Source organism: Balaenoptera musculus, chromosome 4 (assembly GCF_009873245.2).
Source record: "Balaenoptera musculus isolate JJ_BM4_2016_0621 chromosome 4, mBalMus1.pri.v3, whole genome shotgun sequence".
Taxonomy (NCBI): Eukaryota; Metazoa; Chordata; class Mammalia; order Artiodactyla; family Balaenopteridae; genus Balaenoptera; species Balaenoptera musculus.
Window position 1 is genome coordinate 28,963,132 of NC_045788.1, and position 72,089 is coordinate 29,035,220.

Here is a 72,089-nt window from a genome sequence, read left to right on the forward strand (position 1 = left end):
TGAATGTTTCATTCAAATCTTATTTAAAATACCAACACTAAACTCTCTTGTACGTTGCAAATTCACTTAGAAGTAGGAAAGGAAGCAGAATACAATGGAAAGAGAATTGGAGGAAGAATTAGCATGTCTAGGTTCTAATCAGCCATCTGTTAGCTAGATGTCTCTGGATACATTTACCTCTTGATCCTTGGGTTCTTCATTTGTAAAATGTAGAATGTAACGCCAGACTTATATGTCAGACAGGATTATTTTAAGGATCAAATAGAATTCCTCTTAGCCTTCATAGAAACTGTTTTAAAAACACCATTCAGAACAGGGATCACAGAAATAGATATGACGGCTCAGTCCAACTTCAACCGAAGGTAATCTTCCACTTGTGCACAGAACCCTATGTCCTCCTGTCTTCCACAGGATGTTATTCTGCCAATGATCTCTTGTCTCCTAAACCAATAATCTCTCTTCTTTTTCACCTGGCTCCTTTACATTCAAAAAATGATCAAAGTGCCTAAATCCTAAAATAAGGAAACAAAACAAAAAAAACCTCTCTAGATATTGCCTTTCCCTTAAAAAATCACCTTAATTCTGTCTTTTCTTCCTTGCCAAATTTGTTTCTAAAAAGTCTCTATACTTACTCTATCAACCTCCTAATTATTCCCCAACCTATTACAATAGGGTTTTTGCCCCTCCACCCTACTAAAGCCATTTCTGCTGGGTCATTAACTACCCCCTCTTTGCAAGATTCAGTGATATTTTTAGGGCTCATATGTCTACATCTGACACTTAACACCCTCTTTTTCTTTAAACCAAGGGATGGCAAACCACAGCCCGCTCCTGTTTTTAATATAGCCCATGAGCTTAGATTAGTTTTCCAACTTTTAAATGGTTAAAAAAGTCAAAAAAGAATATTTTTGACACACAAAAATTATATGAAATTCAAATGTCAGTGTCCATAAATAAAGGTTTGTTAGAACATAGCCACACCTATTTGCTTGTCTATGGCTGCTTTTTGGCCTCAGAGGCAGAGCTGAGTAGTTACCACAGAGACAGTATAGCCCTAAAAGCCTAAAATATTTACTACCTGGCCCTTTACAGAAAAACTTCACACATACCTACTTAAACTCCCTCCAGCCAAGGTTTTAGGATGCCTTTCCTGGAAAAGCTCCTTCTTCTCCAATAAGGCCCCCCAAGAGTTGTTGTGAAGATCACACAAGACAACATACTCAGAATACCTAAGACAGCATCTCTCTCACAGTGTGTGTTCAAATCAGTGTGAACTGTCTTGTCTGCTGACTCCTTCCCCCTCTATCTATAACTTAGATGTGTGTTCCTCAAGATTCATCTTAATTTTTTGCCTCTCTTTTCTCTTCACACTCTTTCTCATAAACCACATTTCCTTCCATGGCCTCAGGCATCATCTCCATACTCATGACTCCCAAAACTACAAATCCCAGCCCAGCTCTTGCTTTACTTGGATGCCCTTCAAGAAAGCAAGCTGAGTACATCCAAAATTAAATTCATCCTTCCTCTGAAAATATGTTCCCTTTTTGTATTCCTGACCTCAGTTAACAGCACTGCCATCTACCCAGTCTCCCAATCCAGAAATCTCATCCTTTCCTTTCTATTTCTCTCTCAGCTTTCATTTCCAACTAGTCAATGAATCCTTTCCACTGCATTTCAGAAGCTTGTCCCACCATTCACAGATCCATCACTTTAGTTTAAGTCCTCTTTCTTCATTTCTTGCCTGGAACTTCTAACTCAAATCAGCTTGCAGTCTGGTCCCATTTGGATTTATCCTGTACATTTCCACCAGAATCACTTTTCATCTTCTTACATAACAAATGGGATCCCTGCTCAATGACGCCTGTAGCTCTTATTACTCACAGGATGAATCCAAACACTTGAACTTGGCTTTTCACAGTCTTGCCCTTACCTCCATTCATTCCTTCTACAAATATTCATTGAGCATATACTATGTCCCAAGTGTTATGCCAGACTATGGACACAGCAGTGAATAAGATCAGCATGGTCTCTGCTTGCTGGGGGATTCCAATCCAGCAAAAGAAATCAAAATTAAACAAAGTACCACTGCATGTCTCTTATAACAATATTGGAAAAGGCACACTGTCATAGTGTCGTGACCTCTGTTTAGAATACCCTAACTTTCAAGGCAAGGCTCAAATACCTTCTCTGAGATGGGAACTTTCGGCAACTTGTGGCTCTCAGAATTAATTCTGTCCTTCTTTTTATTATCTGAGCATATCTCTCTTATTTAAACACAATATTACACATCCTGCTACTCTTACCTCATTGGATTGTGGACATCTTACATTCAGGGGTTGTGTCTTATTGATGTCCCCATGCCTAATTCAGTAGTCATTATTGGTGATTTGATTAGTTAGTTGTCTCTCTTCTGTGACTCAAGGCCAAAAACTGGCTTATATCTACACTCTAATAATAAGCAATATTTGAAAAAATTAAATAGTAAAAAATATTTAAAGAGACAACATATGTTGCTCATGTATAAATAATATGAATAAAATAGTACTTTATTTGCATATTTGAGTTATAAATTTTAAAAATTTGACTTTTATGCTTTGTTCATTCAGGAAAAGCCAATTTGCCAACAAAGCCATACTTCGTTGTTAATGCTTATTTTATCCTCTAAATTGTTTCTTATTTTAGTGTGTTCGAAGTGTATTTTAGTGAAATATAAATCTCTTTGCTAAGAAATATTTGAGAATATTATCCTCACAATAAGATATTTGCTTTATATGAATAATATATCTACATCCTGTAAACCTTCAAGTCATAAACAATGCAGAAAATAGAAAATGATGGATGGGCTGCAAAAGATTCAAGAAAACAATTATAATAATAACTATTCTAATCTTTAAGATGTGCCAAAGGGGAGATCCAGGAAATTACCAAGCAGTTAACATCAATACTGAGAAAGAAAAGAACAAATAATAATAAAATTGATCAGGAAGTACTTAGGCAAGAACAATTTAATGAGCAACTGGCAGCATGAGTTCATGTAGAAAGATCGTGAAATACAAACCAAACAGAAAGTGTGACTACAAGCAGTCAGCCAAAGAAACCTGAATTTGTCTATTTAAAATTATACCAATAGCCATGTGAAAAACTGTTTTCAATTAAAATAACCCTATAAGGATTAGTATAAAATTAACTTTTGACTGATATATTAGAAAAGACAGCACTTAATTTAAAAAACTTGCTGTTCAGAAGATCGTTTCAACTCAACCACGCCTCCACCACTGAACTCCAAATGATGCATAGGATTACCAGTGGCATTACTTCAATATTCACACTTCATCTCCCAAAAAACAATTGATCAAACCTTGCTAATAAGTGGTTTTCAAGCCAGCCAAATATGGACTACTTCGTGAATGCCTCCAGCATGACAACTAGTGTAGATGAAATCCTGACAAGATGACAGCTGTTAGCAATCAAGGGGCTGCGTGTGAGCTTATCCAGTTTTACTTTTTTAAACATAATTTGCTTATGTGTAAGGAAGTATTTGGACTGCAGGGTCAACCTGAAGATTCTAAATGGACCAGGAGAAGCTTTATACATTAGCTGTCTCTAACCAAAGGAGCTCAGATCAGCTATAAACATCTCCCCTCTGTCAAAGACATGCCTTTCACTGATCAGGGAGGAGCCTTCCGCTTGGACCAGGAATCACGCAGCTCAATCAGCAGGGCAGGAGTCTGCGCTCAGCCAGCAGGGGTGTTCTCAAGGTGGCCGGGTGCCAGAGAAGCGTCAGCCAAAGTAGACAGCTTGTTATCATGACCTCTGTAGTGAGTAAAGGACTGCCAGCATGATTGTGTGAATGAACTATTTGACAGTAAAGAAGGGACCACTCACCAAAATTGAACCAAAATAAGAAATATGGTGGAAAATATTTGGATTGTATTCTGAAGACAATGGGAATTTAAATAAAACTGGGACACCTTCATCTCCTTATCTCTCCTCAGCCAGTTAAATTCAAACACGATTTTGCAAATGTCACTCATTTTTCTAGAATTTTTAATCTGAAAGTCCGCTGAGTTCTTTATGTGGGTCAAAATATACCCCCTTTGCCATCCTAAATACCTACCTTGTTCTTCCCAGATACTTTATTTCTCAGCACCTCCATTTTTTAGCATTTACCATATAAAACTTCCTTATCTTAAAGTTAAATGTTTATGAAATTGATCAACTCTTATTATATCAGTTCCTATATAGAGCATGATGTATTTATTCAATGTTTATTAACAATGATGTTCACAGGTTTGAAACACTCACATATTACAACTTTCCAGTTGGGAATTATATTTGTGTGGTAAATAAAATGTTTCATTCCTTCCTATTATCTATCAACGTTTTATTGGTGAATACAGTAACCTTGCTTTTTTTAGAAAGTGAAATTAATTCTATATGAAATTGATCCCTCTTCATTTACTACATCTGACTTCATTTCTATCGTTAACAATAGCTTTATTCCTACTAGTTTTCTCCTCTTTCCTCATAAGCATTGAAATAATTTTAAAATATATAACTCATAGTTAAAGCAAAATATAACTTGAATAAATATGTTTTATTCTTTTAGAGTCTTCCAAGCCTCTACAAATTTTATCACATTCACCAGCTTATTGGACAATATCTATTGAATAATATCCTTATGCTCTGGTGAGTTACAGAACCTTGCAAATATTCATTCTTCATCTTTATAAATGGGGTGATAAGAAATAGTAGAAATCCTGTCTGATTAATGATCTCTGAAGTTTAGAACTGTTTTTTTTAAATCAGTTAGGTTTGTAAAACAGAAAATAAGAGGGGTAAAGCAGCTGTTTATTCACTCTACATATTAGTTTCTGCAGTATACTATATGGACAACTGAAATAAATCACCTGAGATATAGACCCTCATTATAATACATGGCATTGTAAAACTCAGTTACACTTAATGAGGCGATGTACATGCCCCAGTCAAGAATGCTCAACAATTGTTGTTTGGTTGTCATATTCATCCCTTATATTCCTGTAAAACTATTTAAAGCAGGGATATCAATTTTGGTAAAGTATATTGAGTAAGATAAATCCCTGTCTTATTAAAAGCATTTCTTAGAATAGTGACTGTATTTGAATATTTGGACATCATACATATGTAGAATTATTAGGGTTAATTTTTTTTTTAAAAAGATAACATGTATTGAGTACTAACTACAGACCAAGCACTGTTCTATTTGCTTTACATTAATTAATTTGTTTAACCCTCATCTACACTGAATTAAGTGTTATTCATACCCACATTCTGCTGATAAGTAAGTTAAAAGATAGGAGATTAAATAAGTTGCCCAAGTTCACACAGCTAGTAAACAGGATATTGGAAAACCCTTATTTTAAGGAAAGATCTAGATGTCAGCTGTCTTGGCCAAGCTCCACTGATGTCTCTAGAGATAATGGAAAATGGGCTCCAGGTCTCTGAATTCCTAGTTAACATATCTTCCCATAAAATCATGCTACTTTATATATTCAAAAACAGTACAGGTATAGGTGCACTCACAGTGTTGAAGCCATGGGGACTTCAAGTTTAGTGTCAGCAAAAACTGTCCACAAAAGGTGACCCCTGATGTTCCTTGATCTCCAAACAGTTCCTGTGCTAAGTTCCCTGCCTTCTTGTTTATTCTGCTAACTTTTTAATGGTGATTTAATTGTTATGTAAAATTTGGATAATATAGACAAACATAAAAATAAAATATAATTTAAAAGTATCCATAATCACTACATTCTTCATTCAGAAAAAACCACTGTATACATTTTGGTGAATATACATCTAATTTTTTTCTACGCATATGCATGTGAATGTGTGTGTATACATGTGTGTGTATGTGTGTGTGTATGTTTTAGTTAATTTGGATAACAGTGTACATATTGTTCAATAAGCTGATTTTCACTAATTTACATATCATGAATATTTTCCATATCACTAAATATCCTTCTGCATTACTTTCAATGGCTAAGTTCTATTCTAGATGTGCCATAATTTATATAACTAACCCTTTATTTAGGGGACATTAAGATTTTTTCCAGTTATGTACTATCATGCTTAACAATGTAAATAACATCCTTGTACATAAAGCTTTGCATATATCCATGATTATTACTTAGAATAAATTCCTGGTTGATGAGGGTATGCAACAATCCTACAGTATCAAATATATTTTTTTTTCTGCTTCTGAGAGTACCAACTTACCTACCACCTTGCAAAAATTGAATTCCGGTGTTATCTTTTCTCTTTAATCTCTGGTGATTTTATAGGTGAAAAATTGCACCTTGTTGCTTTAAATTTCATTTTTACTACTTTGAAGACTAAACATTTGTTTCATATTTATTGGGCACTGCACTTCTTTTGCATGTCCTGTCGAATTTTTATTCCAGACTGATATTCAGAGTTGAGTCTTCCTTAGATGATCTAGAATCCAACATGAGCCAAGCCCTGGCCTCAGCAGCAGTGAGGCTCTGCATTCCGCCTTTGCTCACCTAGCGTTTCAACAGCCCACTGGCCTTTCCTTCTGTGTTCCCACTTCCAGCTTCACGGTGACGGCTCACCCTGATTCTGCCTCACATGACGCATACAGAGAGGAAAGAGAAAAAAAGCCTACACCTCGGTCCACTGTATCAGAAGACTTCATTTGTATCAAAATTTCAAATTTTAAATACCAGAGACAAATTTAATCCTTAGAAAGATATCAAGAAGTTTATCTCTTTTTTCAAAGCATCAAAAAGCCAATACATCCCTGACCATTATGGAAAACTGCCAGTTCCTCACTAAAAATGACTGCCAATTATTAAGGACTTTACTATGTACCAGGCACAGTACCTGAAGATTTTATATATATATATACTCTTTCCCTTAATCCTGACAAGAGTTTAGAGAACATTATTACCCTATGTATTAAAAAATCCATATCAGAGGGTAAATTTGTGTATGAGGCTAACAAGCAGCAAAGCTGGGTTCAGCTTAAGTGTTGGGCATTTAAACCATACTATTACTCAGCTGATTCAGCACAATAATAATGATGCCATTAATTTCTTGGAAACTTGTCCTTCTCATCTGATTGTGTCTGATGATGTAACGTCCCAGGGAGTGAACCCCACCCTTTTGAGAAATTTCACCCAAAACAGCTGACTTTGTAACAAACTTCCTGTCCTCAAAAATACTATCATTTCTAAAATCAAGGTGGAATTTAGTACAGATGTGACTATGCTTAATGATTTCTAGCACTAAATAGGTTTAAAAATATAAAACTCTCCTGATTCTTAAATAATAATCACAGGAGTATTTCCTAATATCACTCACAGACTCTGGAATTTGTCACCTACTTTTGGCTTTTCTACAGAAAGCCTTGCGATAATTGATTCCAAATATCTGTGATACTATGAGGCAAGTCCTCCAACTTTGTTCTTTTTCAAGATTGTTTTGGCTATTCTGGGTCCCTTGCACTTCCGCATGAATTTTAGGATCACCTTGTTAATTTCTTCAACAACAGCTTGTTGGGATTTTGATATGGATTGTGTTTGCTCTGTATATTACTTGGAGATTATTGCTATTTTAACAATACTAAATCTTCCAATCCATGAACATGGAATGTCATTCCGTTCGTTTAGGTCTTATTTAATTTCTTTCAACAATGTTTTCTGTTGTCAGAGTACAAGTTTTGCACCCTTTTGTTAAATTTATTCCCAAATATTTTAATATTTTTGATCTATGGTAAATGCAGTTTTTTCTTTATTTCATTTTTGGATTGCTCATTGCTGATGTATAGAAATACAACTGATTTTGTATACTGTTCTTGTATCATGAAGACTTTCTGAACTCATTTATTAGCGCTAATAGCTTTTTATTGATTTCTCAGGATTTTCTAAATACAAGATCATGTCATCTGCACATAAAAATAGTTTCACTTCCTTTCTAATCTGGATGCCTTTCATTTCTTTTTCTTGCCCAATTGCCCCAGCTAGAACCTCTAGTACAATGTTTGATAGATGTGTGGAAAGCAAATAACTTTGTCTTTTTCCTGATCTTAGATGCAAAAACGTTATCTTTCAACATTAAGTATGATGTTAGTGAGTTTTCATAGATAGACTTTACAGTTTGAAGAAGTTCCTTTCTATTACTAGTTTGCTGAATGATTTTATCATGAAAAAGTGTCCGATTTTGTCAAATCCTTTTCTGATTTATTAAGATGATCCTGTGGTTTCTGTCCTTTATGAATATGGTGTATTACATCAATTGATTTTTGGTAAACTAATCTTGCATTACTTGGATAAATCTCACTTGGTCATATTGTATTATCCTTTTAATATGTTACTGGATTTGACTTGTTAATATTTTGCTGAGGATTTTTATCTACACTCATATGGAAGATTTGTAGTTTTCTTTTCTCCTGACATCACATCTGGTTTTGGAATAAGGGTGATACTGGCTTCATAGTGTGAGTTGGAAAGTGATACTTCCTCCTTTGTTTTTTTGGAGGAATTTATAAAGAATTTATATTAATTCTTCCTTAAATATTTGGTCATACTTTGTTTTTTAACTTTTTCTATTTTTACATTAAAAAAAAAATGTAACTCCAATAGCATGTCCGATAGGAGGAAATGAATGTCCACCCATTCACTCTGTAACAACCCTGAGATTAATCTATGGATCTATGATCCACAATGGTATTGTCAAAGTTTGAGTTACTCCCAGGGAAGAGAAAGTCCCCTAATTTGTCCTTAGAAGTTTCCCAAGTTTAAAAAAAAAAAAAAAAGTAGAGGAATGATCTCGGTGTGAATAGCTGCTCCTGCAACCGCAGCTCTCTTCCATCTCTCCACTCCCTCCCCCGATGCCGGGTTCTGGGCCTGGTACTCTCAGATCTAATAAGTGACACTGGGGTGACTGTGGCATCATCCCGCTTCCGTCAGCATCTGGAGAGGAAAGGGGGTTGGGCCGAGAGGGTCTCCCGGGCGGGGCGGAGGAGGAGGGAATTCAAAACACAGCCTCGCCCCTGGAACCCTCGAAGCAGCAACGCCCCTCGCTATAAATTTGTAGCTGCCTTCGTAGAGAATGCTTCCAGCGCCTGTCAGCCAAGGGCGCCAGGCAGTGGGCGACTGAGCGCCTGGGCGGACGCAAGTCTAGCCGCTCTGCCGGCCCGAGGCGGCGATCCATGGGGAGGAACCCGAGCGGACCCCGGGAGTGAGGGCGCACCCCGCACCAGCGCCACCAGCTCGGCCGGACGTGGGCGCAGCGTCCCGAGTGGCGGTGAGTGGCGCGGACTGCCCCGCCAGGCTTGGGGGCTGGGGGCGAGGGTAGTCAGTTTCCTGCCAAGGTGTGAACTGCGGGTGCTGTGCCGGGAGGCTCCCGGGGACGAAGGCGAGAGCGAGCTTAGTTCCAACCGGCGCCCACCCCGAGCTGGAGGCCCTTCCCCAAATCAGAGGAGGGGCGTCTGAGTTGGGAAGAAACAATTTGAGCTTGTTTGCCGCACGCCCCAGAAATTTCATTCCGATTTGACACAACTCTATCGAGTACAAGCAAGGAATCTGCAGAAATGGGATGCAGCCAAGTAAACTTTCTTCCCGACGCTTTTAGCTAACTCCTGTCTTTTAAATGTGACCTGAGTGTATGACTCCGCGGGGCGTCCATTTAAAAGTTGTGCCACTTCTAAAAGTGAAGTTGAGTGTCCCCTGCCTTCCCGGGCCTCGCACCAACACGGCTCACCTCCCCCATACCCCTCTCTGCAAACCATATCGGTGGGTCCTTGGCACGGGATGCCGTGCATGCCCACATCGAATTAATTGGAGAGGGGAAAAACCGGGGCTTCTCCACACCCCAATCCCCACAGCCTTGGCCAGGGCACGTTTGTAACTGAGGGGGATTCTAGGAGAAGCTCTTCTGCTTCCAAGACTGAACAGAACCTCTTGCTGACCCCTTCCCTTCATCCACCCCTCTACCTAGCACCCCACTCTCCAATTCTCTTAAATATCCAGCCCAATCTCTCCAAAGTGCCAGATGCTTCGTCTCCAGAAGCATCTCCTTCCCTGACTTTGGGCCCCCATTAGAGACCTGGCTATTGAACCCATCTGGGGCCGCTTTACCTAATCTTTGTTTGCTGATGGCTTCATTAAGAATCAAACACCCACTAGTGGCCCTCTGGAGACCTCTCTTCTTTGTGAACGTTTGGGTGCCCACTTTCCCCTGGGGTCACATTTTCGACCTGCTACATTTACTTCTAGTGTCATTCCTGGAAGAGAAAGTAACAATGAGGCAGGGAGGAAATCTGGCACCCTGCTGCTCTGTTTTATAACTTTTTTGAGCAACTTATATCTCCTCTTAAAGGTGCCTCATCCCCAACATGATTCTCTTGGTAGTTACCACCCAAGGATCCTGGGTCTCCAAGGTTTATTCTCCTTAGCATAAGCAGTAACACCTTTATAAGTCTTCTCAAAACAGGAAACTGTCTGTTTCCCTTGTCCCCTGCAGTGTTTCCCTAGCTCTAAAGGCCCCACCACGTGGATAATCTTTCCTCAGGCTGTGGTGGAGTCCACCACCCTTTTGGAAGACAGTGCAGGAGCAGGGAAGCACAGAGAGCTGGGAATGGAGACTCCCACTTAACTGGCCATGTGCTGTTAGAGTTATTTCACAACTCTGAACCTCAAGGTCCCGCCTGTAAGTTTCCCTCCAGTGATAAAATTCCTTGATTCCTTTTGTTTCCTAGTTATTGCTTAAAAAAATAAAAGCCTAAAATAATTACCCGTTTAGCCCATGTCTGTGGTCCTCAAAACTTTCTAAATAGCTCTCCTGGTAAATTATCTGCTCTGGAAAATCATTAGGTCCAAGTGTCCATCCCCCAAATTCGAGTTGGCAGTTCCTACAACCTGGCTTAAGGCTCAGGGAGTGGCCCCAAGTTGCTAGATCTCAACATTTGTTAAAGTTTCATGATTGGTAGTGTCAAGTCTGTTATCTACTCTTTTTACCCCTTTTTTTCCCCTGACTTCATTGTTCTTTGTGCCCATCATGAGGCCTTGATTTCTAGCTCGGTTCTTCTTTGATCTTAAACTGAATCAACTGCTCCATCATCCAGCTCGGAAGAAAACTGGTTTTCTTCCACTGATGCCAAAGGAAGACTTGTCTTCCTTGAGTTTTATAAAGTGTCTTTCAGTCACTGTTGCTTTGGCAATGCTCTGCATCCCAAGAGCTCTGAGCTTCCATCTCTCCTATCACTCTCTTGCCCTGCTTCAGGGTTCAAATTGTGACTCTGTGAATTGTTCAGGTTTCTTACTTCTTCGTTTTTTCTTTTCCTACTTTGGGTAAGAATTGTGTGTGTATACCTGTATATAATTTGGGGTGATTTTGCTGTTGCTGCTGCTTATTACTGTTGTTGTTGTTACTATGACTAATTGCTTGCCCTATGCTAGAGGGAAAATAATGAAAGAAAATTTAATCTGCTCCTTACCCAAAGCCCAGGTAAAATACTTAGCTGAGAAGGAGTTTGAAACTCACAGTTAAAATGCATGATGCATGTCTCCCATAGTTTTATCTGTGCTGTCACACTGTCCTTTTTATGCAGCTGATAGTTGCTGTATTTTGCTCTCAAATTTGTTACAGGGACCAAGATCAAGTCCCATCACACTTAGATGTTTTGGCTGTCTGACACAGGCTCCTGGTCTTTAGCCCCAAGCTCGCTAGTTTACTTGGTCCTTTTCCTGCTCAGTCATGACTGAGCAATGCCAGAGATTCTCCCAAGTGAGCTAGCGAATTAAGAAATTTATTTAGAAGTTTGATGTAAATCCAAGTGTTGTGAAAATTAAAAAGCTGTCTTGAAGACAGACTGTGGCAATAAACAAATAAAGAGGCAGAGCAACAAAATATGACAAAGTATCCAAGGCTCGGTTAGGAACACTTTTCTCCCATGTTATCTAGCAAATTGGAAAAATCAGCTTTCCAACACATCACCACTGGAAAGTACTATTATTTTCTTTAAAATGCTTATAAGCTTTCTCTTTCAAAATTGCCTGAAGTCATTGGATTACATGTGTTTCTTTTCACATAAGTTTATTAAAACAGTATATTAAAGCTCCCATAAGCAAAAGTAAATTTTGTTCCATTTCCAGCCTTAATTTAGCTATCACTTTACATTTTTTATTCTTCATCATGATATGAATTTTAGCTACTAAAAATCAACTTTTCAGTGGCTTAATACACAAAGCCATCTTAAATCTAGGAGTATCTATAGGGATTTAAGGTACTATTCAAATGATTTGGCAAATGACTACCATTTTCCTATTAAAGCTCTAAAATACATCTAAAATAAGTCACAGCAAAAAAAAATACCTAAAGAGCTATAAATTTGCCAGATGTTTTGTTAATTGGTAGTTAATGACAAATTTGACAATTAGAAAATGAAATATATATCTATAACAATCATAAAAATGATAAGTGACTCTTAACTGTGGTTGTATTAACATTAAAAGTTTTTCTATCTGATTTTGATTCTTTCTCTTGATAGCAGATGATCACAGAGGGAAAGAAATTCCCTTGACTATGAAAACCAAAATTTCTTTCAAAATATTTTACTAACAAAGAATGCACTATATACTGTACATGCTGTACAACTGCTTTATACTATTGATACATTATTTTTATAGCTCAATTTAGAAGAGTTCATTTTTGTTTGTCTGGTTCCTAAATAGGTGCATCAGCTAAATGTCTTAAGTAGAAATAAGTGTCTAGAATCTGCCCGTTACAGTTTGATTTTTCTTCCCATACTCAAAAATATTTTAAATTGTGTTGCCAATCTCATATTTAATTACTTTTCTAACACAAGTTGGAAAAATTGGTAAGAAATAGATATGCTTCATTTTTCATAATCTCATTGTGCCTTCACATTCCAAGTCCCAATTCTAGATGTCCTTAAAACTTAAAATCATAGAATTAATAATCATTCAGTTTGGGTCAACTTTTATGGGATTTCTTGTTCATTTTATATACATATAAGCTGCTTTGTTCTTCAAATGATGTTAAAATCTCATTTAGATCAATGAATTAAAGTACTTTGACTAGTGAACTTCAGACTAAGAATACTAGAGAATACACATTTGGTTCTGCACTTTTTTTTTTTTTTTTTTTTGGTTCTGCACTTTTAAAGAGAGTTAATGATTGCTAATTTCCCCTCTAAGTTTTCTTTGGCTATTTCCCATTTTATATTAGTCAAAGCTCCTCTTATCTACCTTGGAAAATGAAGAATTATATCTATGAAATATATCAACAGTAGTAGAAGATAGAGGGAATACAATGGATCTGAGTGATATTAGGCCCTGAGGACACACCAAAGTATAAAAATGGTCTTTGCCCTAGAGAGATGTTGGTCAAGCTAAGTACATATTTAGATATGGGTCTCTCTAATCATCTCAATGCCACTGGGGGGGGGAAGCCATTTAAAAACAACCCTCCTCCCTCCTACCTTTCAGACTAGGGGGAATGTGTAATGTGGTTACATTGTTTGATTCTAGCCACTTCCATAATAACCACTACAACTTTCGTTTCCCCATGGGGTTATAACTCCTTTGATTGTATGCACCACACCCAACTGTATCCTCCTATTCTGTTACTAAATGCTCCACAAGTCACTTTCTTGCCTGTTTGTTTTTGGCTAAAGCTATGGAAAACATTAAATACATTTTCAGATCCCTATATTGTAGAAGAGAAATGTTAGAGAGAAACCACTTCCTATTACACACAATAAAATGACTTAAAATTGATGCTTTAGTCTAATTGAGGAACTAAGTATTAATACCATTTTTTTAGTCTAAAGCTGTAATGTCAAGGGCAAGGTAGAGAAAAGAGTAAGAAAAGGAGAAATGAAAAAGAATAAAAGGTTGAAATATCAAATCAGTGGTTCTTCAGGCTTTAGAGAGCAAGTAAGGCAAGCATATGACAATCACCTGGGGAGCATTTTAAATCTGTACATATTGTCTACGCTTCCCTTTTTCCTCCTTTCCCCATTTCTGCCTATTGAGAACCACCACATCTATTACAAATTAGAACCAATCTTCCATAATTACCTCAAGTGTCCAGGTCCAGAGACTAGCATCACGGGCATCACCTGGAAGCTTATTAGAAATGCAGACTTTCAGACCCCACCCAGACTCACTGAATTACAATCTGCATTTTAACAAGATCCTCACATGATTCAAATGCACATTAAAGCTAAAGAAGCACAAGTGGAGAGTACCTCTGGCTTGTTCAGAATGATTACCTAGAGGTTCTTTCCTTGGCTTTTTAATAAACTAACATTTTTAATAAAGCTAACATTTATTGAGCACATACAATGTGCCAAACAATATTCAGCCTTTAAATACTGTGTTTTATTTAATCCTCACAACATCCCTATATAATAGTCACTGCCTTACCCCCATCTTATAGATTGGGATACTGAGTAATAATGAGATAAGTAGCTTACCCAGATGTGGTAACTGGTAGTCAAGATTTAAATACAAATGTTGATTCCTGTGCTCTGAGCCGCCACCCACACTGTCTGCTCTACACTAGGCTGCCTGCTTTTGAAGGCCAATTAATTATTTGATAATTTATTTAAAGTTATAACTGGAAATCAAGTTCTGTTTCCCTCATAGAAAAAAACAAGATGTCCTCCATTTTGGTTAACATTTGCCTGTCATCTTACCTTTAACTGCAATAATGAAGAATTCTATAAATTCCTTCTTTAGTTCGGAAATAAATATGAAAACTATGACAGCCCATTATTTAAAACTTAAGGTCTGATATCTCTATTTTCCCATAACTTACCTGAAATTTACTTTTTTTTCTACTGTTTTGTGTTCTGATGAACTTTTTTTTTAAAAGTTCTTGAATTGAACAAGACATTTCCTACATATATAAACTGTTATCTTTCCAACTCAAATTATATATCACTCTTTCAGCTTTTAATATAAACACTTATTTACCTATAGGTATAGTTTACAAAACTTTAGTTGAATATAGTTACTCATCAGTCACTCTGCAAACAAGGGTGACTTATTTTAAGCCAGCGACTCCCCAAATGATTCAGTCTCTGAAAGATTTCTCCCAATGCGTATAGATTGAGAGCTGTCAGTTGGATCTGGTCAAATGTCTGTTGCTTTGACCAGGGCCTCATTGATGTTGGTCAAAAGATTGAGGTGAGTCTGGGCTCCTTGTGATCATGTTTGAGAGGAGAGGTGTGTCGACGGGACTGAGCAGCCATGATTTTCTCCGTGATAAAGGGACATCCTTAGGAGACAGAATTTCACCAGCTGCTTAGATCTAGAACTTTCTGCAGTGCTAACAGTACAGCGTCTACCTTGTAAGTTATGGCTGAGGGCGAAATCAACCCAGCGATGCCATAAAGCCAAGTAGCAAGGGAACTCGTGCCCAGGAGACATCCTGCATATTAGCAGGCAGAGTTTCTTAGTGCTAATAAATGATAAAGTACTAGTGATTCTCTCATGACCCTTTACAGTCCTGCTTGTCTCACTAACCCCAAATATCTGTGACTGTGGCTGAATTTAATCTGCACCAGGTTTTTTCCTATATAAATTGAAAAAACATCTCACAGCATTTCTTCTAGTAAACTTCATACGTTTACAATTTTATCACACACAATTTTCTTCACTTTTTGACCCAAACTCTTATTGTTATACAATTCAAATGCATCTTACATGCTTCTAAATTATGTGGGATGCCGCTAGAACAAGAATGTTCCATTAACCCAGCTTTAATAATCTAATTCTCTTTCCATTCAAATGATGTCACTTCACATAAAACACACTGTACCATGATGTCTTCCAGCACTTAACCTTCACACAGTTAATTACTGCCACTTTATCAGGAATGGAAAAGAATCTGATGTGATTCCTACGTAATGATTTCCTGAATGTGTCCTAGTGTTTGATCTACTGGGTTAACAGAATGGATTTTTGAGAGAAATACAAATCTACTCTTTTAAATTCCCATTACATTAAGCCACATGATGAAATATTATATAGTTATTATATATTTTTATATAAATATATTTTAAAACATTTAGTGACAAGGAAAGATAATCACAAGTAAATATAGCAACATATAAAACATAGATCGAGCGAGAGACTGTGTGTGTGTATGTGTTTGATAGATTCTTGTCAAGCTGCCATTAAGGTCTTACTTGGGTCACTGGTATTGTAATGAAAATAGTTTAGTTATATTAGCACTGATTTGTGAGTAAAATCACCGATATATTTTTTAAATGCCTGCATATTTGCGGAACAGATAAAAAACACTAGGAAAAATATACAACAAATCTTAAACGCTTTTGAGGATTATTAAGATCAAGGCTAAGATCAAAGGTGACTTTTTTCTTTCCCCCTTTTTTTTTTGCATGTGCTTTCAAAATTTCCTATAATGAACCTCTATTATACTTCATACTTTCTGTTTATCTTGGAATTTCTTTTCCTTTCCTTCCAACTCACTCTAGATTTCAGATCGTAGACGCTACTGTTAACCCTCTGGAGAATGATACTGGCAAGTCAGCCCTGTCTCTATTTTTTTTGTCCCTAAGGTACACTAGAGCCTTACAAGAATCCACAGATTTTACACCAGAGTGGTATTTTATAGGAAGAATCATCTAATGGGAAAATCTTTGCTATAACAACAAAACCACCAAAAAATTGGGATAAAAATAGATCCTTCTAATGCCAAAATTCTCCTATATCTCCTGTATCACAATGTGATAGTAAAGCTGGTGTACATTGTTGTTTAAAAAAAAAAAAAAGCAACCTCTACACAGTCTTCTTGAATAACTCTTTAACTTTAAAAAATTTCCTACTTAAAAAAATCCCCAAATCTATAATGAAAAATATTGATGAATTTGGCTACATTAAAAAAAAAATTGAAATGGTTGTATATTAAAAAGCACCATAAACAAAGTCAAAAGATAAACAGGAACTTGGGAAAGCTATTTGCCACACATTACATGTAAAATGCCAATTTTCAACATGAGCTCTTTAAAATGAGAAACAATGAACAACCCAATGGAAAAATGAGCAAAGGCCATGACTGGGCAAACTAGTAGAAAAATGACTACAAAAAATAAGAAAACAAAAAGAAGCTCAACCTCATTCATAACTAAAAAAATGCAAACCAAAACAAATATATACTTTTCACTTATCAGACAGAAAAAAATTTAAGATTTGATACAAGCCAGATTTTTGCTATCATAAATTCATGTAACCTTTATAGAGGACATTTTTTTTTTTTTAATTCACCTGACAATCTTTAGCTGTCTTAATATCTTTTTTTTTTTTTAAACATCTTTATTGAAGTATAATTGCCTTACAATGGTGTGTTAGCTTCTGCTTTATAACAAAGTGAATCAGTTATACATATACAATATGTTCCCATTTCTCTTCCCTCTTGCATCTCCCTCCCTCCCACCCTCCCCATCCCACCCCTCTAGGTGGTCACAAAGCACCGAGCTGATCTCCCTGTGCTATGCGGCTGCTTCCCACTAGTTATCTATTTTACATTTGGTAGTGTATATATGTCCATGACACTCTCTTACCCTGTCACATCTCACCCCACCCCCTCCCCATATCCTCAAGTCCATTCTCTAGTAGGTCTGTGTCTTTATTCCCGTCTTGCCACTAGGTTCTTCATGGCCTTTTTTTTTTTTTTTCCCTTACATTCCGTATATATGTGTTAGCATACTGTATTTGTTTTTCTCTTTCTGACTTACTTCACTCTGTATGACAGACTCTAACTCCATCCACCTCATTACAAATACCTCCATTTCATTTCTTTTTATGGCTGAGTAATATTCCATTGTATATATGTGCCACATCTTCTTTATCCATTCATCTGTCGATGGACATTTAGGTTGCTTCCATGTCCTGGCTATTGTAAATAGAGCTGCAATGAACATTTTGGTACATGACTCTTTTTGACCTATGGTTTTCTCAGGGTATATGCCCAGTAGTGGGATTGCTGGGTCATATGGTAGTTCTATTTGTAGTTTTTTAAGGAACCTCCATACTGTTCTCCATAGTGGCTGTATCAATTTACATTCCCACCAACAGTGCAAGAGTGTTCCCTTTCCTCCACATCCTCTCCAGCATTTATTGTTTCTAGATTTTTTGATGATGGCCATTCTGACCAGTGTGAGATGATATCTCAATGTAGTTTTGATTTGCATTTCTCTAATGATTAATGATGTTGAGCATTCTTTCATGTGTCTGTAGGCCATCTGTATATCTTCTTTGGAGAAATGTCTATTTAGGTCTTCTGCCCACTTTTGGATTGGGTTGTTCGTTTTTTTGTTATTGAGCTGCATGAGCTGCTTGTAAATCTTGGAGATTAATCCTTTGTCAGTTGCTTCATTTGCAAATATTTTCTCCCATTCTGATGGTTGTCTTTTGGTCTTGTTTATGGTTTCCTTTGCTGTGCAAAAGCTTTTAAGTTTCATTAGGTCCCATTTGTTTATTTGTGTTCTTATTTCCATTTCTCTGGGAGCTGGGTCAAAAAGAATCTTGCTGTGATGTATGTCATAGAGTGTTCTGCCTATGTTTTCCTCTAAGAGTTGGATAGTGTCTGGCCTTACACTTAGGTCTTTAATCCATTTGGAGTTTATTTTTGTGCATGGTGTCAGGGAGTGTTCTAATTTCATACTTTTACATGTACCTGTCCAATTTTCCCAGCACCACTTACTGAAGAGGCTGTCTTTTCTCCACTGTATATGCTTGCCTCCTTTATCAAAGATAAGGTGACCATATGTGTGTGGGTTTATCTCTGGGCTTTCTATCCTGTTCCATTGATCTATATTTCTGTTTTTGTGCCAGTACCAAACTGTCTTGATTACTGAAGCTTTGTAATATAGTCTGAAGTCAGGGAGCCTGATTCCCCCAGCTCCATTTTTTGTTCTCAAGATTGCTTTGGCTATTCGGGGTCTTTTGTGTTTCCATACAAATTGTGAAATTTTTTGTTCTAGTTCTGTGAAAAATGCCAGTGGTAGTTTGATAGGGATTGCATTGAATCTGTAGATTGCTTTGGGTAGTAGAGTCATTTTCACAATGTTGATTCTTCCAATCCAGGAACATGGTATATCTCTCCATCTATTTGTATCATCTTTAATTTCTTTCATCAGTGTCTTATAATTTTCTGCATACAGGTCTTTTGTCTCCTTAGGTAGGTTTATTCCTAGATATTTTAGTCTTTTTGTTGCAATGGTAAACGGGAGCGTTTTCTTAATTTCACTTTCAGATTTTTCATCATTAGTGTATAGAAATGCAAGAGATTTCTGTGCATTAATTTTGTATCCTGCTACTTTACCAAATTCATTGATTAGCTCTAGGAGTTTTCTGGTAGCATCTTTAGGATTCTCTATGTATAGTATCATGTCATCTGCAAATAGTGACAGCTTTACTTCTTCTTTTCCGATTTGGATTCCTTTTATTTCTTTGTCTTCTCTGATTGCTGTGGCTAACAATTCCAAAACTATGTTGAATAATAGTGGTGAGAGTGGGCAACCTTGTCTTGTTCCTGATCTTAGTGGAAATGGTTTCAGTTTTTCACCATTGAGGACAATGTTGGCTGTGGGTTTGTCATATATGGCCTTTATTATGTTGAGGAAAGTTCCCTCTATGCCTACTTTCTGCAGGGCTTTTATCATAAATGGGTGTTGAATTTTGTCGAAAGCTTTCTCTGCATCTATTGAGATGATCATATGGTTTTTCTCCTTCAATTTGTTAATATGGTGTATCACATTGATTGATTTGCGTATATTGAAGAATCCTTGCATTCCTGGGATAAACCCCACTTGATCATGGTGTATGATCCTTTTAATGTGCTGTTGGATTCTGTTTGCTAGTATTTTGTTGAGGATTTTTGCATCTATGTTCATCAGTGATATTGGCCTGTAGTTTTCTTTCTTTGTGACATCTTTGTCTGGTTTTGGTATCAGGGTGATGGTGGCCTCGTAGAATGAGTTTGGGAGTGTTCCTCCCTCTGCAATATTTTGGAAGAGTTTGAGAAGGATAGGTGTTAGCTCTTCTCTAAATGTTTGATAGAATTCACCTGTGAAGCCATCTGGTCCTGGGCTTTTGTTTGTTGGAAGGTTTTTAATCACAGTTTCAATTTCAGTGCTTGTGATTGGTCTGTTCATATTTTCTATTTCTTCCTGGTTCAGTCTCGGCAGTTTGTGCATTTCTAAGAATCTGTCCATTTCTTCCAGGTTGTCCATTTTATTGGCCTATAGTTGCTTGTAGTAATCTCTCATGATCTTTTGTATTTCTGCAGTGTCAGTGGTTACTTCTCCTTTTTCATTTCTAATTCTATTGATCTGAGTCTTCTCCCTTTTTCTCTTGATGAGTCTGGCTAATGGTTTATCAATTTTGTTTATCTTCTCAAAGAACCAGCTTTTAGTTTCATTGATTTTTGCTATTGTTTCCTTCATTTCTTTTTCATTTATTTCTGACCTGATCTTTATGATTTCTTTCCTTCTGCTGGCTTTGGGGTTTTTTTGTTCTTCTTTCTCTAATTGCTTTAGGTGCAAGGTTAGGTTGTTTATTCGAGATGTTTCCTGTTTCTTGAGGTAGGCTTGTATTGCTATAAACTTCCCTCTTAGCACTGCTTTTGCTGCGTCCCATAGGTTTTGGGTTGTCGTATCTCCATTGTCATTTGTTTCTAGGTATTTTTTGATTTCCCCTTTGATTTCTTCAGTGATCACTTCGTTATTAAGTAGTGTATTGTGTAGCCTCCATGTGTTTGTATTTTTTACAGATCTTTTCCTGTAATTGATATCTAGTCTCATAGCGTTGTGGTCGGAAAAGATACTTGATACGATTTCAATTTTCTTAAATTTACCAAGGCTTGATTTGTGACCCAAGATATGATCTATCCTGGAGAATGTTCCATGAGCACTTGAGAAAAATGTGTATTCTGTTGTTTTTGGGTGGAATGTCCTATAAATATCAATTAAGTCCATCTTGTTTAATGTATCATTCAAAGCTTGTGTTTCCTTATTTATTTTCATTTTGGATGATCTGTCCATTGGTGAAAGTGGGGTGTTAAAGTCCCCTACTATGATTGTGTTGCTGTCGATTTCCCCTTTTATGGCTGTTAGTATTTGCCTTATGTATTGAGGTGCTCCTGTGTTGGGTGCATAAATATTTACAATTGTTATACCTTCCTCTTGGATCAATCCCGTGACCATTATATAGTGTCCTTCTTTGTCTCTTGTAATAGTCTTTATTTTAAAGTCTATTTTGTCTGATACGAGAATTGCTACTCCAGCTTTCTTTTGATTTCCATTTGCATGGAATATCTTTTTCCATCGCCTCACTTTCAGTCTGTATGTGTCTCTAGGTCTGAAGTGGGTCTCTTGTAGACAGCATATATATGGGTCTTGTTTTTGTATCCATTCAGCCAGTCTGTGTCTTTTGGTGGGAGCATTTAATCCATTTACATTCAAGGTAATTATCGATATGTATGTTCCTATTCCCATTTTCTTAAATGTTTTGGGTTTGTTATTGTAGGTGTTTTCCTTCTCTTGTGTTTCTTGCCTAGAGAAGTTCCTTTAGCATTTGTTGTAAAGCTGGTTTGGTGGTGCTGTACTCTCTCAGCTTTTGCTTGTCTGTAAAGGTTTTAATTTCTCCATCGAATCTGAATGAGATCCTTGCTGGGTAGAGTAATCTTGGTTGTAGGCTTTTCTCCTTCATCACTTTAAGTATATCCTGCCACTCCCTTCTGGCTTGCAGAGTTTCTGCTGAAAGATCAGATGTTAACCTTATGGGGATTCCCTTGTGGGTTATTTGTTTTTTTTCCCTTGCTGCCTTTAATATGTTTTCCTTATATTTAATTTTTGACAGTTTGATTAGTATGTGTCTTGGCGTGTTTCTCCTTGGGTTTATCCTGTATGGGACTCTCTGTGCTTCCAGGACTTGATTAACTATTTCCTTTCCCATATTAGGGAAGTTTTCAACTATAATCTCTTCAAATATTTTCTCAGTCCCTTTCTTTTTCTCTTCTTCTTCTGGGACCCCTATAATTCGAATGTTGGTGCGTTTAATGTTGTCCCAGAGGTCTCTGAGACTGTCCTCAGTTCTTTTCATTCTTTTTTCTTTATCCTGCTCTGTAGTAGTTATTTCCACCATTTTATCTTCCAGGTCACTTATCCTTTCTTCTGCCTCAGTTATTCTGCTATTGATCCCATCTAGAGTATTTTTAATTTCATTTATTGTGTTTTTCATCATTGCTTGGTTCCTCTTTAGTTCTTCTACGTCCTTGTTAAATGTTTCTTGCATTTTGTCTATTCTATTTCCAAGATTTTGGATCATCCTTACTATCATTATTCTGAATTCTTTTTCAGGTAGACTACCTATTTCCTCTTCATTTGTTAAGTCTGGTGTATTTTGACCCTGCTCCTTCATCTGCTGTGTGTTTTTCTGTCGTCTCATTTTGCTTATCTTACTGTGTTTGGGGTCTCCTTTTCACAGGCTGCAGGTTTGTAGTTCGCATTGTTTTTGGTATCTGTCCCCAGTGGCTAAGGTTGGTTCAGTGGGTTGTGTAGGCTTCCTGGTGGAGGGAACTAGTGCCTGAGCTCTGGTGGATGAGGCTGGATCTTGTCTTTCTGGTGGGCACGTCCACGTCTGGTGGTGTATTTTGGGGTGTCTGTGGTCTTATTATGATTTTAGGCAGCCTCTCTGCTAATGGATGGGGCTGTGTTCCTGTCTTGCTAGTTGTTTGGCATAGGGTGTCCAGCACTGTAGCTTGCTGGTCGTTGAGTGAAGCTGGGTCTTGATGTTGAGATGGAGATCTCTGAGAGATTTTTGCCGTTTGGTATTACGTGGAGCTGGGAGGTCTCTTGTGGACCAGTGTCCTGAAGTTGGCTCTCCCACCTCAGAGGCACGGCCCTGATGCCTGGCTGGAGCACCAAGAGCCTTTCGTCCACACGGCTCAGAGTAAAAGGGAGAAAAAATAGAAAGAAAGAAAGAAAGAGGCTATAATATAGTGAAGTAAAATAAAGCTATTGTAAAGCAAAGCTATACAGACAAAATCTCACCCAGAAGCATATACATATACACTCACAAAAAAAAGGAAAAGGGGAAAAATTAATATATCCTGCTCCCAAAGTCCACCTCCTGAATTTGGGATGATTCGTTGTGTATTCAGGTATTCAACAGATGCAGGCACATCAAGTTGTTTGTGGAGTTTTAATCCGCTGCTTCTGAGGCTGCTGGGAGAGATTTCCCCTTCTCTTCCCTGTTCGCACAGCTCCTGGGGTTCAGCTTTGGATTTGGACCCGCCTCTGCGTGTAGGTCGCCTGAGGGCGTCTATTCCCCGCCCAGACAGGACGGGGTTAAAGGAGCAGCTGCTTCGGGGGCTCTGGCTCACCTAGGCCGCGGGGAGGGAGGGGTGCAGGGGAGGTGGGGCGAGCCTGCGGCGTCAGAGGCCGGCGTGACGTCGCAGCAGCCTGAGGTGCGCCGTGTGTTCTCCCGGGGAACTTGTCCCCGGATCACGGGACCCTGGCAGTGGCGGGCTGCACAGGCTACCGGGAGGGGAGGTGTGGAGAGTGACCTGTGCTCGCACACAGGCTTTTTGGAGGCGGCAGCAGCAGCCCCAGCGTCTCACGCCCGTCTCTGGGGTCCGCGCTGATCGCTGCGGCTCGCGCCCTTCTCTGGAGTTCGTTTAGGCAGCGCTCTGAATCCCCTCTCCTTGCGCACAGCGAAACAAAGAGGCAAGAAAAAGTCTCTTGCCTCTTCGGCAGCTGCAGACCTTTTCCCGGTCTCCCTCCCGGCCAGCTGTGGTGCGCTAACCCCTTCAGGCTGTGTTCACGCCGCCAACCCCAGTCCTCTCCCTGCGATCCGACTGAAGCCGAGCCTCAGCTCCCAGCCCCGCCTGCCCCGGCTGGTGAGCAGACAAGCCTCTCGGGCTGGTGAGCGCTGCTCGGTGCCGAGCCTCTGTGCGGGAGTCTCTCCGTTTTTTCCTCTGCGCCCCTGTTGCTATGGAGTCTGCGCTGATAGCCGCGGCTCGCGCCCTTCTCTGGAGTTCGTTTAGGCGGCGCTCTGAATCCCCTCTCCTCGCGCACCAGGAAACAAAGAGGGAAGAAAAAGTCTCTTGCCTCTTCGGCAGCTGCAGACTTTTCCCCGGACTCCCTCCCGGCTAGCCGTGGTGCGCTAACCCCTTCAGGCTGTGTTCACGCCGCCAACCCCAGTCCTCTCCCTGCGATCCGACCGAAGCCCGAGCCTCAGCTCCCAGCCCCCGCCCGCCCCGGCGGGTGAGCAGACAAGCCTCTCGGGCTGGTGAGTGCTGGTCGGCACCGCTCCTCCGTGCGGGAACCTCTCCGCTTTGCCCTCCGCACCCCTGTGGCTGCGCTCTCCTCCGTGGCTCCGAAGCTTCCCCCCTCTGCCACCCGCAGTCTCTGCCTGCGAAGGGGCTTCCTAGTCTATAGAGGACATTTTATAAGTACCTTTCAAAAACTTAAAGTGTATAAACAATTTGTGTCAACAATTATATTTGGAACTTATTCTACCTATATAATCATATAAGTACAAAAATGCAAATGTATAAATATGATCATTGGGCTTTTTTTTAAGCATCCAAAAATGGAAATTGGCAAAAAAAAAAAAAAAAAAAAAAAAAACAACAACCTTACAGCCCATAATAGGGGCTGGTTAAATAAATTATCATATTTCAGTGCAATGAATGGAATACTATATAGCTATTAAAATGAATGAGTTAGATTTATGTATACTGATGTAGAAAGTTCTGCTAGCATATTATTAAGTTTAAAAAAAAAGAAAGCAAGGCACAGAACATATAATGTATAAAATGAAAAAACATGGATATACACATTTATATGCATGTATATACATTTTTTAAAGTCCTAGAAGGGTACACAAGAAACTATTAGTAGTAAGTATCTCTGGGAAGTGGATCTGGAGAGACAGAGTTAAGAGACGTGTACTTTTGTTTTATATGTTTCTGTAAGTTGACACTTATATCACATGTATCTATTACTTCAATGAAAGATTAAAACTGAAAACATCTTTTTAAAAGATTCTTTTTCAAAATTATGGTACAATAACACTTGTATAAGCTCTAGAATCATATCAAAGCTTAACTGTAAATTCCCAAGTAAAAATCTAATCTATTAGGATATTTCTTATATTTAGTAGTTATGTCTACACAAATGCCTTAGAAGATGGCACTGTTTTTGACCCAGAAACATTCTTTTTCTCCTTCTCTAGTGTTCATGTACAAGGGCATGAGGGAAGGTGTTGACTATAAGGAGGAACAGGACCAGGTCCTGTGACAGACAGCCACTCAGTAGAGCCCAAGTCTATATAAGGAAGAATATGTTCTTGATATCAACCAGATGACTTCATTACCTTTAAAAACTTTCTTAAGATGTAGTGTTAATGCTTATTTTATAAATTAGAAAATTAAAATCTGACCATATTCAGTGAATCACATTAATCTTTTTTTTCTTTCCAGATTTGATACATGATAAATTGGTCTAAAATGGCTGAGGTTATATCTGAATAAGTCACTGAAGCCACCCCAGAAGGTCTGCATCCAGGTAAATGTCTTACACCTATAACGTTGTATCTGTCAGTAGTTTTCTCTAACGTGTCAACAGTGAAGGTAGCACAAAAAGCCACATATGCCATTGTCAGGTGACAGAAACAGAGGAAGCAGAAAAGAATGAAGTTCCAGTCTTACCCCATCCCTTCCAATATACAGCTTAAAAACATATATATTAATATGATTTTCAATATAAACAGTGTCAGAATTACCAAGATATTCATGTATTGATGATAAACCATGTGAGAGATTTGCAAACCCTTGGCGAGGATCTCCTCATGGTCATAGGCGACTGCTCTGAGCATTGCGTTCCATGCTACCTAGGGCTTTAGCAGGGCCAGGAGGGAAATGACTGTGCTGTCTCATCAGCCACCAAAAGGGGAATTGGGGCTCTGTGATGCCCCAGCACTCACTTCTAGAGGCGGGCATATGTCTAAACACCATAAACCTTGAAACTACCTGCTCACCTTCAGAAAACCCGAATGTCTCAGAGTCTCATTCTTACAAAAGTCTCTCTTACTCCAATAAGATATAGGAAAAGGGGCTCTGAAATTGGATATGGAGGTACCCTTTAATTCCCATGCAGTTTAACCCCCTGGTAGATGTGAGTCCTGTGGAGTCACACGGCGGGGCATTACTCTCAGAACCTCAGAGGGCAGCTAGAGACTGCTCTGTTGGTCCAACTCCTATCACATAGGCCTGTATGATATTTTTCGTAAAAAGACTCCTGGATTTACCCGGCTAGCAGGATTTTTTTCTTCTGACATAAACTCAGCTCAAAAAACAAGCCCTCAGCTTCCCAACTTAACAGGGGAGACACTCCCTAGTTCCTCTAAGGAGAATGAAAAGAGTAGCTTGTCCCCTTCTGAATATGTTGTGATTGCACTTTATCAAAGTAGAAGGTAGATAAGATAGGTGGTGGGTTACATATGTTAGAGGCGACTAGTCTTTTTGATTGACAAGTAGGAAACACTTGCTGGAAGGCACTCCACAGTGGTGTTAGGCAACTATTTAGGACCGCTTTAATCTTGGAGACAAAAATAGTAACATTCTACAGAGTTCTGCCACTGGAAATCTGTAGGGGTTTTTTTGTGAGGTGTAGTTAAACCTAGGAAGCTGAGCTGTGTATGTTTCCAGCAAAAATCCAGCTCTGGAAAACGTACATTAAAATCTATTAAATTAGGCTTCCCTGGTGGCGCAGTGGTTGAGAATCCGCCTGCCAATACAGGGGAAACGGGTTTGAGCCCTGGTCTGGGAAGATCCCACATGCCGCAGAGCAACTGGGCCCGTGAGCCACAACTACTGAGCCTGCGCGTCTGGAGCCTGTGCTCCGCAACAAGAGAGGCCGCGACAGTGAGAGGCCCGCGCACCGCGATGAAGAGTGGCCCCCGCTTGCCACAACTAGAGAAAGCCCTCGCACAGAAACGAAGACCCAACACAGCTAAAAATAAATAAATTAATTTAAAAAAAATCTATTAAATCAGTTAGGAAGACACCAAGACTGGAAGCTTCCTTTTGCATCCTAAGAGTACTGAACAGAAGGAGCTCTTTGTCTGTAATACCCCGTCAGCCTTAGAGCAGAAGAATTGGGACAGTAATACAGGGGGTTCCTACTGGAAATGATTCTTAGACCATCCTCTCTTCTCCTGTATTTTGGAAGCCCCTCGGTTTCTGATTAACATTCCCATATTTGTAGCAAAATTTTCCAAATAACTGTGACATTTTGCTTACAAATAAGAAAACGCTGAACAAAAACATTGTGTAAAATTTTAAACTTTTTCAAACCTTTAAGGTTTAAATGAATGAGCAAAACATACTTAATTCTAAGAAGTTTTTTTTTGTTAAAGAACTAATGCCATACCAATTCTGCCACTAACTAGCAACTTTGCCTTTGGTTTCCTGTGAAAGAATCTTCAAGGCCCCATCCCAATCCATGGTCACTATACTGAAATACAAAAAGTGTTTTCTAAGGGCCTTCTGAACTTTGTATTGTCACTTTAAAGCTTTCACCAACTTACAACTACAGAACTTTGATCTCTTATTGATTTAAACCAGTAATGTGTAAACAGCATTTCAGAGCTTGTTTTATTGAACCAAAAATATTTAGGTTGAAATCTACTTATGAAAAATGGGAAAACCTGGTTCGGACATAGAATAAAGAACATGTTCAGTGGCTTAAAATCTTTGGTAACCATTTGCCCCATGTGGCTATTTAAATTAATTATAACAAATGAAATTAAAAACCGAGTTCTTCAGTTGTACTAGCCACATTTCAAGTTCTCAATAGACACATGTAGTTAGTGGCTACTGTATTGAATAGCAAAGATATAGAACATTTCTATCACTGTGGAAAGTTCTATTAGACAATACTATCATAAACAAATTATTAATAATGCAGTGGACTTCCACTGCTACTTGGCAAGAAAGTTTTGTGCTCTTTTATACTTATTTGGAAATTTTTAAATATTTTTTAAATTCCAGTTTTCTCAGTTGTAGGTTATCTGGTGTATAGTTAGTTCTCACAAGCCCCTTTTTCTTTTTCCTATTTGCCTGTTAAAATATGTGGAATTAAATGTTTTACTTAAATATTTATTTAAATATTTTATGTACTCTTCTAAAGTTAGAGGTTTTCGTTTCCTTAAAAATTGTGAAAAGTGGTATACACAATTATGTTGAGCTAATACATGGCTGTTGGCTTTTTTACCTGAATCATTGACATCTCCAAGTAAGAAAAACTAGAAAAGATGTAGGATCATTTTTAAGGCCAATATTTTTTCTTTATTGTTGATATTCTGTAAGATTTTATTTTTCCTACAATGATAGATGTGTCTCAATTATACTGACTTAACTAAAGTTGATTTATGTTTTTTAAGCAATTGGAAAGCCAAGCAAAATAACTATTAGATCATTTACTTCTTTTTCTCTTTTTTTATGGAAATGTGTAATATTTTGATTTCAAAATTGTATGTATCACAGATAACAATATTTTGTTTATCATTTTAAATAATATAATCACCCCCTTTTACAGTGTATTCTTAAACTTCTTAGTCACGATTTTTCCACTAATACAATCCTGTTATTTAACATCAGTCTCAATTACTTTCCAGTCACTTATACCTAGTAGCTCAATTAAATTTGGTTCCTGGACTAATGGTTGTACGTTACACAAGGCAAGAAATTAAAAACAAACTTATCTTTGAGTTATTGAAGTATCAAGGATTTGAAATAGCTATATAACTAGCTGAGAAAAAGGCATATAAATATCCAGCCAATATTCCCTTTACAGATTTAATAGTATCATTTTTCAGTGAAAGCATAAATAATAGAAGTTTAGACCCAGTTTGAACTGTTAAATATGAATCCGAGTCTTACCAATGAAAAAAAGGCAAAGTAAAGGTTAGCCACTTGTGGAGCTTTTTTTTTTTTTTTTCCAATAAACCAAAAAATAGCTTTCTTTATAGAATAACAGGTTTACTCCAAATAACCTACTATTCACACAGTTTATCTACAGTAACATTGTTCCTAGGTTTAAATAATATAGCTAGATATGCTCAACATACAACTATGTAGGAGATTCTAATTTAAATTGGATTACTATTAATACTTTTAACAATTAAAAGAGCTCAGAGAATTAGCCTCTAAATTTAGAGGTTCTGTTTTGCTGGCAGGAAGAACTTTTCACTAGTACCAAAAGTGCTGTCATCCTCTCCCTTCAACTAGCTAGTCATTCCTTTTAAGACTCTTGAGATGATTTGGATGTACAGGAGTCATTTTTTTTTAATTCCAGGAAGATCTAAGATATCTCAGAAATGGAATAGTACAGTGCAGACCTGGCAGAAGGTAACCAGTTATCTGGAACTAGGTCTTTGGCATCTTTCCAGATTTGGAACAAAATACTGGACTCTCCCTGGGCATCCCTGAGACAGCAGGAGCAATGTCATACCGCAAGTCCAAAATCCAATCAGGAGCAGCCTTCCTTCTCCTCTTATCCAGGCGAAGCCAAAATACTTCTGCACACAGCATGGGCCACCATAAAAAGCAAACAAAGCCACTGTAGATAAAATCAGGCAGTGGGTAAGGCTGTCTTTTGACCTAGAGTCTGAACCTTGGCTCCTCAGCGATGCTCCAGGCCAAAGAGCAAGAACAAGACGGGCATTTTGCTGCCTCTTGGTCCCTCCAGTGCGGTCAGTGTACACAGCAGGAGGATAAAACAACTCAGTATCTTCCTTAACAACGCAAAGAAGGAAATCCAACCTGCTTTGGCAGCGTGAAAGCAATGCGAATTTGAGTCATTGATGACGATAGCTTCTTATGTGATATAGAAGTTTATTCTGTAACACGAATGGCCCAGCCATATTTTATTCAACTCTAAACCATTAATGAACACTCATCTTCATTTTACATAGAACATATTTATCTATACACAACTGAACAAATAGGGAATGTTGGAAATGGCCCTGTGAGAAGTATTGGCCCACAGTGCATCTGCTTGGTTTGGGGCAACTGAAGTAGTTAGTACAGGCTCCCTCTGGATTTCTGCTAGAATTTTGATTTAATTAGATCGATGAATTAGACACATAGCATCTGAATTAAAGAGTGAGAAATACAATATGAACCAATTAAGTGAAGGAAAAATTTACTATGAATAAAATAATAAATGTCAATAAATTTAAAAATTGACTTTAGTTTCCTTTATATGACAAATGTAACAGACCTAATTTGACATCTTAAAATGAAGAGATCTATTTGTAATCTATTTTGTGATTTTTATCTTCTTAGGAGTATGTTTTGATATCTTTAACCTTCATATTTAATTTTTTTTTCTTTTATCAGTTTCTATGGTGTAAACATCCATCAATCCATATTGGTTGACATATATATATATATATATATATATATATACATATATATATACATATATATATACATATATATGTATATATATACACATATATATATATATATATATATATATATGTATATATATATATCTCAAGAGAAAGTAATGCTGCAATCCTTCTCGGCAATTTATTCTGACAATTAAGAACCCTTAAGCTAAATAGAATAATTCATTTCACAGGAAACTCTTATTCAATATGTATAATTAGTTTTAGTTAACTTTATTAATGAAATATTGCAAATCAATTAGGTTTGCAATAATCAGATCCTGAGGACCCAAGAGGGGCCATTTCCCTCACAAGAGGGGAAGGTGATATACAATTTAGTTGGGAAGCAAATGTAATTAGATTTGATCAGTTGAGTATTCCTGTCCTGATGTGGAATTAGGCACATACCCAAGCCTGAGTTTATAGTTGGAAAGAGGTAGAAAAAACAGCATGACTTAGAAAAATGTCTTCATGGACTTATTGACCACAAACTAACAGCCAAAGTGGGCCTTTGAAACCACAGGTAGACAGGTTTTCTTCCAACAGGGCTATGTTTACATTTGTTTTTCAAATCTGAATGCCTTTAAGTAGAAGAGTACATGAACTCAACTATTTGTCACTCCTTAATGGCGCTTCATGCATTTATCTAACTGCCTAAATCCTGATGGCATTTCAGTTTGCAACTATTGTAACCTAGAAGTTTATTATTGAACAGGTGTGGGGTAACCCTAAAGTTTCTTTCTTCTGACTCTAAAATAAGAATATCAAAGAAATGTCATGACAGTAAAAAAGTCTTCTGAATGAAAATTATATTAAACACAAGGTATTCCTATTTAGGGCTGCAGTTTGCAACAGATTCTGCTGTTATTCACTCAATAAGTATTTTTATTGGACACCTACATGCCAGTCACTATTTTCAGCATTAAGGACAAAGTGTGAGCAAAGCAGACAAAAATCCCTACCCGCATAGAACTTACATTCTAGTGCATGTAGACAGAAAAACAAGTAAAGTATATATGTTGGATGGCATGAATAATGGAAATAGAATGTGGAAGCAGTGAGGGAGAAGGGTGCAGTTTTTAAGGGGAGTTTAGAGAAAGCCTGCTTAGTAAGAAGGAAGGAACTATGTGGACATCTGGAGAAAGACGACTGTATGGAGAGAGCAGAGCAAATGCAAAGGCCCTGAGGCAGCACTATACTGGCATATTCGAGGCACAGCAAATAGGCCAGTATCCAAAAAGCCAGTATTGAAGGGTATAAACTGACAGGTAGACTAGAGACATATTTAGAATGGATGCTACAAGAGGGGAACAAATGAAATTTTTAAACTGAAATGGTTTAAAGATTGAAAATGCTTTGAAATATAGTGAAATATTTTCACACAAGAGATTTTAAAAAGAAGTCAGGTCCATGATTCAATCCCCAGTGACTGGTTCAGTAGCCATCATAGTCAGGGGCTACGTCTAGAACTCTAATCACTAAAAACCTGCATTTGATGTCAGTTCCTCCTGGACAACCAAATGACTTGTTTGGCACCTTTGGTATACCCCAAAAACATTTTGCCTATCACTGACCTGTAATCCCATGTCTCTGGGCCTGAAAATAAAACTCCCTGTAACAGAGTCCGTGGTACACGACATTGCCATTAGATTATTTTTAGTGAAAGCTTTGCCTCCTGACACACATACACTGATGAACTTAATAATTCCTGGGGCTACCACTGAATGCAAAATGACTTCATATACTGGTTATTCCATTTAAATTATTTTATCTTCAAGTCCAACAAAAAGAAAATTCTAAATAAAAAGATACATTTGGGATTGTATATGTGGCATCCACCCACATATAACTGAAATAAAATTATTTAATGGAAAATTTCAAATTCAGCCACCTCTAAATATGTAAGATAGTCTGAATGAGAAGGAACAATTCTGACTTTGTATTATTTTTTAGTGGTAGTGTTTTCTCATAATCCCATGCCTTTTTCCTGTCCTGCTATTCTTCAAGGTTTCCTAATGAGAATTAGAGAACAGGCATATTTAACAATCTGTATTTGCAGGTTGTAAACAAGAAAATGAAGACTAATAGTTTCTCTCCTGCTAATTTGATTTTCTACAGCTCCTCTCCTACCAGCTTAGGCAAAGGACTTAGTTACTATTTCCAGCAGATGGGGCCAAGGAAAAGACAATCATCTGTGATGTCATGCTTCCCCCAAATAGGCCAGCTGCCTTTCAGGCCTCGGTTAGAGACTTCCCCAAAGTAAGAAATGAGAAGTGATCATGAACCGAATGAGGAAAAAATGCAATTTCCTTTATTCTAGAAAAACAGTACTCAGTGGCTGGTTCACAATGCTACAGTAAAACATTTTCATACATTTCTCCTGCACATGTGGAGAGTTATAAGGTATGCACTTAGAAGTAGAAATGCTGATTTGATTTCCAAAGTGGTGGTGATAGAAGGAGGCTTCTGGAAACGGGGTTGTGCTGAGTTGACAGAAAGATAAAGGATTCAGTCCTTAACTGGTAATATGTGACTGGCTCTCTAAGCTGAAATATAACCCAAAAAGAACTTCTTCTGGTACAATTCCAGGTCCCAGGGCTAGTTAATGGTACAAATAGTTATTTATATACAACTATACAGGAACGTATTTCCCAGGACCCCTCTTATCATTGACATCTCATGAAATCAGCCCTGCAAAAGAACTAACATTCTGAGAACATACAACACATAACTTTAAATGAGGAAATTTCCTTTTCTCATGCAAAAGCATGAAAGTTGGTTTGAATTGACATGGACTTCTGTAAAGGCGAGGGCCTGTGATTTCAGGAAGCATGTATCTCTTTTGAACTCTAGTGTGTCCTTGGAAATTGCTGCATAAAGGCCAAACTGCCAAAGTCTAGTCCTTCTCCTCTGAGTAAAATCTTTTAGTTGTAGGTCAGTAGCTGGTCTTTGTTCTCCTCAGTGCCTGTTGCAAAACACCGCAATTTTCATTCTAAACCCCAACAGTATTAAGAAGACAAGTTGAGTTAAAATAATGCCTGTAATTTAACAAGTATTCTGTCCCTAATAAAAAGCTAGTTAGTCACAGCTTCCTTCAAATCCCTCTCCCCCAGATTTTTCTCCTGAAAGGAGATACTAGACAGCATTTTAGGGAAAACAAACTTTTGTCAATTGCTAAGGATAAGGTAATAAATAAAAGGGTTAAAAATAGATGTCAATCGCTAAGGATAAGGTAATAAAAGGGTTGAAAATAGATGTCAATCGCTAAGGATAAGGTAATAAAAGGGTTGAAAATAGCATTTTAAGCATCATGTTTTTTCTTTAAATTCCCTGAGGTTGAACAGATTCTTAACTTCATTTTTTTAACTGCCCTGAAAATAGTTTGTCTCTAGTTGACTCTTGTTCAGGGCAATGTTATATCTTCTTAATCTAGTAGAGTCACAAATTTAAGTCATCATCCTGAGCAAGTAATTGAAATGGTACAATCTTCTCACTCAAAAAATATAAAAAATAAAAAATAAAAAATCCAGGAATGAATCATCCTTAAAACTCTCCCAACTTGCAGTCTAGTTTCATGGGTGAAAACTTTGGGAGACCAGTTTGGGAAGCAACCAGAGCCTGGTAGTTTCAGACACTTGATCTTATCACCTTCTCACAACAACACTTAAAAGTAACTAGGATTAAAAAAATAAACTTGTTATTTAATATGGTAATAAAGTGTTTTTATGTGGAAAAATAAATAAATTAAATTAAATAAAGTATACCTCAGTAAACCTGAAAACAAAAAAGTAACTAGGATTATTGCCATTGTATTATATTGCTATTTTTTTAAATGCAGACACAAAGAGAATGTAATAGTTAACATCTATTAATTGGACACTTAGTTGGGTCAGGCACTGGGTTAGTGACTTTATCTCCATTTTCTTACTTAATTCACAAAAACAAAACAAAACAAAACTACAAGCTAGGTTTTCTTATTGGCTTAATTTTTTCACAGACAGTGAGTCTAAGGGGCCCATCTTGCTAACCAATACCAGGACAAGAACTGGAATTTTGGGCTGACTCCAAAGCCCTCGTTCTCATTTCTCTCCCAGATGTAACCCATCAAATTCTTCAAAGCCTGAGATCTTCCTTTTTTTCGATTAACTGCTACACTAGCAGCACTTTTTTTACGTATATCTATACAGGCGAACACTGTGCTAATATTTAATTATAGGTTTATACTGATGTTGGATGCAAGTATAAGCTAGCATCATTTTGAATAATAGTAGAAGAGTCAGGAGCTCTGAAAGTAATGTTCAGGATTGGGTAAAGCAGATATTTTTGTCACATTTCAGTGAGAAAATTAATTCATATGCCACCAGCCATTTGCAGAAATGCAACAGGAAATGAAAAACTTAACTACTTTAAATAATGTGGTCTGTAATACAAATTATTGCACTGTGAATTAGTTTCCTTCTGCTGTAGAACTGATCATTTGGATTATATAGACAAGCGGTGCAAGACATTACTAAAATTATCCTTGAATCCTAGCTTTGAGATCTATATAAAACACTAGGCAGTTTGCCTGAGAATACATAGAAAACACTTTTTTAAAGGATTGGGATGGGTTAATTTTCCCTTCTGTAAAATATTAGCCTTTGAAATGAACTCAGCTGATCTGCTAAATAACATTTGCAAATTGTTGTGTTTTAATAAAGTGACAGACTGAGAGAGAAGCCACACTAGACCTGCTTATGATTCTGGAGGTGTTACAGAGCAGGAACATTATGCAATAAATGCCTTTTAAAAGAAGGGAGCCACTTAGCTTTACACCTTGCCTGGCAACAAATGTAGCCACTTACTCCAAACTCGGGGGTAATTAGCATCTATGAAAATCCAGCATCTAAATCCCAAACCCCTGGTGCAATACATACTCAGTAAATTACAGTCTTTTACCTCTAGTATTTTCAACAATTCCATTTAAGTATGTGAATATATGAGTGTGTGGTGTTTTAGGAGGCCTGCTCTATAATGCTATGGAAAGATTTCATCACTATTAATCAGGTGTGCAGTAAATGGGACACCTCATTTTTTCGATTTCTGGAAGGCTCAGAGCCTTTGCTGCTGCTGGCAGAAGGCAAACCCAAATGCGCTATGCTAGTGAAAAATCCCCGGCAAACATGGAACCCAGTGAAAATCTGGGAGACACAACTTGCCGTCGCTACCACTGGCAATCATCACCACTATTACAGCTTTAATCAGGCAAGCCCAGGCTCATGCATTTGTTTATAAAGTTGCAGCAAAGCCTTATAAATTAAGCCTGAAAGAACATTAAGTTTTAGTCTAATCTTGGATCAACAAGAAATTCTTATTTAAAAACCTTCATAAAAGTAGTCAAATTGGTGTTTTAAGAACTAAACAGAATTACATTGCTTTAACTTTTCTTTTGTTGCAATAGGAAAATAAATGCTTTAAAAATTAAAGTTAAAACACAGAGATCTTAAAATATGTTGGGGGAAAAACTATTTTACAGAAAATAAATTTGTCCCCTGGATTTGTAACTGGCTGTTGATTTCCGTGTTTCTGAGTGTGAAGGTGTACTGTCTCCTAGACAGAGCAGGGAAGACTTGGTACCCTTCTGAATGAAAGGGTTCCTATTAGCTTTTCTCCTTCATTTCCTAAAGTGTTGTGATTTTTATTCCCTGGTGTTATGTTTTTAAAAGATTTTAAATCTTAAAACATAGAAATAGGTGTTGAAATTGAGAGCTGAAAGTCTCAACCAGTTGGGTATGATTTTTTAAAATAGGTAATACAGACCTCTAGTGGCTGAACAGTTTGAAAGCCTCTGCAAGAAGAGGAAATTGTGCATCAGGTGCTTGCATTTTAAAGAGGAAAAACTGTTGCTAGTTACAATTACAATGCAAAATTCACATAGTTCATACAAATCAAAAAAAGGTAATACTGTGCAGCAAGGGAAGATGGAGCACTTCCCATCCTTTTAGGTGCTCTCAATTCTCCCAAAACAAGCAAGGACCCCGCCCATCAAAATCCCAGCAAGAAGTCTGGATCTGTATTGGTTTTCCTCTGAAAGATTAATGTCCAATTCACTTGTTATGAATGGAGCTGGCAGATATTTGCGTTATGTAAGAATAGATTTTATTTTCCTTGGCACACAGTTTTGCCTCAATGAGACTCTTCTTCCTCTAAACTCCAAGGGCTCCGCGTGAAAATGCAAGAGCCTCTCACACAGCCACTGCTTGCCTGTCCTCTCCCAGGTTCTCTCCATGGGGACAGCCACACTCCACTGGACTGGGGCTCAGTGACTGGGGTGGTTCTCCATCTCTATGAGGGGCAAACTATTGGATCCATGCACAAGCTTCAGTGATTATTAAATGTCTCTCTAGACCAGCGCTTCTCAAACATGAATAGATACACAAACCACCTGGAGAATCTTGTTGACATTCAGATTCTGACTCAGTAGGTGTGGAATGGGGCCTGAGATTGCTTTACTAGAAAGCTCCCAGGTGATGCTAATGCTGGCATCCAGGACCACAGCCGGGAGCGGTGAGGAGACGCTGTAACATATCTAATTTTTTATTACACTTTGTGTTTCACTCATTTCTTCATCTTTCTCTTCTTTTTTACTTCAATGGCATCTCAAAATTTAATTTTTGACTTTATATAACTTTTAAAGTTCTCTTTCACTTGACTATGTACAAAAATCTCTGGGAACCTGTTATTCAAGTATTGTAAAGTTGATCTTACATTTTAAGAATGGATTCAGTGTCATCTGTTTAGTTTGGTGAGCTCATGGTGGTTGTGAGCACCTCTCTAGCACTTGAAGTAATTAGGCATTTGTAACCACAATTAAATACCTGATTAGCCATACTGGGAGAGTGGGTGAGATCAGGTTCTGTGCGTGCTGAAAAACTACTAAGGGCCCAAGGTAATATCCACATCGTAAAATCAGGCAGAATAAAAAGCACAAGCTGAAACCCTTAAGAGTCAACAGATCAGAGTAAAATATGGGAAAAACATTTCTCAGACAAAATCCATCATCTAAATAAGTTCCTATCATGGCATGTTATCAAGCTTAATTTTGAAATCCATAATTTTAGAACTTATGTCATGGGCTAGTCTTGAAAAGCCTCTTGCAAACTTTTAACATCCAGTTTCAAATCAAAAATAGTATATTAACAGGCTGTAGCATGGAGGGAGTACATAAATTATCATCATTGCCCTGCATGAACAGTAATTCACAGATTTGGCTCAGACACGACTTAGATGAAATAATTAACTATGTATAGTACTTAACAGTATAAAAGTAATTAATCTAGCTGCCTCATACTGGTTTGGCCTAAATAAACATGTAATAAAAAAAAGCCATACGATTTTATTATTTTTTCACTCACGTTACTACTTTAGTAAGTTGGAATTTTAATATGGCAGAAGAAAGATATCTTTCCCATAAAAAAATAACACTTTCTTTTCAAATGTTAAAGTACAACTATAATCTGAATGAGTTCTGTTTATAATTGTGCACAGATGTTCTCAATTAATAGTATTATGCATTCTGCTTCACAGGAATTTGGTGAACATGATTATTTTAAATTATGGTGTAAATAAGAAAAAAATCGATTTTTTTAACCACAAGTCACATAGACCCTGTTGAGGTACTACAGTTGTGTGGCAGTGTATCTTTGGCAAAATGTTTCAGATAAACTTGTTTTTTGCCCCATGGGTTCTGAGAGGAGACAAGTGGCCTTTGGCTTATAGGCCCTTCATCAGCAGGTCCACAAGGTAAAGGGCAGGGTCATTAGTTGGTATGTGGGCAAAAAAACAAGGCAAGTATCCCTGTTTGGGCAAGAGAAAAGAGCTCGGGTGATTTCTGTGAGGGAGAAAGAGGTGCACCCCATGCAGCTCTTTTTTTAAAGTCCACTCTCAACGTATGGCTGGTCCTTTGCCTAATCTTTTTTTTTTTTTTATTTAATATTTATCTATTTATTTGGCTGCTCTGGATCTTAGTTGCAGCACATGGGATCTTCATTGTGGCACATGGGATCTTTAGTTACCGCATGTGAACTCTTAGCTGCAGCATGTGGGATCTAGTTCCCTGACCAGGGATAGAGCCCAGGTCCCCTGCATTGGGAGTGCAGAGTCTTAGCCACTGGACCACCAAGAAAGTCCCTCCTTTGCCTAATCTTATAGACTATAACATGTTCTATATGACTCCATTGCCTAATCATTATATTATTATCCCTATTTCATAAATAGACAAAGAAGAGGAGGAAGCTAAGTAATGCTTCCAAAATTAAATAGCACACAAGATGTAGATCAAACTCAAACCCAGAGACTTCTACTTCCAGCCAAGATGGAGTGAGAGAGATTTACTGTCTTACCAAAAACAACTACTAAAATATTATATATATATATGAATATATACATAATATATATATGAATATATATGAATATATATATATATATATATATGAAACAATGATCTTCAAGACAGTGGACACCAGGCAGCAAAGGACAGTAGTCTCTGAGGGATAGGAGACAAATGAATTGAGCCCCAGATCACTGCCTGGAGAAAGTTCCAAGCCATGGCTCAGAAAGGATAATCCAGAAGGAGCTCCCAGGTCTCCCTGAGCTGAGGAGATGGAGCTGGGGGTCCAGAGAGGCAAGGAGCTAGAGTTCACAGAGCAGAGTACCAGACACTAGAGAGCTTAACAAAGAAAGAGCATGGAAATCTGAAAGGTGCCCCCTGTGTTTCAGTGCATGTGAGTGAGTAATCACCCAAAAGGATTAGAGGGCACACTCCGCAGAGATCATCCAGAGCCAGAAAACAGTTGTTGTTCCCACGAGCCAGAGGGGTAAAACTCATAATTCACGGAACATCAGGTAGCATATTCAGAAGGGTTTTGCCTCAAGAATAGGAAAAAATTAGACTAAATGCTTCTCTGGTCCCACCTAACAAAGCTTAAAAGCCAGATCTGAAGGAATCAAACTGTTTGCAAGTAATTTAACTGCTTCCCAGAACAAAGCTGGAGAATTTATATAGGAATACAAAAACATCCAGTATCCAACAAGGTAAAGTTCACAGTGTTTAGCCTCCATTCAAAAATTACCAGGCATGCAAAGAAGCAGGAAAATAAAATCCATAAAAAGAAAAAAAATCAATTAATAGAAACAGACCTAGTAACGACAGAGATGATAGAATTCGTTTACAAGGCCATTAGATGACTATAACTGTATTCCATATGTTCAAGAAGCTAGCGGAAAGTCTGAACATATTGAAGAGACATGGACACTATTCAGAAGTCTGAAATAGAATTTCTGGAGCTGAAAACTCAAAGCAAGACTTCAGACACTATGACCATGTTCCTTCCACTGCCCCCACCATAGTCTTCCCTGGATCATGAGTTTGATCCCAGTGGCCTCATGCTTACTACTTGCTTAGTACTGAAATTCCCAGATGAATACTTCCTTTTAAGAGGGGTTTAGCATCTGAAGACAACAGACTTCCTGAAGGGCTCCACATGCGCCCTTTCCCATCCCACTTTGACTCCCCCGCCCCCGAGGCCCTCCTCTGGCTCGTGGGGCAGATGGCACCACTGTCCGTGGGCTGACACTCCACTCTGGCATATGGACTCCTCAGTAGAGTAGCTGCCAGCAGTCCTCAACGTGGCACCTTCTGAATTATAAGAAAGTTTACATTATCAGACCGCCATGTTCCATCTCGATTTTCCATCTCACTTGAAAACTCTACAGTTTGAAACGGCATGAAATTTGTTCTCTTCACTCAAAGTACAATTCAAATGGAAGTTAGTATTGATACTTTTGAAGCTCCCCACCCTTCCCATCCAAGGCACTATGTATAAAATCACGAACTGTGTTCTTCCAGCCAATGAAGCAATTAACCAAAATGTACATGTTGTTCTTTTACAAGATTCAAAATATGCTCATGAGAATTAAACTATTTTTCCAACCAAGCTAAAAAAAAATCAATTTACTTGTCTAGGAAGTTTTATTAGGGCTAGAATTCCAAGAAATGGATACGCCAGCCAAATATTACTGTTCATCAGAAATGCTCCATATTCATCCAGTATTAATCCTGTGTAATTCCCTCAGTCAATGTATCCACTTAACAGCAGATATATTCTATGTATTTTGTGTGTGTGTGTGTGTTCCTAAACCTGCAGTGAATGAATTTAGAAAAAAAGTATCAAAAACACAAACGTAGCCTTGCAACACAAATGTGTGGATAATTTCATGCTTGGAACATCACAGTTCAGTTTAGAAACACTTTACTTGACAGTGAAGTTTTCAAGAGTAAGTATTTTTCAGCACTTACTGAAAATATTTTAAAATCTCACCTCATCACCAGTTATATAACCAGGGCCATGCGGTCATTGTGGCTCTATGAAATGGCATCAGGCCCTTTCACTACTGATCATCTTTTGGGCACTGGATGATACTTTTTGAATAAATGTTAAAATAATGTGCAAGAACCAAATATCACAGATTGTGTGCTGTATTCACCCACATGGAGACATCACTTTAGTGAAATGCAACAACAGCTCTAGAAAACATAACAGTATCTTTACCAAAATATAAAAAGGAAAAAGGAAAGATAAGTTGCTGGCAAGATCAAAGAAGCAGGGAGGTGCAGTCCTGGCTGCCATTCTGAGACAGTTCTCAGACTCTGCACCAGGCTAGTCTCATGAGAGCAGGGGTGGGTAATACCTCATCCCATCACATCTCTTTGTTTTCCCACTACCTGCTACTCCTTGGTCATGGATTATTGTTGAATGTGGAAATGGAATGGGGGATGTCTAACAACAACACACTTCAAGTATTTAGTGTATTATATAAAAACACTGGAATGGGGGTCTGCAGCATCTTGCTGGGGCTTGAAGTCTGTTTTCTTAATTGTAAAATTAGGTGGTTGGCCTGGATCCTGAGTTGTAAATTGGCAGCCCTTGGACCAAATTCGATCTGCAAAAGAATTCTGTTTACTTCCACGCAGTGTTGCTTTTTTTTCATTTGCTTTAGTTGAAAACATTTCAAAATAGGATATTCCACGTAAAATTTGAAATTTCCAGCTTATCTTAAAAAATCGGCCTGTATCTTCCCCTGGTCACCACTGGCACAATTGAGAATCCCCATCCCCACCTCCTCTGAGAAAGGGGAAGTGTCCACCACCATTCCCGCTTCACCCATCTCTATTACTCCCAGCCCCTATAAGTATTTAAATATGTGAACCCTGAAGCATGTAATTTCTAGGGCCCATTCCAGCAGTAAAATGTTATGAATCTCTGACTCAAGTTGCCTCAATAAAAGCAAAAGACTGTAGAGAATAATATTTCAACTGCATTCTAGGCTAAAATAGACTTTGCTTGGGTAGCCTGACAACCAAGACCCCATTTAGAATATCGTAATTGTGTATGTTTACAGGGACAAAGGGCATACATATAGTTTGTAGGTCACCCACCCCACCCGGCGGGTATGGAATTTGATTGTATCGCGAATGTGCCCTTCCTACAGTCTCGTTGTGGCTTCTTATTTGTCTTTGGATGTAGAATATCTTTTTTGGTAGGTTCCAGTCTTTTTTGTCAATGGTTGTTCAGCAGTTTGTTGTGATCTTGGTGTTTTCGTGAGAAGAGGTGGGCTCAAGTCCTTCCTCTCCACCATCTTGTCTCCGCCTCCCCTGGTGTCTCTAAGGGCGTACATATATATTCCTGTATTTCTCTCAAGAAGAAAAGCAATAAATATGACCCCTAAATTTCCTTCTATAGCAGAAATTTCTGTGACTTCCTGATCTACACTGAGATAAAGCTACACTCCTAACCTAAATCGAAAGTCCATAGTTACAGAATGACTTTTTCTGTAAAGAGAACATCTTAATTTGTTGGTGTAACATGAACCATGTTATTTCTCTAGAGAATGGCTTTTAAGCGGATCATTGGCATGCATATTACAATGCCTACTGAAACAGACTGATTCCTAAACATATTTTCTCTGGATTAGAACCTCTTCATATCCAAAATTATTAGCATATTATGTTATTCTCACAAAGTTCTAATGAACTTCACAAATCTGCCTGCTCTATTCTGAGTACAAAAATATTTAGCCTAATTTGTTTTTCCACTATTTTATATAGTAATAAAGTAATATCAAAAATGTTACCAGAAATAATACAGTTTTATAATTATTAGAAAGTGAATCTCATGAAGTCATATTAAAAAACAACAATTACCACATGTTAAGTCAGATAATTCAAGGAAGAGACTTATATGAATACTAGGGGGGCTGTTGGCAAAGATATTTTTTTTCTCTGAATCCTACGCTTTGAAGGAAATTTTTGCCATTTAATTAGTTTAGGTATGCTTCATCAACCAAAGGTCTATAGTATGGTATTTTTCCCCCTCCAGCTTAAAGTACTCTTAAAATCATCTGCACTTTAGGTGTTCATACTTTCACTTCTTTTAAAAATGGATCCTTCCTGGATCCTTTACATTGCTTTATGGGATTAACAACAAATTGTATCACCATACTGTATTGTATTGACAGAGCTCTAACATCATTCCAATCTGTTTCTTGGCCATGTGTAATAATGTGACAACTTATACATATATATAAATTTATGGGGTAATTCACTTAGTATTTGGTGGGGACATATGAATATATATTGAAAATATATAAAATGATAGTAAAAATAGATAATATTTATTTAGTGTTTAATACATGGCAATCTTTTTTCCCCCATGTTGTATTTAACCCTCATGTTAACAGCAAGTTTTTATCCTGTTTTAAAAGATAAGGACACTAAGGCTCAATGAGGATAAGTAAATTAGCCAGTTACAAGATTAGTCAGAGGTCGAGCCAGGATCTTACCTTTGTGACCGCAAAGCTTACGGTTTGTTTCCCATGATGCCTGCCAGCCACCAGACTCTGCTAACGTTAATTAAATGAATGTTCCCTTTTAAAATTCTAAGTACTGAATATATACCTCTTGATAAATACATTAGCTTTCCACTTCAGCTATATATTAAACTTGTTTTTATGGTATATAGTCTGTTCACACTGAATGAGTATAATAAATTATCTTTTGAGGAAATTATTTTAAACATAGAATCTTACAACATGCTTACAAGGGCGAGGTAGAGGCTTTAGCATCTCGTTCCTGTTGGTCAGAGCAAGGTCCAATGAAGGTTTAATGATTTGCCTAAGGTCTCAATTTCTAGAATGGCAAAGAAAAAGCCGCCAAGTCCTCCACTCCCCAGTTCCAGACTACTGTTTGTTCTCAGTCTTTTTTTTCCCTCTGTTAAACCCTGCAATCAACTGATTTCTACTCTTCAACTTCTTAAATTATGTTGCTTTTTTACTCACCACTATTGGTTTTATATATTAAGATTCAGCATCAGCATTTACCATATCTTTTACTTCCTAATTCTGAGTGTTTCCATCTGATTGCTTATTTTTGAACCTTATGGGCTTTTTCTTTATTTCAGTTTTATCCCAATTATCCAGGAAAGGCTGCCTGAGTCTTTTGAAAGCTCTGATGTTCTCAATGAAAAGACCTTCTGAATGACCTTGTTTGTCTCCCATGGAGTTGCATATCACAACTTCAAATGCCCCACTAAAATGTTACCCATTTGGCATCAGTATACAGAAAAGGCTGTATCTGTGATAAGAAGTACAGCGGTGTTTTCCTAGTGAGAGAATAGAGTTCTCAATGGGGAAAAGGGGAAGTATAATTTCCTCAGATTTAGCTGGTATTTCAAACACAATGGTGCTTTTCTTCTAGAACTAGTCAGTAAGAAATGTGTAGGGAAAATACCACAGGAACCAATAAACAATTAAAATTTTGGTCATAGCACTCTATGAATATTGGTCCTTTAGAAACCCTTTTTTTTTTTTTTCCAGAAATGTTGTTCGGCTACAAAAACAACTACTCATTGCCCTTATGGATCAGTAAAGCAGCTGGGCAGAGGAGACAAGTAACAGAGACTCAAACTAAGTAACTGAAACTCTTTGGTTGACAAACTTGGAGAGATTATCAAACATTAAACTAGGTATGTTTATCCCTCTCTTACTTTTCTCTACTTGGTTTAGTTCTCATTAGAGCCTTGATGACAGGCTACATTCAATGTGTTGATCCACAGAGAAAAAAAGCATAATGTGAATGCAAAGATGAACTTACATTCAAATATTGTACAGTCAGTTCAGACATTAATGACTCAGATTGACACAGCAGTTGCCTATGGCAGTGATGCCACCAGAGGGCAGGGTTTGACTTCCGGACCTGGTGGCTGCCTTCCTCCAGAGGCAACCCTGGAGTTACTACTACAAGAGCCATCAGATCCTTAGAAGCCCTTATAATGAGTCTAAGCTCAAATTCTCTCTTCCATTGTTCTTGTACAGAATCCTAGAATTCTGGAAAATACTTAGAGAGGATAATTTCTAGAATGATCTGACAAAACAGATATTTAGTCAACTCACAATTTTAGAGCCCCTACTAAGTATTCAGCATGACCTTGAACATTTAAAGGCTACCTGACAGAATTTTATCTTTTGAGGGATCTATAGTTTCCCTGGGAAGATATGAATATAATACCACCAATAAAACAGAGTGTATAGTTAACTTATTCCACAAAAGATAAGAACTACAGGTTATCAAGAATTGAAAGGGGAAAAATCAAAGTCCAGACCAGAAAGATTTCTCAACAACAGTACCACTGACATCTTAGACTAGATAATTCTTTGCTGCAGGGGTCTATCCTGTGCCTTGTAAGACGATTAGCAGTATCTTCGGTCTCTACCCACTAGATGCTAGTAAAACCCCCTCCTCCCTTTCCCCCTGTTATAGGAACCAAAAATGTCTCCAGACATTGCAAAATGTCCCTGAAGGGCAAAATTACCCAATTGAGAAGCGCTTAACCAGAGTATAAAGAGATGACCTTACCAAAAAAAAAGAACTGAACCTTGAAACTTTAGAATGTCAGAAATGTAAGGACCTGCTCTCTAAGCCTCAGTTTCCTCATCTGAAGAGTGGGAATAATGGTGCCTTCCCTCATAGGTCTTGTATTAGTTTGCTAGGACTGCCATAACAAAATAACAATAGAAATTTATTTTCTCACAGTTCTGGAGGCTAGAAGTTCAAGATCAAGTTGCCAGCAGGGTTGGTTTCTGGTGAGACCTTTCTTTTTCACTCGAAGACAGCCACCTTCTCACTGTCTTCACATGGTTCTTCCTCTGTGCAAGCACATTCCTGGTGTGTCTTCCCCTAATAAGGCCACCAATCATACTGGATTAGGGCCCCAACCCTGTGACCTCATTTAACCTTTATTACCTCTTTAAAGGCCCTATCTCCAAATATAGTCACATTGAGGATTTAGGCTTCAATGTATGAATTTGGGGTTGGGGGGGGACACAATTCAGTTCATAACAGGGCTCTTACAGAGATGAAAGCAATTAGCACAATACTTGGCATATAGTAAGCATTCAATTAATCACAAATGTTCCTATTGTTAATATTAAGCCACTATTATTATAAGTCCTCCATGTGAATCAGATACCAGCTGAAGCACAGAAGAGTATAAAACAATAAGTTTATTTGAACACTTGTGTGTCACTTTGTGCTGAAGTTATGCAGCTAAAAAGTTTAAATTGACATTTTCCCCATTGACGTAGCTAATTATTTCAAAGATGTTCTGGCTTCCTTTATGTGAAGGTCAAAGGGCAGTAGATCCTGCATCCCCAGCACCTGATGAGTAGTAAATGACCCAGAAATAAGCTTTTAAGTGCTTTGGGGAATTTCTTTGTGTAAAGAAATTCTGTGTAAATATTTCTTGAGAGTGAGGGTGATTAAGTTCACCCTCTTAATTTGATTTATAAGTTTCACCTATCTCACAGGAGATAAGAACAAAAATAAACTAGGGAGGAAAAGAAATAAACAGTTTTGAACAGTCGTGGTCTTTAGTTGGAACCAAAAAACTGTGGAGATTTTGAAATTGCAAAGGAACATGGGCCTTCCTCTGCCAAAAAACTTGTTTATAAAAACTAGAGAGTGTTAGATATTTCTACCACACTGGCTTATCATTTGAAATTTCTGCTGGCTCAAGTGAAAGCGTGCTGTCCGATATCCTACTGTGGGATTTCCTCCTTAACCACAGTTGCTTTCTGATCAGAGGCTTGTGACTTTGAGGACCAGAACACAGTCGGCTTAGCCAGCCAGAAGAACAAGAGGAGAGGTTTCATATCTCATGAAAAAAAGGAAGCACTAACGGGGGAAAAATGGAGTCAACGTTGACAGTTGCTGAGTTGAACAGTTTTATTGTTGGCAATAAAAGCAGAAATTGCTTGTTGAAAGTGAAGGTGAGAAAAGACAGAAATTGCTATGGCAAAGTTAAAAACAACAGGAGATGGTGGTCTTGGTGTGGCACAGAATGTTTGAAAACATTCACCTTGTCCTTAAAGAGCTGCTGCTGTATGAGTAATGTGCCGCTTCACTGCATAACCCTTGTATGCAGAAATGCTATATTTCCCCTGTACAAACCAAGGGATGCATTTATTCTACATCTAGAGGAGAAACAAACAATCGAAGGCAAAGAGGTGCATTATCTTATGCAGCTCTCTTGGAAAGAGTTCATTTCTTTCGTCCTGCTCAGACTGCACACAAATACTGGGAATATATTTTAATTTCAAATCTGATAGGTGACATCTGGTAACTCATTTATTGCTAATGAAGTTTTCACAGGAAGCAGCAGTCACCGGTGTCTCATCGTATTTTTCAGTTGGCAAAGTGTTGTTTACCTTTTATTGGCCCAGCATCCGTGCCTCTTATCACAGGATGATTAATTAGAGAACACAAGTAGCCCCACATAGAAATGAATGGAGAGGTAAATAATGGGAGATAGAATGGTCTAAACTTTTTTTTATTAAAATCAGTGGTGGAGTATCACTGTAATTTATATTTTAAAATTATATAGGTATTCAAGAGCGTGATGAGAGCTGGAAAAACTCTCTGGTCAAGAAGCTCATTAGCAGTGCCTTCAGGCCCCTCTCTGAGCCTTTCCACCTCTTTCTGGTCCTTTAGCTTCTTCTCCTTCCAGAATCACATGGAGTTTTCCAATCCTTCTTACCCATATTTGCTTGCAAGGGAAAAATTGGTCATTTACACCACAGTGGATTTTAATAACACTACCAAAAGTGTTAAAGCTACAGGATCTCATAGCATCTCCACATACGTGATCTCATTTGATGTTCACAATGGTATTGTGAGCCAGACTGGACAGAAATTTTTTCACTTCATCATTATCATGAAGTTCATTATCATTATTTTCCAGATGAATAAGATGAGTCATAGGTTTGGTGAAAAGCTAAAAACTTCATAGCTCATAAGAGGTAAATCGTGTACTTGATTCAGGTCTTTGGTTCCCAGCACCATGCTCTTCCACGACCTTAACTCTGGCTCTCACCTGAGTCAGTGTGTCTTCTCCTGCAGGTAGATCTTGCTTCTAATGGGGGTATAGATGTGGGTATCGTCCACCCCACCCCAGTTAAAGAAATTCCAGACATCTAAGAGTAGGTGCAAGGGTTATTTGACTAGATGACTCCTGTTCGGCTCCCCTTAGCTACTCCAGTCCTGAATGTTTAAAAGAAATACACAGTTTAATGTGTAATTCTCAAGCTGCATTTAGGAATTTGTCCTAGTTCTTCAGGTTTTAATGCCTCAAAAGGGCCAAATGAAAACATTTTAGCTGATGGCACTTTTGTTGTTTGTTGTATTTGGTTTTGCCTATGAATCATGACGGGCACAGAGCACATAAGCAAGGGTTACAAACGAAGATGCCAGTAGGGCAGTGGTTTTTAAATGTTAGCGTGCATCAGAATCACCTGGAGGGCTCATTACAATTTTGTTGGACCTCACCCACCGGGTTTCTAATTCAGTAGGTCTGCGGTGAGGCCTAAGATGTGCATTCCCAGGGAATCCCCAGGCGATGGCGATGCTGCTGTTCCAGGGACCACACTTTCAGCACCATTGCTAGAAGGGCTAGGTGGGTGACTTACGTGAGGGAAGCACGCACGCTGTGCTGTCCAGTTCAGCGGGCTGCCCCGAGTGGTGACTGAGCACTTGAAGTGTGGCTAGTTTCAACCAAGAGGTGCTGGCAACAAACTATACTCTGGCTTTTGAAGACTTGGTACAAAAAAAAAAAAAAAGTAAAATATCTCAATAATTGTTATATTGATTACATGTTGAAATGACAGTATTTTGGGTATATTGGGTTAAATAAAATATATTATCAAAATTAATGTCACCTGTTCCTTTTTATTTTTTAATGTGGCTGCTAGAAAATGTTTAATTACATATGTGGCTCACATTATATTTCTTTTGAACAGCACTGACCTAAAGAATCAGAAAATAGAGAATGGTGGGGATTAGTGAACCACAGAGTATTCAAATCCCAAAAGCTATGAACACTTTGGGGGCCAAAGAAAATATATCTGTCAATCAGATTTAGCCTGAGGGTCCCACGTTGTACACAAACATTTGCTGCTACAATGTAAATGTAGAAGCTATACAATATCTTATCATTTTACCTTTCAGCATTAATCAAGTACCTTGTTATAATTCTTGAAGTAAAAGCATTAGATTACAATAATCAAAAATATCTCTGCTGAATTTCTGAATGAAAAAATTCCATTAATCTTTTGAAGTTCTGAGTTTTCTTTCATGAAGTTCATTTCATTTATCCTTGCATTATAGAAAGCTTATATTTTCAAAGTGCCTCCATACCTTCCAAAGACCTCACTTTTTAACTTTAACAATCTATGAAATAGAGGTGAGAACAGGTATTGGTATTCCCATTCTAAATACTTTGTAATATTTAAGGGATAACAAAGTAAGAGATTAAATTACCTATGTATGATTTTAGTGACAAAACAAGCCATTGGACAGGACTCTATTCCAGTGCTTTCTCTGTCAAACCATTATACTATCTCTCCATTTTTATGACATTTTAATGTAAAAAATAAAATTAAAAGTAGCATACAAAACTGTATTTGAAAAAAAATGTAACTGTGATAAAAATCAAATGGACATTACCCTTACAGAATTCATTTTCTTGGCACAAAAGTCCATTTAGCTCATCAAAACACTGACAATATAATACTCTGAAGTATTATTCTAAATAGTATATTACTGTGAGGTTCCTCTGCCCTCACCTCTATGTTTTATCTGGGTAACTGAACCACTTTGAGTATATGCTAAACTTTAAATAGTTGTATTTTCCCCACAGAGAATCTGAGAATAGGTTCATTTTGAATAAGTTATTTTAACAATAACATATTGTGCCACCTTTTTCCTAGGATGATATAATCTTGACTCCCTAACTGCAGGGCATACTTTTAATTTTGACTTGCAGCCATGAATCAATCTGTCTTTACCCTTTCACCTGGAATTGCCAGTGAATAGCACAAGGGATGCCTGAGAGGCTCATAGTCTTTGACCATAAATGGAGTGAAAACAGCTAGTCTAGATCGGGTCCAAACCTATAATCTTGACCTCATCAACCTGGAGTCACAACCAGCTATCCAAATGCTCTGCTGGGGTAACATGTCTTTGGGTTAATAGATAGTTAATCTAAAAAATGGGGCGGGGGGGAACTCACTGTCACTATAACATAATGATCTTAAGTAGAGTTTCTTTATTCCTCTTCAGTAAAAGGTAAAATTCTTTTCATTTCATTTTTAATAAAAGAGAGTTTTTATATTTAATTACAGAATGTTATTAAATCATTGTGACAATAATAATATCTGTATCAATAGATAAACAAATAGCTGGCTGATTTAATGATTTATTGGGTAATTTCTACTTGTCGAGCCATTATTGTATACCTTTTGTATATCTACCTAATATATATCTTTTGTATATTGTATACAAAAGATGTATACCTATTCGGAAGAGAGATTATGAAATTTCAGTGTTTCAGGAGATTTTTTGAAGCATGTACCAGCTCCCCGATGATAGAGAGACCTAGAGAAGCTAAGTGACTGGTTCAAGGTCACCTTGCTAGTGAGTGGGAAAGCCAAAATTAGAACCCAAGTCTCCTTACACATTGTGCAGGACCAATTTGTAGACTATCATCCAAAGAATATTTCTGCTTCAATTAGGACACTGGGTAATTTGGGGAAACGTGTACAATATACTGAATATTTAATCCTTCTAGCTTCATTTAAAATTTATGGTTGTATGATTTGCATAACATTAAAAACTTTAATCTGAAATGAATTGCCATGTCATATGCCATATATGGTTATATGCCATAACCTCTAACATAAAACTCATAATACAATAAATTCTATAATATTATCATCATTTCTTAAGAGTATAAATTAATTAGTGCATCCTTTCCTTCCCAATAACTTTCCTCATACCCCTTAAAGTGGAATTTGAAATGAAATAAGCAGTGTCTGCTCCTGATTTAAAGTCTCAAAGAAGCAAATGTGGAGTGGCTTCACAGATGAACTCTGGGCTTTTGTTCACAAGTTGGATAAAGCAGCTGTTGTTGACTGAGATGCCCACCTAGGAGCTGCCTTTTTTATCTTTAGAAAAAGAAAAGCTTGTAAACAGTCTCCAAAAGCCATATATTAAAAATGAGGTTTCCTCCACCTTGATGGCCAAGATACTGATCTTCTGAAATGTGGTTATGATTCCCTCAGGGAGATTCTATGAGTCCATAAGTTTGAGGAAGTTGGAAGTAGTAAAGGACAGGGGTTCATGTATGTACAAGCTTTCTTCCAAGTTAGATGTTATTTTCCTTTTCTCCTAGTCTCTGGAACACTACTCTTTCTAAGCTCACTGGAAAACCTTCCATTGCCTTCTATATTTAACATAAGAAGAATATTTTCTACTAACACCAGTGTGTCAAAGGAAGATTATTAAGCACCTGATTAGACTTAATCACATATCTTTCATCCCTATCTTTCCTTTCTGAAATTAAAAAAAAATCATACTACAGAAATAGCCAAGAGCTTAGGATAGACAAGAGTGGGAGGAAATACCATAGGAATGAAGAGAGTTGTTTGGGGAGCTTGGGATATTCATCACAACCGACTTGTTTAAACTATAATTTATGATAAATTGGAGCTTCTCGAGTGGAGAGAAATTTAATTGTAGTTTAGTGTTATATTATTAGATATTAAAGTATTGAATAATTTCCAAGAAGCAAAAATTTAGGATTAACATTTTACTTTCCTTGAAATTTATACCCTAACTTGGAAGGAACTTCTGAATTTCCTTTCTTAAAGCTGAGTTCTTTAGGTTCTTGGGCTGTTTTGGACAAAGCAAAGGGGAGGACTGGTTGAGGATGACAGAATATTTAACCACCATCACCACAGTCGGTTACATATGGTATGAGCAGAAATAAGAAAGTAGCTTGCACTGTTTTCATTTCTTGTGAGGGCAGGCCATGGTGGATGATATTGACTTAGGAAGAGGGCCAGACACCACTACTTACCACTTAGACATACCACACTTGCATTCATTAAGTTTGAAGAGATTGAATCTTAAGTATGTAATTAGTATGGCATTAATAATTTTAATAAAATACCTTTTGTATTAAGAGAAAGATTCATCTGGGAATTGCAGAGGCAAACAAAATCAACAGAAGTATTTAACATAGAGAAGTTAGGCTGGGATTGCTGACCAAAAGCACTGCATTCTCCTGTGGATCTGACTTGAGAGTAATTCTGGTCACTTGCCTTATGATGCAGGCTCTTTGCCACGCTCCCTTCTTCATGGCTGCCAGGATTATCAGCCTGGAGGAGAGTGTCACCCAGAAAGGCCTGGATGCTTCATCAAAGGGCAGGATGGGGCAGGGAGAGCAAGAAGAGGGACAAGACTATATTTCAAAGCTTATTGGATCCAAGCAACTTAACTATTATCACCAAATAATGTGTAGGGCAACTTCCAGTCAAGATGAAGATAATGGATTAAGCAATCATGGATATTACCTTTTTTCTCTAAATACATAAATATCACATTACAGCTCTGAATAAGAATTGAGACCACAGGGGCCAGAGAAGAACCAACACCAGATACACAGCTGAGATAAAGTTCTAATGACTTTACCAGAATGGAAGTAAAGACCATTAAGCTCATGTACTGAAGGCAATGGAAACTGGGTTTCCTGGTTAAAGCCAGGACTGGAAAATTACTGCCCATTGTGACCAAAGACTAAGATAACTTCTGTAGACCAGCAGAAATTTGAGAATGGGTAGAGGGCCTAATCTGCAGTATCTGCAAAGTAAGGGGTTGGAAACTAGGCTGAGAATTGGCATTAAAAGCTTTTCCAGATCAAGTGAGTGTTGTATGCCCAAGCAGAAATTTTACCACCACTGCCATCCACTCAGGCCTCCTAAAGAAGTTAATTCCCACTAGAGATTAACTCGCAAAGATTATGAAACCTAAGATGAAGGCAAATGCCAAGAAAGAGCGTCTATAGATGAAGCAAATAGAATTTATACCGGAAGAACTACAAATAGTAAAGCAATTGGATAGGGGCTCTTCACATACAGATGTTCAAAATGGTTAAGGAGATAAGGGTAGAAATAGACCCCATAAAATAAGAACAGAAGGTTAAGAAATAAGAACAAGTGGATTTGAAAAAGAAACATGTAGAAACCCTAAAAATTTGAATGCCAACTTCTATGATTCAATGAATTCACAAATGGATACTAACAGTTGTTCCCTGTAGAATGCCTCATTCATTACTGGGGGAAAAACACAGGAGCAGAAACAGTTGCTTTCTAATGTCTGAATTATAAGATAGGAGCAATAAAGAGAATGCCTTTTGAACAGGATGGTGTATTGAGCTGTCCAGCACTACAGGCAAATAACAAACACTGGCCTACTCTTTTTGATATCTAAGAAAGATACTTTGGGGCACAGTGGTTAAGACTCCATGCTCCCAATGCAGGGGGCCTGGGTTCGATCCCTGGGCAGGGAACTAGATCCCACGTGCATGCCGCAACTGAGAGTTCACATGCCACAACTAAGGAGCCCCGGAGCACAACTAAGGAGCCCGCCTGCTGCAACTAAGACCCGGTGCAACCAAATAAATAAATATTTTAAAAAATAAATAAAAGGAGATAATAAAATTAAATAGAAATTTTTAAAAAAGAAAGATACTTAGATAGATTATCCTAAAATATAATTATTTGGTCGTTTAGTTCTCTCTTTATTATCATAGGAAACTTTGGGGTATTTTTTTTTTCTTCAGATTGCAAACTCATTAAAAAAGGAGCTTGTAATGAACAATTTAATTAGATTGGTTTTGGCTTGCCTAAAAGCTTAAGGAGGTATTAATATTCTAATCAAAAGTCTTGGGGAAATATTCTTAGAATTAAAAAAAAAAGAAAAAAGAAAATCTTCTTTCTTAGGTTCGTTTTTAAGAACCAGGGAAGCTGTCAAGAAATGAAAGGTAACTCCTACTAAAGCAAGCAGTAGATAAATGTGGTGTGGCCACCATGAACCAACCTTGTGTTCGTAGCAGACTGAAAGTTCCCACCTGACTCAGGGCAAATTTATTCATCTGCTTAAGATTATTTTTTACTCATACTTTGAAAGAAAAACAGCTTGGTATTTTTAGCCTTTTAATGGCAAGAGAAAGAGCTTACCAATGATAAACCATTTTTTTAAATCTCTCATGCTTTTTTGATCCATGGCTGAGTCAGCACTTGCCTTGCATTCAAAAAAATAATAGTAAAGATTCAAATAAAACACATTTATTAAACACTTACTATTTGAAAGATAGGCCCAGTGCTTTCAAGTTATTGCATTTAATTACTACAATAATTAAGTACAGTAAGAATCATTGCTCCCATTTCTTACAGATGAGGAAACTGAGGCTTATGTTCAGAGAAAAACTGGGTGACTTATCCAGAGCCACACAGATTTGTCAGTGGTAAAGGAAGATTCCATTACAAGCATTTTGACTCCAAATTCCATCTTCTTTACCCCAAGAGGAAATGATGTTGTGGAATTCATGTAAACCACAGAGCCTGAGTAAAAGCTACGGTGAGACCCAGAAATAGAGAGAGGTGGATCCTCCTGTGTTTTTAATCAGTATCCTACCTGCCTATAACCCTACTGGAAGAAGAAGCAGGATGAAACAGGATAGTAGCTGCTTTCTGGGACTCAAAAGTTTGGTGTCCTGGGAGATCACATCTCTCTCTCCTTCAGCTGCTCACCAAAATAGCACACTTCGAAGCTTCAAAGAGAAAAACAGCCTACTCTTCACCACTTATTTGTCATCAATCTAAGGTGACTCCAATCATAAGAGTTCCATTTTCTCTCTTCCTCAAGAACCAAGTTTCTCTAGGGAAGCCTATAAGTGGCAACAGTGCAGACTAAGAGAACAATATTTCTTACCTACCAGTGTGGCCTGTGTCACCCTCCCATCCAGTACACATTCAGACCCCACACCCCTGCCTGGGAGGTTGTACACTATCTGTAAATTTACAAGAGCAGTTTCCCACAGATGAAGCTGCAGACATTTATAAGGAGGGAAAAGTTCAAGCGATAACGAAATCTCTATTCCACCTTAGCTGGCCAGATGGTTGCCTTTAACTTCTAACCACTCTGTTTCCCATACATCCTCCAAAGTCCAACTGCCATCTCTGGGAAATGTGCCTGATTAACTCCTGGACATTCCCACCATCAAGCTGGGTCAGTGGAAAATACAGAACTTTCCACATGCCTCTGGTATGGTATAGTATTCAACACACTGGAGATAATTTTGGCTTTATGGCTCCTGTTCCCCCAGCTAGACTCAAATCATCCAAAGCAGGAGAAGGACTGTGGCTTTATTCACTTTGCACCCCTGACCCCAGCACATAGTAGGTGTTTAGTGAATATGGGACGAATGGATGACTGCCTGCTGAATGCACTATTTGCGTTTCTGCTTTCTTGTACTTGCTCCTGCTATTTTCACCCCCTGAAATTCCTCTCCCCGACGCCTTACTAGATAGGAAGTTTCGGTCATTACTTATATAAACATTTATATAAAATGTCCTTCCAGTTAATATATTCAATGCTATGCCCAGAGTTTCTCAAATAATATACTCATTAAAATAATACATACCTCATTCAAACTTCCAGGGATGTTTCCCTAGTTGTTCAGAGCAACCTTTTACATTTTAAGTATTAGTCAATATGAATCGATGGAAACTTAAGAAAAGGCTGACCTCAGAATGTGAAGGAATTGGAGTCCAAAACCGTGTTCATAAATGGGTCCTTTCAAATGCAAATTTTTCCACTGAAATTCTTTTATAAATGATGGTTATAGTTCCAGCCTAGTCAATAAAGTTCTACCCCCTCTAGACAAAAAATGGGACCAGCAAGAGTTGTGTGCCCTCAAAGTGAGGTCAAGAGAGGAAAGAGAGTTCCCCCCCTACTCTTGTGCACCCAAGCTCAGGGTACCCAAGGAATCCTAATAAATCCAGTTTATTCCTTCCTAACGTTTAGTGCTCTTAATGCCCAAACTGAAACAAATATTTAACTCTGCCCTATTTTCAGTTCAACCCAGGCCACTTTTAATCTTTGAGATTCTTTAACCTTGACATTTCCAATTTTTTCCTAGGCAAAATCCAACTTATCACAACTAGATGTCAGAAGGAAAGCAAATAAGTAAATGAATCCACTTTAAGGTATAAATGACTGCTAGCTCATAAACTTTTTAAGAAGCATTTAATTTTTAATAGAGAATATTTGTTTACCTAAATGAATTTCTACTTTTAAATTGGAATAATTTCAGTAATTATGACTTTTTTAAAAACTGAAAAAAATCAGGAAAGTGTAGAGAAATCCTTCTGGGTGAGGAAGAAGTAGGTCAAACCTTCCTGAGAGCCTAGCCCTAGTTTCTACTAAGTTATTCCTTATTTTTATCTTCTTCTGTTCTGTAAACTACAGATTTCTAAAAGTGCCAAGGGTTTTTTTTGTCAGTTTGGTTTGGTTTGGTTTAGGATTAGATTTGGGTTTGGGTTTTGGCTTGTTATCCAAGGTGAAGCGCAGGTTGACACTGAGTATTTTCTGTCAGATTCTTTGGGAGCAGAATGTAAATTGATTTCATTGGCCCCTAGAAATTAGTCTCAATACTCTCTACTTGTAGCTTTCAGTTATATAATATTCACTCATTCATTTGTCCACTTGCTCTCTTACTTATCAGACACTTATCATCTGCTTCCAGGAAGATGCCAGGGCCTATACTAATGAACAGGATGCTTCGAAACAGGCCTTACCCTCAAGCCACTGACAGACCAGTGGAGAAGACAGATATGTCAACATACCATTATAATATATAGGTCAAAACCTACATCGAGAGTGCCAGAGCAGCACAAAAAATGGAACAGCCAATTGCCCAGACAAGTCAGGAAGGCTCCGCAGAGGCTGTGACATTTGCCTGTGGGTGGATGCTGATGCCCCCACGAATGAACGAAAAGAGAAGAAAGGGATTTCGATTATATAGTCTTGAGTACAGAAGGAGAAGATAACGAGGGCATAGAGCCAAAAACTTGGGTAGGGAGAATAACTGCCTCCTTGGGGGAGGCAAAGAGGCCACTTAAGAACCTCTCTTTCCCGGTGTTACCTCTTAAAATCTGGCTACTTGAGACTCGTCCTTTTCATAGCACCACTTTGCACCAAGATGGACACCGCCTTAAGTGCACGAGTTCATCCAGCGCTCCTGGATGCCAAGCACAGCTATCCTGGGCAGACTATTAATGTCTTATTCCTGTTCCTCTTCTTACACAGGATGATTTGCTACAAGTGGAATGCACACGCATGCTCATCTAGGGACCCACTCCTGGTGGAGCAATAGGGTCTTTACCCAACACCACTACCCTGCCTGGCCGGCCTCGCCTGTGCCTAGGGCTGGCCTTCACCTCAGAGCCTGCCTGTGCCACACGCTGCCACGTTATCCTCACAGCATCTTCAGCTTCCCTTCCAAGGGCTTTTTGATAGACTCTTGTCTAGGGCAGAATGTGATGCTTTTCTAAATCACATAAATGAATGGCTTGACTATTGATTGTGTAAAATATTGGAGCAAATATTTGCAAAAGTCTCTATGGAGCTCATTCCTGAGCATCTGATTCTTCCTAAAATCCTAAAGAACCGCTGCTATCTTGAGCCCCCCCAAAACACATGTTTTATTGATAATCCTGACCTAATCTATTTATTTGACATCCTTGTTAGACAAACGGTTAACCTCAGAGTTAACTCCAGAAATGACTTGTGGGCACAAAAGTTAGGAGATTCAGGCCCTTTTGCTAGACTGGGGTGGAAGTTAAAGAATAAGTGGTAACTGCCTGTAGTGACCTGGAAAACCATGGGAAGAATGCTGTTCCCCAAAGCCTTGAGCCCTCCCTTTTATCCCCTCTTAAATCAATTCCTGAGAACCTAGAGGCAGCTATTCAGACCACTTAAGGGAGGATGCTACTAATTTTTATACCTAAGATTGTGATATGAAAGAAATGGTTCAAAGAATAAGATACGGATGTGTCACATTTCTGAGGTTAAAGACAAATTAATTAGCCTCAGGAAAAACTCAAGTCTTTCTGAATAACTAATTTAATTCAGTAGTATTTTCTGAGATTTAGATTATGTTTTTCTAATCAATTTGGAAGCTAGGATTTACTCCTAGAAAAAAGGCAAAGGACATAGATGAGTATTCACATAGGACCCCACGTCTACTTGTCTGAAGGATCTTTATCATTTCCTAGAAAAGCAATATGTTCTAAAACTTAATTTAAATGTGCAGTCTTAGGTTTTATCAGTTCACAGCTTTTCTCCAGAAAATATGATCTAATTTTTTTCCTGAAAACTAAAGTTGAGTTACTGTATTAATGATTGAGAAATAAACTATTCGTTTATAACTGGAAGTTAAAAATTTTTTACCTTTTCATTTTTATTTTTTCTAGGTGCATTTGGCATAGTGTCTGAGACCAACTAACCCAGGAGATCAAAATGATCCTCAACTCTTCCACCGAAGATGGTATTAAAAGAATCCAAGAGGACTGTCCCAAAGCTGGAAGGCACAATTACATATTTGTCATGATTCCCACTTTATACAGTATTATCTTTGTGGTGGGAATATTTGGAAACAGCTTGGTGGTGATTGTCATTTACTTTTACATGAAACTGAAGACTGTGGCCAGTGTTTTTCTTTTGAATTTAGCACTGGCTGACTTATGCTTTTTACTGACTTTGCCACTATGGGCTGTCTACACTGCCATGGAATACCACTGGCCCTTCGGCAATTACCTATGTAAGATCGCTTCAGCCAGCGTCAGCTTCAACCTCTATGCCAGTGTGTTTCTACTCACATGTCTAAGCATTGATCGCTACCTGGCTATTGTGCACCCAATGAAGTCCCGCCTTCGGCGCACAATGCTTGTGGCCAAAGTCACCTGCATCATTATTTGGCTGCTGGCTGGCTTGGCCAGTTTGCCAACTATAATCCACCGCAATGTATTTTTCATTGAGAATATCAATATCACAGTTTGTGCTTTCCATTACGAATCCCAAAATTCAACCCTCCCCGTAGGGCTGGGCCTAACCAAGAATATACTGGGTTTCTTGTTTCCTTTTCTAATTATTCTTACAAGTTATACTCTTATTTGGAAGACCCTAAAGAAGGCTTATGAAATTCAGAAGAACAAACCAAGAAAAGACGATATTTTCAAGATAATTATGGCAATTGTGCTTTTCTTTTTCTTTTCCTGGGTTCCCCACCAAATATTCACTTTTCTGGATGTATTGATTCAGTTGGGCATCATACATGACTGTAAAATTTCAGATATTGTTGACACCGCCATGCCCATCACTATTTGCTTAGCTTATTTTAACAATTGCCTGAATCCTCTCTTTTATGGCTTTCTGGGGAAAAAATTTAAAAAACATTTTCTCCAGCTTCTGAAATACATTCCCCCAAGGGCCAAATCCCACTCAACCCTGTCAACAAAAATGAGCACGCTTTCTTACCGCCCCTCAGAAAATGGAAGCTCATCTACCAAGAAGCCTGTCCCATGTATTGAGGTTGAGTGACACACTTGAAACCTGTCTGTCAAGTCATCTTGTTGAAGAAGGAGCAAGAGAAACATTCCTCTACAACACTTCACTACCAAATGGGCGTGAGCTACTTTTCAGAATTAAAGAAGAAAATGGATTATGTGTACTGAACTGACTTTTCTAAAGCTCTGAACAAAAGCTTTCCTCTCCCTTTGCAACTAAACAAAGCAAAGCCACATTTTGCATCAGATAGATGACTCCACTCAAAGAGTGATGTCAGAAACTGGACGAGTGTGTTGATTTGGAAAATTTTACTGGTAGAAACGCCATCTCCCCAGTCTGCTCTTGTTCCGTTATTTTTGATTTCCACATAAAGGTACTTAGAATATATTAAAACTTGAGAGGAGCAACAGGAGATCAGAGCTCAAGATTGCTCTGCCCAACTTCCAAAGGGCAGCAAAGGTTTTGTGCCTATTTACCTATTAGCAACTGTGGACCAGTTGTACCTGCTACTGCACATTTTATACAAAGACTTGCTAAGCAGTAGTTGTCAGGTTGCAGAAGTTTATGTGAAATTCAGCCAGTGTCTTATAGATTCACACTGCCAAAACATGCCTGCTAAATGGCTTATTTGTATAATGATGTTACTAAAGTCACGTATAAAAATTAAACTACTTGTAAAGGTGTTATTCTGGTCCCAGGTAGTAGTGTCTTCCTAGTCATATTAGTTTTATTTCGTATCTGAGAAGTATATATATTTTGTGGTAAAAAGATTATATATCATAAAATATGCCTTACTATTTTAAAAAGTATATATTCTACCTATATATGTATATCTCTAAACTGTTGTTATTTTATTAAAATCTGGCAAAGTTATATTCACATTAAAATAATGTTATTGTAATGTATTTAATCTTCATTACTTAAAATAGATGCTGATTTATTTTTAAAACAACTGTGAATAAGTATAAACATATTTCTATTTAAATTTTGATACAACTGATAGTTTAATACTGTTGGTTAGATTTTATATCCTGCCATGAAAAGATAAAGAACACACTTTATTCCACTGTACAACATGGAGTAAATACACCATTTTGAATTTTCCAAAGTTTTTCATGCAACAAAGAAAAAACTCATTCCTTTTAATACTAAAATAATATATTATTTTACACAGAATTTTTTAATAATAGGAATTTTCTATTCACATACATGATTATTGTAAGAAATATAGGAAAGCAGTAAAAAAAAAAAGTCATATTTAGTTCTCCTGCTCAAAAATTACCATTTTTAACATTTAGGTGCAATGTTCTACTTTTCTTTTATTCATTATGCACACGTACATGTATAAATCATGATATTGGAGTCATAAAGTATATAGTATTTTGTATACAAATTTTTCACTTAATGTCATAGCATAGTAGTTTGCTACACCACTAAATGTTTTTCTAAACATTTTAATAATTGTATAACATTACAAAATACAGACACATCATGATACAGTTAGCTAGTATTCAAATTGGAACATTTAGCTTTTTTCTGATTTTTCAGTATCATAAATTGCATTGTACCTGAACATTCAAGTACATGAATCTGATAAATCCCTCATGATACACTCCTAGAAGTGGTACAACTGAGTATACAGATATGAATGTTTTTAATATTCTTAATACGTATTGCCAAATATTTTCCAGAAAACATAACAATTTACAGTACTACCAACTATGTATGACATCTCACCACAGCCTCAGCAGCGTGGAATATATACCAGATTTAAGCAGAAAAGGAAAATTTACTGCAAGAATTCAGGGGCCACATGCAAGAGCAAGGTTGCAACTGCACTGAAGAAAGTGCTGTTGTGTTCCTGCTCCCCTTGGAGTATCCTAGAGGCCTCTGCTGCTTTGCTCCGAACAGAGCAGGCAGAGGTACTCATCTGACTCCAGAAACAGTGGCCAAGGATTGGCTGATGTATAAAGGAGCTGATGGGAGGCGTGGCTGAGGGGGAGCGTTCAGAGAGGCCTCGGTAGGCTGGACAGAATCTCCACAAAGCAGCCTATTATCGTTCACATTCCCAAGGATAGAGTTATTCTGTGAATAAATGTGGTTACATGTGCTTCATTTTCCTTTTATATTATTTTTAATTTCACTGATATAAAATGCCAGCCACTAACTCCAAACGTCCTTTACTATTTTCACAATCACCTCCAAAAAATAAATTCTACCTTGTCTCAAATTATAGTGTAGACTTACCCTATTTGAAATCCCTCTGAGTCAGCTGTATAACAATTCATTTTTTATTCAATAATCATCTTAAGCCAAGTGATTACAAGTACTTCAAACTTGCTGAAACACTTAATAAGTTATAGCTGATAAGATTTCTGGTAGACAATTGTACTTAGATACCCTCTATCTCATGTATTTATTAACTGGTGTGAATAACAAGCTCCAAGCCTTGTTTTCATTTTAATTTCATCAAATTATACTGTGATTTTTCCCCATCCCATCTTGTGAAATAGATACTGATAACTTCATGATTAATCTTGCTTTATCAGTGAGACCAACTTAATACTGAAGTTGAGACTCTACTTACCAAAATGTTAGGATGGTATGCCATGATTTATTCTTCATGAACGTATTTAGAGGTTAAGTGGATTCCTTATTTTTTGGAATATTTTTAAAATTAATCAGAAAGGAATATTTACCATGAGGATCTATGTGCCCAACAGAACTCAAGGTCTATATATATATATATATATATATATTTATTTTTACATTCCAATCCTTGTTTCCCTCATGAAAGATTCATCTTTTCAGTCAATAATTCATTAATTCATGGATTCAATAAATTTTGTATTGCTTACCTATTCTGTGCTGGAGGACTAGAGTTATATAACATACAGCTTAAAATGCACAGTAAACTTTTCAACCAGCTGCTGTGGGGAGTATGAAAGCAAGCCAAGTGAGAAGTAGCTTGACTGCCAATCCAAGGAAAAGCTCACAAAGGTTTGACGCCACAGTTTCTCAGTTTTATAACTCTGTATACCAGGCCAATTTTTTTCCAACAATACATGCCAACCTGGAGGACGAAAGATGGGAAAGTAGATTCAGACAGGTCACAAAAGTGAGGTGAAGTGAGTGGAGAAAAGGAGTCCCAGGGAATTTTGAATACTGGTATGAAGGATGATTTCCCTGAGAGCAGTGAAGAAAATAAATCAGGAGCAGATGAGATACAGAAGACTGAGGAGTGGTAGAACCCTGGGGACAGCGACACACTGCCTCAAATGTCAGGGTGCAAACCCCCAGGAGAGCTGCATACAGATGTTTAGTCCCCCCGGGCCATGTTGGATCCACTAGACCCAGACCAACCAGAGGAAGAAAGAACCTAAATATCAGGAAGGGAAGCAAGTAATAAACAGTAGACAATGGTATGTGGCAAAACTCAGCAATTTTTATATATTTCAGGTTGCGTTTTGGGAAAGCAAAAGTCCTCTGAAGAACTATCCATACTGGAGGTTTTGATGAGACTGAAGAATAAATGTAAAGGGAGTAAGGAAATGGAAGAGGTAGAATATTGGAGCTAATGATCATAGAGTCAGACTTTCACAATTTAAAACTTTGAATCAGTTAAAATATGACATCTGCAACTACAGCCACTCTTATCTGATGGCTATGTGTAGTGGACACCTGTGGAACTATCTGCACAGTGTCCCCTTGTTCCTTATCATGGGGATTTCCCAACTCACCGAAGAACACAACCACCTTAGAATGAGCAATTTTCTTTTTTTTTTTTTTTTAAACAATTTTTTTTTTTAACTTTTGGGTTTTATTTATTTATTTATTTATTTATTTATTTATTTATTTATTTATTTATGGCTGTGTTGGGTCTTCGTTTCTGTGCGAGGGCTTTCTCTAGTTGTGGCAAGCGGGGGCCACTCTTCATCGCAGTGCGCGGGCCTCTCACTGTTGCGGCCTCTCTTGTTGCAGAGCACAGGCTCCAGACGCGCAGGCTCAGTAGTTGTGGCTCACGGGCCTAGTTGCTCCGCGGCATGTGGGATCTTCCCGGACCAGGGCTCGAACCCGTGTCCCCTGCATTGGCAGGCGGATTCTCAACCACTGCGCCACCAGGGAAGCCCCTAGAATGAGCAATTTTCTTACCTAACCCTATCCCCAGGCCACAGTTAATCAATCCAGGCTTGAACTGAACCATTCACAGCTTTTTTCCTAAGGATTTTTTAAGCATATACTGATGAAGAGTTGGCCCAACTCCAGTGCTGGAAGTTGTTGGGAGAAAAGTTGTGAGATGTAAGCTTGGAATCTATTAGCAACCATGTCTTCACTCTGGATAAATCTAGCCTGTACTGCGAGTGAAGTTAACAGAAAGGCAAGAAAGTCCAGGGGATACCTGAATCCTTGATTCTATCTGCGTCCAATGCCCAGCTGTGTCCCTGCCCACCTTACACTTGGAACCAGTATCCATGTCTCTAATCAGGGGACAGAATATAATGATCTGTAGCTGAGATCTGCATGTGTTCCTTCCTGCTTGACCAATAAGAATTTCCTTTCTGTAGTGGTCAACACATCACCCATTGACCATCCAGCAAGAATAATACCAGTCTAGGTCCCAAAATATCTTTATCTTAATAAGGGATCATGTGGACCATCCTTTTTTCACATGTCTCCTTATCAAAAGGTGAGGACCAGGACATCTAGGATTGTGTGTGTTAGAGCGGAAGAGGTGTGCTGATAGAAAAGGACCCATATTTAGATGAGACTAAGGGTACTACAGTACCTACTATTGTAAACTATTATAAACTGAGATCTTCCCCTGAGGTGGCACACTGGTAAAACACTCTTCTGTTGCCCAGAAAATTATGATAAGTATTATCTGAACTATTAAATATAAGTAAAGAGAGGTAATGAGCACCCTGCACCCCGTGAGAGTTCAAATACATGGTCCACATGCTGTCTGGACCCTCCCCTCTCTCCATGACCTGGATGTTCTCTAGATCTCACAGAACTTGCGAACACTGCATCCTACCCTGCCCAAATACAACAGAAAAGGCCTTCATTCAACAAGTCCATCCACCTTACTTGAGAAATGAGATAACTGAATTTTCACAATCAGAAAGAGTCAGAATTGGATTATTGTCTTTTTTTCCCCAAAAGACAATAGCTTAGAATGAGAGAATTTAGCTTTATTAATATTTAATTCTGTCACTCATATACAAAGAAACTTTGTATAACCTCTAAGAGCTTAAATACCCTGAGGTTTGCCCTTCAAACAGCATGATAGGAAAATATTTATCTATGTGCACAAGAGATGTAAATTTGATAAATAAATGATGTTAATTTTGAAACTATTAAAAACCAGTTTGCTATTATGATTACTTTGCTTCAAATATCAAAATGATGATGAGCCATAGATGTCCTGGGGCCCATTTCTTGATTCGTTTCATGTATTACAAAGATTCTTTTGAAAAACTATACAAGATGAGAAATAGGAATCCTGGCTGAACATCCCAATGAGTTGGGCTATATTTCACAGAACCTCTTTTCCTAGCCTGATAAAGTTCTGCTATGCCATACTGCCACACAGAGTTGCTAAATGATAACTTGCAGAAAATAAGATGCACCTCAATTTCAATCTCTGGAGATATGCAACAACAACAAAAAGAGAGAGAGAGAAAGGATCCCCAAGCATATAATCTGATGTCCTTACAAATAAGTAACTTATTTTCATTCATTCATGTAGTAAATGGATAGCAGGAAAAAAAACCTTTTCACTGATTATCACCTTTATAGTTGTTCCTTGAGTACCCATATCTGTTCCACCTTCCTCCAGAAATAGCCCCCTATTTCCATTTTGGTGCCCTCTGTGTCCCACGTTTAGTGTAGAGTCTGGATAGGGCTCTACCCCTATTCCAAACACATGCAACGAGGGATGTGAGGAGACCTAAGTAAATCAGCCCATATATTCCCCTGACTGCAATGGAATGGGCACATAACCTAAAAGGACCCAATCAAGGTGAATTTCCTAATTTTGCCAGGAGCCACCAGACAAAATGCTTATTCTTTCTCATCATACAGAACTTAAGTAAATGTGAGGAGCAGATGCAGCATTTGGTCACTCCAAAGGGAGAGGCAGAAATTTCCTGGAGTTTTCACAGAAAGCATAAGAGTAAAGTCAACATATGAAACTAAAATAATGAAAGGGTAGACCAAGAATTGGAGAGGAACCAAGCCTTTATGATATCATTCAAGAATTGACTTTCTGTGCCAGACTTTTTTTTCTTAAGCTGGCTGAGGATGAGTTTCCTGTCAAAATTATCCACTAAAATCCAATCTTCAGCAAAATCATTAGAGCCACCATTTATCAAATTCTTAATATAGGACAGAGTTCTCTGCTTATATGCATTATATTACGTAATCCTCACAACAACCAATCTTATCAGTTCTATTATTATCCAATGAGACAAAATGAGGCTTAGAGATGCTGCATAATTGGTCCAAGGCAACGTGACTGACAAATGCTAGAGCTGAAATCTGAACCCAGACGTTTTGAATCCAGAATCTGTGCTCTTACTTACTAAACTATGTTGCCCCCTTCCAAAAAACAGCATCACAAAATGTGAATCAGGGTCTTCCCTGGTGGCGCAGTGGTTAAGAATCTGCCTGTCAACACAGGGGACACAGGTTCGAGCCCTGGTCCAGGAAGATCCCACATGCCATGGAGCAACTAAGCCCATGCGCCACAACTACTGAGCCTGTGCTCTAGATCCTGCGAGCCATGACTACTGAGCCTGCGCACCACAACTACTGAAGCCCACGCACCTAGAGCCTGTGCTCCGCAGCAAAAGAAGCCACCACAATGAGAAGCCCGCCCGCACAATGCAATGAAGAGTAGCCCTGGCTCACCGCAACCAGAGAAAGCCCACACACAGCAATGAAGACCCAATGCAGCCAAAAATAAAATAAATAAATTTTAAAAAAAGAGAGAGAGAGAACCCCATTTAAAATATATATATACGAATCATGTAGGTACCTTCCAAAATATTGCCCAAGTCTATTTATTCAAAATCAACATGAGTATTATTTTGGATGAGCTTATATTGGGTCTAACAAATAAACAGGCTATGACTGCTAACTATCACAGTAATTAGTTCAATGCTCTGGTCCTTTCTGCAGCCAAGAATTTAGACAGTATTTACTAAATGGGAGAGAGAAAGAAATTCCTAAGTTAATTTTTCATGTCAAATTTTCTTCTTACAACCTAATGGAATGATGTTCTTTTGAGAAAACATTGTGGAGAAACTATATTACATTCTGAGAGATTTCCTTTTAAGTTATACAGTTCAGATTTGGCAATAAATTTAGTTGAAGAATATACCTAGAATAATGAAAACAAAAGTGTGATTTATCTCAACTATGTCCAGAGACCAAAAGAATAAAGGCAATAAGATCACAGCCATGAGTCCTGAGGAAAGTTCTAGCAGCATCATTGAAAATCACCTCAAAATGGATACTATTTGAAACAGTGAGAGCTACAAAGAGAGTTGCAACAGATCAGGCAAAACATGCTCACTGCTTCACCTTTGCTTCAGGGTGCAGAAGAGGTAGAAAGGAGTGGTTACACAGGAAACCCTTAAAAACAAGGTGATTCAGCCATGGGCTGAGAGGATGACCACGACATGATGGAAATTCCAACAACCAATGTGAATCAGAAAGTAGTAATGGCGGAGATCGATAGAGATGGTGGAGTTGGAGGACACGGAACTCATCTCCCCCCATGAACACATCAAAAATACATCTACGTATGGAACAATTCTCACCGAAAACTAAATAGAAACTAGCAGAAAGACTCCTGTACAGCCAAGGCTATGAGAAAGATCCACAAGGAATTGGGCCGGAAGGGAAGAGAAACAATCAGGTCAGGACCTGTACCCCTGAGAGGCGACTCAGAGAAAAAAGGGAAATTATCAATACATGGGCAAAGATGCACACTGGGGAGTAAGCAGTTTGAGCCACAGACTGGGCGCCCCAGTTCTGGGGTCCTACACAGGGAGACGAGTCCCCTTGGCTGGTTTAAGGACCGCTGAGACTAACAGGAGAGCTAAGAGAATCCTGGACTCCACTTATGCAGAATGCACACACACTGGTGTGGCCCCAAGGCAGGGCAGAGACAGCAGATAGGAGATCGCGCCAGCGGCTGCCGGCTTTCCCACAACCAACTCAGGGAGCACCCAGCTCAAGCTGAGGGAACGCTCCAGCCCCGCTTACTCTATGTCACAGCATGGCAATGCAGCTATGGCTGCCACCACCAGGAAGGAAGCTCAGATGTCGGACACAGAGGCGACTCGGTCCTGGGGCAGCATCTGAGTAGGGCAGTGGTAGCCACTGCTGGTGCTTACTCAAGCAGCACATCGGAAGCAGCCCAGGCCTCTGACAGCTACCAGCCCACCACAGCTCATTCGCCAATACACACCAAGACTCCATGCAGGCCCCCCTGCCCTGCAGTGTGGCTCCACAACAAGGCAGGGGTGTCAGAGGCTGGGGGAGTGATTGGCTATGAGGGACAAAGGGGCTTGGACTCGAGGCTACAATTCAGCGGAGTGAGGTAAACAATTGCTGGCACAAGCACAGGCAGTGTACTGGAGACAGCTTTGACCTCTGTCTGTTACCAACACGAGCTGAGAGCCCACACAGGCTCCCCTTGTTTCAGCACTCCGCCACTCTGGGGCAAGGGTCTCAGTGCTTGGTGAAGGGAAAGCACACACTCAGAGGGAACAAAGCCAGCTAGGGCCCGACCCTCAGGGCTTCTCCTCCAGCAGCTTGGGATCAGACCCCGCTCCTGATAGGGCAGTGATGTCCACTGAGCAGAGGGGAAGCCCCGCCTCGCACCTGGCTCCAGCTCTAGCCCCTCCATCTCCAGTCCCACCTCCTACCAAGATGAAAGCTGGCAGTACACCCTGAGGAAAGACACGTCTTGTGTCCATGTCAAATCCGTCTCTCCCACCAAAGGCACTGGGCTCACACAGTCTGTATAGGGACACTCCCACATAAGGTTATGCCTTCAAGACCACAAGAGGTAAATGTTTCACCTAAATTCATAGAGGCAGAGAAAGTTAAGCAAAATGAAAAGGCAGAAGAACTGGTCTCAATTGAAACAGCAAAAGAAAACTCCTGAAAAAATAAATAATGAAAAAGAAATAAACAACTTACCAGATAAATAATTTAAAGCATTAGTAATAAGAATGATCACTGAATTAGGGATAGCAAGAGATGAACACAGTGAGAATTTTAACAAGGAACTAGAAAATATAAAAAAGACCCAATCAGAAATGAAGAATTCGATAACTGAAATAAAAATCACACTAGAAGGAGTGAATAGCAGACTAACTGATGTAAAAGAATGAATAAGTGATCTGGAAGATAGAATAATGGAAAATCACTCAATCAGAACAACAAAAAGAAAAACAAATGGTAAAAAATGAAAAGTGTTTAAGAGATCTCTAGAATAACATTAAGCATACCAACATCGATATTACATGGATCCCAGCAGGAGAAAAAAGACAGAAGGGGATCAAAAATGTATTTGAAGAAATTAGAGCTGAAAACTTCCCAAACCTGAGAAAGGAAACTGGTATCTGGGAACAGTAAGTACAGAGGGCCCCAAACCGAAGATGAACCGAAACAGATCCACACCAAGACATATAATAATTAAAATAACAAAAGTAAAAGATAAAGAGAGAATTATAAAGGCAGCAAGAGAAAAGCAAACAGTCATATACAAGGGAATCCCCATGAGGCTATCAATTTATTTCTCTGCAGAAATTTTGCAGGCCAGAAGGGAGTGGCATGATATATTCAAGGTGTTGAAAGGGAAAACCTGCAACCTAAGATACTCTACCTAGCAAGATAATCATTTAGAAGAGATAAAGAACATCTCAGACAAGCAAAAACCAAAAGAGTTCATAAATATTAAACCTACCCTAAAATAAATTTTAAAGAGTCTGCTCTAAGTGGAAAAGAAGTAAGAGTCTATAGGAAACAGAAAAGCCCACTAGGAAAGGCAAATATATAGTAAGGGCTGAGGATCAACAATTTAAATAAGCTAATACAAAGATTAAAAGAAAAAAATTATATAAAAGCAACTACAACTATGATAAACAGTTGAGGGATAAACATGAAGATATAAAATGTGATATCAAAAATGCAAAATGTGGGGGAAAGGAGTTTTAAAATGTAGACCTTTTAGAATATGTTTGAACTTAAATGATTACCAGTTTAAAACAAATAGATATAGGTCAACATATATGAACCCCATGGTAACCACAATTCAAAAACCTACAATAGATAAACAAAAACAAGAAAAAAATAAATAACACAAGCATACTACTAAAGAAAAACATGAAATCACAAGGGAGGAAACAAAAACAAGAAGAAATGAACAGAGAAGAATTACAAAAACAACTGGAAAACAAGTAATAAAACGGCAATAAGTCATACCTATCAATTATTATTTTAAACGTCAATGCATTAATGCGCCAGTCAAAAGACATAGGGTGGCTGATTGGATAAAAAAATAAAACCCATCTATATGCTGCTTACAAGAGACTCACTTCAGAGCTAAAGACACACACACAGGGCGGACCTTCAAGACGGCAGAGGAGTAAGACGTGGAGATCACCTTCCACCACAAATACAAATATATCAAAAGTACATCTACATGTGGAACAACGCCTACAGAACACCTACTGAACACTGGCAAAAGACCTCAGACGTCCCAAAAGGCAAGAAACTCCCCACGTACCTGGGTAGGGCAAAAGAGAAAAGAAAACACAGAGACAAAAGAATTGGGACGGGACCTGCACCAGTGGGAGGGAGCCGTGAAGGAGGAAAGGTTTCCACACGCTAGGAAGGCCCTTCGCGGGTGGAGACTGCGGGTGGCAGAGGGGGGAAGCTTCGGAGCCGCGGAGGAGAGCGCAGCCACAGGGGTGCGGAGGGCAAAGCGGAGAGATCCCCGCACAGAGGCTCGGCGCCGAGCAGCACTCACCAGCCCGAGAGGCTTGTCTGCTCAGCCGCCGGGGTGGGCGGGGGCTGGGAGCTGAGGCTCGGGCTTCGGAGGTCGGATCCCAGGGAGAGGACTGGGGTTGGCTGCGTGAACACAGCCTGAAGGGGGCTAGTGCGCCACAGGTATCTGGGAGGGAGTCCAGGAAAATGTCTGGAATGGCCTAAGAGGCAAGAGACCATTGTTTCGGGGTGAGCGAGGAGAGGGGATTCAGAGCACTGCCTAAACGAGCTCCACAGACAGGCGCGAGACATGGCTATCAGCGCGGACCCCAGAGACGGGCGTGAGACGCTAAGGCTGCTGCTGCCGCCACCAAGAAGCCTGTGTGCAAGCACAGGTCACTCTCCACACCACCCCTCCTGGGAGCCTGTGCAGCCCGCCACTGCCAGGGTCCCGAGATCCAGGGACAACTTCCCCAGGAGAACACACGGCGCGCCTCAGGCTGGTGCAACGTCACGCCGGCCTCTGCCACCGCAGGCTCTCCCCGCATCCGTACCCCTCCCTCCCCCCGGCCTGAGTGAGCCAGAGCCCCCTAATCAGCCACTCCTTTAACCCCGTCATGTCTGGGCGAACAACAGATGCCAGAGGGCGACCTACACGCAGAGGCGGGTCCAAATCCAAAGCTGAACCCCAGGAGCTGTGCTAACAATGAAGAGAAAGGGAAATTTCCTCGTGCAGCTTCAGGAGCAGCCGATCAAATCCCCACAATCAACTTGATATACCCTGCATCTGTGGAACACTTAAGTAGACAACGAATGATCCCAAAATTGAGGCACTGGACTTTGGGAGCAACTGTAGATTGGGGTTTGCTGTATGCGACTACCAGTTTCTGATTTTTATGTTTATTTTAGTTTAGTTTTTTTTTTTTTTAACTTATTGGAGTATAATTGCTTTACGATGGTGTGTTAGTTTCTGCTTTAAAACAAAGTGAGTCAGTTATACATATACATATATCCCCATATCTCCTCCCTCTTGCATCTCCCTCCAACCCTCCCATCCCACCCCTCTAGGTGGTCACTGAGCTGATCTCCCTGTGCTATGTGGATGCTTCCCACTAGCTATCTATTTTACATTTGGTAGTGTATATATGTCCATGCCACTCTCTCACTTCGTCCCAGCTTACCCTTCCCCCTCCCCGTGTCCTCAAGTCCATTCTCTACGTCTGCGTCTTTATACCTGTCCTGCCCCTAGGTTCTTCAGAACCATTAATTATTTATTTACATTCCATATATATGTGTGTGTATGTGTTCACATACGGTATTTGTTTTTCTCTAACTTACTTCACTCTGTATGACAGACTCTAGGTCCATGCACCTCACTACAAATAACTCAATTTCGTTTCTTTAACGGCTGAGTAATGTTCCATTGTATATATGTGCCACATCTTTTTTATCCATTCATCTGTAGATGGACACTTAGGTTGCTTCCATGACCTGGCTATTGT

General features: G+C 38.5%; 1 protein-coding gene across 3 annotated transcripts; it reads left to right on the forward strand.

Annotated features, from left to right (window-relative positions):
- The first annotated feature begins 9,066 nt into the window (after positions 1-9,066).
- Positions 9,067-60,398, forward strand: AGTR1 (angiotensin II receptor type 1). 3 transcript variants are annotated; one of them, XM_036851727.1, is made up of 5 exons: positions 9,068-9,306; positions 25,546-25,630; positions 44,433-44,581; positions 56,153-56,219; positions 58,488-60,398. In XM_036851727.1, the coding sequence occupies exon 5, from the start codon at positions 58,534-58,536 to the stop codon at positions 59,611-59,613; it is 1,080 nt and encodes a 359-aa protein (XP_036707622.1). In that variant the 5' UTR covers positions 9,068-9,306; positions 25,546-25,630; positions 44,433-44,581; positions 56,153-56,219; positions 58,488-58,533; the 3' UTR covers positions 59,614-60,398. The 3 variants fall into 3 exon arrangements, with proteins under 3 accessions (XP_036707623.1, XP_036707622.1, XP_036707621.1); XM_036851726.1 differs by lacking the exon at positions 56,153-56,219 and having other exon boundaries at positions 9,069-9,306; XM_036851728.1 differs by lacking the exons at positions 44,433-44,581; positions 56,153-56,219 and having other exon boundaries at positions 9,067-9,306.
- Positions 60,399-72,089: the final 11,691 nt, after the last annotated feature.

Bases quoted from the DNA above. Each gene is read 5' to 3' on its own strand.
- AGTR1 (XM_036851728.1), top strand. From the start codon at position 58,534: ATGATCCTCAACTCTTCCACCGAAGATGGTATTAAAAGAATCCAAGAG.